The following is a 72,089-nucleotide window of genomic DNA, read 5'->3' as shown; positions in this document are numbered from 1 at the left end:
ACCGGTGATTAAGGGCTCGGTATAGGTGATACCGGGGAATTTGGACCGAGTATTCAAGACCCAAAGAGGAAACCCAGATTGGCCCGAAGAAATGGAGCCTAATCGTAGTCCAAATAGTGGCCCAAGAGAGCCGCCCGGCCAAAAACGCTGGCGCCCGGAGGCGCGCCCGGCCGGGCGGGAGAAGCAAAGGTCGGCGCCCGGCCAAAAAGGCTGGCGCCCGGAGGCGCTCCCGGCTGGGCGAGAGAAGCAAAGGCTGGCGCCCGAAGGCGCGCCTGATCGGGTGGTGCCTTGCCCGATCGGACGCGTGTATTTCTTAGGAGATGTTTAACGTAGTTTTAATTTGTTTTAATTTAGGATTTTGTACGGAGTATAAATACTCCTCCGTAATACGTTTTTAGGGACTTCTACCTCTTCTTCTTCTCCTCTTTACTTTTTTTACTCTCTTAATTATTCTCTTAGAATTCTCTCTCTAAACCTTTGTTCTTAATTCTACTTTTAATTCCAAATTTGTTTTTGGTAACGATTCCTCTTCTCTTAATCTTAGTTATTTATTCTATTCCTTTAATCATGTCTTATTTTATTGCTTTGATTTGTTTAGTTTTTAATATGTGTGAGTAGTTTAATTTCTAGGGTTTATGGGGATCTAATAAATAATTTGAAGGGGTAAATTATTGTTGTTGATTATCAATGCTAGATTAATTTCCTATTAATTGATTTAATGCTCTGTGACTAGATTAGGACTATCTTTTATGCATGAGTTTGACAATATTGATTCAAGAATCGAGAGATGAGAATTAATGTTTAGGTCTAGTTTCAATAGGCAAGTTAATTTATAAATGGTTAAGTCAAGATTCGAGAGAATGAGATTTAATAATATAAATTAATTGTGTGATTGTAATACGTAGCGAGAGCCCTTTACAATCTGGTTAATTGATGCATTGATGATTGACTATTATTGATTATTGGTATTGCATGATAATTTCTTATTGGATTGTTTTAATGTTTTACAATTGCGGCTTGTAAAAGTATAGCAATATTAAATTGATGAATCGAGCAGATGTTATTTTGATATTAAAGGCTATTTTCAATAAGAACTTAGATCTAGTAAATTGCGAGAGCCTGTTAGATCTATGTTGATTAATAAATTGCGAGAGCCTGTTAATCATGTTATTTATGCAATGTCAATGATTAATTACTATGTTTTACCCTGGAGTATTATTTATTGGTGAACCTATGCCCTAGATCCTTCCATATATTGTTATCTTCCTATTCTCCACCTTAGTAGTTTAGTTTCTTACTTAATTATAAATATTGGTTACTTAAATAATTTAGATTATAATAATAAATTAGAATTAAAAAGACCTATTTCCCTGTGGAGTTCGACCCTACTTCCCTATCTACTTTAGTTAGAGATTTAGGTAATTATTTTTTATTAGGGGATACGACTTTACCCTGTCAGACCCCTATGCCCCTTATGACTTTTTGGCTTTTAGGAGCCAATTGGACCGTATAGAGATGGGGCAAGGGAGAGTAGAGGGCATGGTGCAAAACCTAGATTCTAGGTTAAGCACCTTGGATAGTCGGGTAGGTCATATAGAGAGGAACCTTGGGAGGGGTCTATACCCCATGTATGATGACTATGCACGCCGATGGGCTATTCCCCCCGAAGCTTTAGTTCCCTACTAGTTCCAATACCCCAAGGAGGGTATTCCACCCCCGGAGCATTTGGTACTTATGTGGACTACTCTTCAGTCCATGGATATGGGGGTGATGCTCCTTTTGGGGGTATGGGGGGAAATGTGAACCCTAACTACTTTGCAGGTGGTTTGAGTTATGGTGGTGCTGGAACGAGCCAGGGTGGTGCCGGCTCGAGCTATGGAGGAGGGTACGAGAGGATGGATGATGATGAGGAGTAGCTTCTCCTAGCTACCTTCCCAAGTTAATGAGGGCATTGCTTGATTTGGCTTGGGGGGAGATTTCTTGTATATATGGTAACTCTCTTTCTCTCTTCTCTATTTATTGCTTTCCAAGTGTAGTTTTTATTGCTTTCCTTTATGAAAAAATACAAAAAAATTTGAAAAATAAAAAAAAATTCAAAAAATATGTTCCAATGAATTGTAAATCATGCTTCCTTGTGTCCCATACTTAGAAAGCTTTGTGAATTTGTTGATCATGATTTGAATTTTAATTTTTTGGATTCCTAAACATGCGTCAATTTTGCCAACTATTTGTGAATATAGTGCTTGACTAGTTGATTTGGTTAGGAATGTGTGTTAGTTCCTGGTATGTCAATGAATTTGAGTATTGGTTTACAATTATCAGTAATGTTTATATAGCTCAATATTATGCACATTGAGGAGGACGAAGGCATTTGTTCTCTTAGGAAGCCTTCAGACGATATTAGATACATTTGTTCCCTTCTTGTTACCCATGTTGTTTGTTGTGCCCTTTTATTGTTTATTTAGCAACATTACAAGCCTATATGAGCCCCATTGGTTACTAGTCCCAAGCTTGGCTTGGGGGAGCTATTAGTTGGTGAGGTGAGGGAGTTGTGGTGTGCATATTATTTGCACAATGTGGGAATAAAAGAAGAGTGATTGTTCTTTGATATTATGATTGGAAAATATTGATGTTTTGTGTTACAAAGTTTAAAAATTCCAATATGTGGTAAAAAGAAAAAAAAAAAGAAAAAAAGAAGAGCAAAGGAAAAAAAAGTTGTTTCATATGTTCAAATGTTCTATTTGAAGGTTGTTCAAGAAAAAAAAAAGAAAAAAAAAATCAAAAAAAAGAGTTCAAGTTTGAAAAAAAAGAAAGAAAAAGAATAAGTGGTTCAAAGTTTGTTTTAATTCACTCTATTCCATATTATCATATTTTGTGAGTGAATATGTAAGTGTTGGGATTGTGTTGTATACATGATTGTTTGGTGAACTTTTGTGGAGTTGAGTTGTGATTGGAGATTTTGGTCATCACTTGTTGTGACCTTGGGTTTTATTAGGATATGGCTCCCTTAAGCATGGCTTTACTCTTACATTTTCCTAAAAATCCTTACATTACAAGCTTTAAAGACCTTCCGACCTTTGTGCATAGAGTTGTATGAATGTGAAAGTGTTGTTTATCAATGCAAGTTATGACTTGACATATTTCGAGTCGACTAGTAGGTTGAGCGTTCATTGTTTTAAACACACGAGAGTGTGAGATAGGAGGGAATTGTTCACAAATAAAGGGGTTGGTTGGAGAGCGATCGAGTACATCTTTTACTCGCCACATAAATGAGAGTTGAGTGTGTGAGCACTAGTCTTGAATTATATATGCTCATGTGGTTTGCTTTACTTGACAATTGTTGGGGATGAAGGATAATTAGATGAATGAGATTGATTGACATTGAAGCATGTTCATTAGATTTATCTTGAATCGTTTGTGCTTGATTTTGTTTATTGGGATGAGGCATGTTTTATATATTCATTGATGAGCTCTTTGCTTAGGGGCAAGCAAAGGTTTGGCTTAGGGGAGTTTGATATCTCCAATTTATATAGAGTTTTACCCCTGTCCCATGGTCATAATTAGTAGTGTTTTTGGCTCTGTAGGGCCACTTTTATTACTAATTTGTGTTTTCTAGTGTTTTCGTAGTTTTAGTTGAGTTTTATAGGAAATTGCACTTTTGGAGCATTTTCCAGGGTTTTCATGGATCAACTACGGAAGTTAGAAGGACACGACCACTCTTGAAGCCCAAGATCGGTGAGAGCCGGTGATTAAGGGCTCGTTATGTGATACCGAGGCTATTGGATCAATTAATCAAGACCTGATGAGGAAATCCGGATTGGGCCGAGGAATCGAGCCCAATCGAAATCCAAGCCTCGAAGAAGAAGCCGAGCCCGATCGGGAAAGCATACGCCCGATCGGGCGGCTGCGCACATAAGCACCCTCAAGGAAGAAGCGCGCCCGATCGGGTGAGCGTAAGCTCGATCGGGCGCAGCACACCAGCAGTGGGCAGAGCAAAAAGGCGAGCCCGATCGGGCGTCCCCTCGCCCGATCGGGCGCGTGTTTTTCTTAGAAGACTGATTAGTTTTGTTTTAGTTTTTTTAGGAAGGTTTAAGTACGAATTATGTACGTAAATTCTGATTACCTTCTCTTTTAGATTTTCTCTCTCTACTTAGGATATTTTCTCTCTCTTAAATTCTCTCTCTTCTTTGTTCTTAATTACTTTCATTAATCCAGATTTCTTTTGGTAACAATTTCTTCTCTTTTAATTTCAGTTATTTTATTTACTTCTTTCATTATGCCTTGCTTTATTTATTTGATTAGTTTAGTTATGATAATTCTTGAGTAGTTTTATTTCTAGGGTTTATGGGGATCTAATAAATATTATGAAGGGGTAAATTTGTGATTGTTAATTATCAATGCTTGGTTAATTTCCTATTGATTGATTTAATGCTATGCAATTAGGTTTGGCCAGATTTAATTGTATGAGTTTAGCAATATTAATTCGAGAATCGACAGATGAGAATTGATGTTTAGGCTTAGTTTCAATAGGCGGACTAATTTATAAATGGTTAAGTTGAGATTTGACAGATGAGATTTAATACCGGTAAATTAACTCTGTGATTATAATACGTAGCGAAAGCCCTTTATAATCTGATTAATAAATGCTTGATGATTGCTTATTATGATTTGCCCTGGATTATTGTTTATTAGTGAACCTATGCCCTAGGTCTTTTAATATTTAATTTCTCCCTATTTTATTTCCTCCGATCTTATTCTTCGTAGTATAGACTTTATTCACAACAATATTGGTTACATAGATAATTTAGATTATAATAATTAATTAGGAGTAGAAAGACTTGTTTCCCTTTGGATTCGACCCTACTTCCCTATCTACTTTAGTTAGAGGACTTAGGTAATTACTTTTGATTAGGGCCTTAGGGGATACGACTTTACCCTGTCAGCGGCTCCCTACTTTCCTTGTCCCTAATCATATATGTCGATTCTCACTTCCTATGAGTGCCAAGGATATTCACAACATGATTTAACGTAGGCGCACTTCGAACGACGCCTACAATGTCAAAATAGCATGTCTTGTCATGGGTTTTAAGTATTCTATGATAATGATGATCGTCTAGTCACTAGTGTAATCAGACTCTTTAGTAAACGTACTCCCCTTCCGTATTCTCACTCACCTATTTCACTGTATTTACCTTCTAAAAGCTTTCTTCTTTTTTCAATCTCAATTGACTTGCATTATCTTCTGCTCGTACATTTACCTCCTAAAAACAAAAAATTGACGTTAGTTTCTTCTTCATTTTTCAATCTCAATTATAAAATTTCCAAATAAATCTGATCATCAAAGAAATGTTGGACAACCAACAATTATAACCTAAAAATATATTCTTAACATAATATGTGACATGTTCTACAATATGGATAAAATTTGTTTAGATATTTTATTTTCTTTTTTTAAGGAAGATGGAAACTTTTATTCAACAACAAAGCAAAATTACATAAGATTGATTTTCCGTTTACTTTTGTTTTAATTATGTCTTTGAAGATACCATTAGTAAATGCAAATATCAAATCAAGTTATGTCTTTGAAGATACCACTAATAAATGTAAATAACATTAAATTTCTATTTTGCTTTGAATATCATTCATTCATAAACCCTCATTTTGTCAAACCTTCTAGGTGCCACTAATAAATGCAAATATCTCATTCTTCTACATCTTATTAGAATCCTTTATGAAACGACATTTAAATACTACCACTATATGAAAAATTGATACTAATAATAAGATATAACTACATTTTGAAACAATTCTAATAAAATGTTGGTATGTCCTAGAAAGATAGAGCCAAAGTCAAGTGATTCAACTCAAGCACCCAATGTTTCCAAATTAGACCAACTTCATACCTTTCCGGCATAAACCTTATATCTCAAATAGGTTTTATTTCACTTTTAAAAGTAGGGTGAAAGTTCGGTTTGCGGTTTGGATTATAGCCAAAACCGATCCAATCCAAATTAATTCAGTTTTGGATTTCTCAGACTGAATCCAAACTGAAATAAGATTCGATCCAATCCAAACCAAACTGAATTAATTCAATTTTGCTAATTAGAATCCAATCCAAACTGAAATTTGTTCCATTCTATCGCAACATTTAAACCCAAAACCCGAAATTCACCCAAAAATTTCCTACAATCGCTGAACCTTTTTTTGTTAACTACATTCTTTGTGAGAGAGATATTGAGAAAGGAGAATTGAGAATTAGGTTTTTTTTTTTAATTTTGGTTTATATATGAAAGGAGAAAGGGATTAAGATACTTTGTAAAAGAAAGTAGGCTTAGGCCCCATTCACTTCACCTTATTTTTGCTGAACTGAAATTATTTATACTGAATTGAAATTATTTTTGCTGAACTTAAATTATATTTACTTAACTTAAATTTTTTTACTGAACTGAAATTAATTTTATCTGAACTGAAATCATTTTTGCTGAATAGAAATTAATTTTACAGATTTTCTATAGTATATCTTCTTTAAGTTTACTGAATTTTACTGAACTGAAATTATTTTTACTGAACTGAATATTTTTGTTGAACTAAACTTATTTTTACTGAACTTAAATTAATTTTACTGAACTAAAATTATTTTTGCTGAATATTATTTATTTAAGGTGAAGTGAACAGGGCCTTAATGTAATAGATCGAAATTTCAGTTTAAGATTCGGTTTTCGGTTTTTTAAATCCCCAAACCGTAATCCATATTTTTTAATTTTTTCAAACCGATCAAATTCGAATTTCAAATAAATCCAAACCGAAATACTAATTCGGTATGGTCTTCGGTTTGGTTCGATTTTAACCCGAATTACTTTCACCCCTACGTAAAAGGAAATATTTTTGCTGGGTTAGATACATAGCTTTAACTTTATCGTATTGAAATGCATAAAAATAATCATACGACCAAATTCTTAACTTGTAAGTACATAATTAGCTTATCGGCTTATCAATAATTATGTTTCATTTTACTAAATATTTCGGTAGTGTTCACACAATTTTTAGACAATTATTTTTACACAAATTAAAATAGTATTGGTAATACTAATGGAAATTACCGTGCATGGTACGGGATCTAACCTTGGTAATAATACTACTGTGGACACCCATTTGTGTCTCCCCAAAACCAAACCCAGTGATGAGTACCTTTCACATCGAATCATAATCTAATGAAGTGAAAGTGTGGAAAGTTTAGGGTTGCGGATAGTTTTAATTTCTTTTCTCTTCTCTCTGTTTTTAAAAACCTTTTTAAGAAAACAGCCAATCCAATTTGGTTGGTCCATGATATGGGTCCAATAATAGTGTAATTGGATGGGGCTCGAAAAGAGCTTTCCAACGATATATTATAAGCCCAATTCCGATGAATATTGATGAAGTTATGCCCAATGAACTAGAGGAGGGCCTAATATGGATTTATCATTCCTAATGAAATTAGGAATGGTTTTAGTCTTCTAGAAGGTTCTTTTCCTTCCTAATTCAATTAGCATTGATAAATTGACTTTTGTTGAGTTTTTAGAGTTTTAATCAGAATAAAAGAACGTTTTTGAGGAAAATACGATTTTATCCTCCTGTACGGCAATTTCTATCCGATTTTAAGAAAACGCGTCAATTTCTTAGACAGCGCCAAACGCCAGGTGTAGCGCCTGACGCTACGCTTGGCGCCTGGAGCTAACGTCAGCGTTTGGCGCTAACCTGGTTTTTCGCGTTAGAGCTCTGTTTTTGATGTTTTATCTTTTTGGCTGATTTTCTCTATAAATAACTTCCTAAAAACTCCGTTTTGATTCACCAACTCTTATCAAGATTTTCTTGATTATTCTCTCTGTCTCTCTTTTCTAAACTAGCCTTTTCACAAATATAAAAATTCTGCATTCATTAGATTTAGAAACACATAGCCATATTCGAAGTTGCCTTCGCCCTAGACGTGAAAGGTTTAATTTCTGAGGGTTTGGTCCCAAATCTCTCTTTCAATTATTTAATTTAATTGTTTGTTTATTATTTTCCTTGAAGTTACTAACGCGTGTATTTTGTTATTAGAAAGAGGTACGAGGCATCCAAGTAAGTACTTTAATGGTTTTTTTTATTAATATTATGATATAGAAATCATGCTTAGATTGTTTTTATGATTCCTAATGTTATGTTAGGGCGTTTTGATCTTCCTAGTACCATGTCTAGGGTAACTTTAATACTAAGTATGATTAAAAGTATGATGCTTCCTATTTTCTTTCCTAATATTCATGTTAGTATCATGTTAGGGTTAAAGCTTTGATTTTTTTAATTCTTAGTGACATGCTAGGGTTTGTTATTAATCTTGTTAGTATCAAGCCTAGGGTCTTGCTATTATTATGCTTTAACATGATTATTATGATTATGATTATTATTGTTATTTTCATGATTATTATTATAATTATTGTTTTTTAATTATTATTATGTTGCTTGATATTTATTTTTATTGCTTGATCACACCTTTTATGCATGTTTAAAGGGAATTGGTACTTGTAATCAAGCTTATATAAGATAATTAATAATCTTGTTTAGGGTTTATATGATTATAGTTCAAGTGATCGCCAATAATAGATTTATTTGTGCATTAATATTCAACCAACATAGATAAACAGGTTTAGGGTAATCCTATTGATTGCATGTTAGTCAGAAAGCGCACATGAATACGATCTGAATAAAGTAGAGGCCTATTATTAGGGCAGGTTCAATCTCTTTTAGGTTGGATTTGTACCTTCATCCCCGAACCCTATTTGGTTCAAGACCTTATGGAGTTAACGATCTCTTGGATCGTTAAGGGGTGTAACTTTCACCTCGTGAACGGTTTACAAGTTCTTAAAAAAAACTTGTTGGCGACTCTTTTGCTCTATCTTCTTTCCCTTTGGACGCCACCGTACTTTACTGTATGATCACAGTGGGGTTCAAGCTAGGGATTAACGCTTGAAATATTCCCTACAGTTTTTGGCGACTCCACTGGGGAGGATTTCTATTTTAATTCCTGAATTTATTTTGGCAATGATTTAGAATGAGGGGATGAGACTCGAAACGTTCTAAGTATTTCATGTGCGTAATTTTGATTAACATTATTTTCATATGCATAAAAAAAGATCTCATTGGAAAGACCATCCGTAATGAGTTAAAACATAGGATTTTACACGTAGAAAATTTGAGGAATATCTTTCACAACTAGGACCGAAATAACACTGCGCGAAACTGGAAAATTTTATCGAGCACAGAAAGCTGCTGAGGCATGTAGGAATTAGCGTTAGCGAACAGAAAATTAGCGCTAGAATTTTAACTGTAGCGCCAGACAGCAGCTCTATCGCCAGGCACTACAGCCAAAATCCGGCGCCAATCTCTGTGCTGGCGCCAAATTCTTGCAATACTGAGCCAGAATTATATATGCGTTCTAATTTCGACCAGTTTTTCGCATTGTTTGCTCGATCCTACTTCCTGATTGAGTTTTTCTCACTTTTCTAAAACCCATATGTTTTCTACATATGGACATAACCCTTTGGGAATTCATGCTCCATCTACCTGATTGAACGCTCTAAGCAACAAAGGGTACATCCGAGATTGTTGAATTCACCAAACCATGGAAGCGAGTTTTTTCTAAAAACTCGCGGTGTCCCATCCACTCGCGCCAACCCTTCATGGTTAGGCTTCCGCCCGGTGCATCAAGACAATTAACCATGGACCCTCTATTGACTAACCCATATCCCGAACTTTAGAGAACTAGAGCCATGGTTAGGTTGCAAACTCATTGCATCATATCGTGCCTACTTGACTAATTGTGCATTATTTGTTGTGCATATGGTATATGTTTTTCTTAACCGTTTGTTTGACTTGTGCTAAGATTAAATAAATTAATGACTAAAAGAACTTTGCCTAATTCATTAATTAATTCGAGTAAATAAAAGTCTAATATTTTAACCAGAATTGACTTAGTACGACTTTAGGCATACCCTTGTTGATTAATAACACCGTAAACAGTTTCAGATTGAAGCTCCAGCAATGGCGCCAAAGGTTGGACTGTAGCGCCACTCTGTGGAATGTGGCGCTTGGCGACAGCTCTGTCGTCTGGCGCTACACTGCAAAGAGAGGCGCCAGTCCTGTCGTTTTGACGACAGTTCGGATTATTGATCGAGTCATCACCTTATGTCTAATTAACCAGTTTGCTAATTAATTCGGTTAAAATTTCCTGTCAATAATACTTTGTTAATTCATTAATTGAGTCTAGGCACTAAGTCCCATGGTCTTACACAAAAGTCCAAGCATGTCACTTACACTCCACACACACACCAATACACACACTTTGACCATGTCTAAGAGAGTCTTGTATGCGCGTTTTTTTCCGTCATTTTTTTTAGGTGGGTAAGTCGCATATTAATCCTCCAATGTAAATACCATACTTAGTTCTTAAAAAAATATATACATTATTTTCGCCAAAAATATGCACCCAAAAAATATATACATTATTTTCGCTAAAAATATGCACCTTTTTTTTTATTTTTCCTCTTTAAAACCGTAAAGTCAAGGTCGATTTGAGTCAAGTAATTAAAAGGCAAAATGGTTTAAATTACAGCGTGTGGTCAAGAAAGGAAGGGCGGTTAATCAAAGACAACCTTTTCGTACAAGTCCAACTTTTCGACAAACCCATATATAGCTCGTAAGAGGAAAGCTAGGACAGTTAATGGCAACACAAGAAGTCAATGAGCTTAGGAACCAACTGGTTACCATGACTGAGGCACTTAAGCTCCTAACAATTAAGATTGATGATCCCGTGAAAAAACAACAGATGGACCTCATCCAAGAGAGTCTAAGCAAGTTTTAAGGGATTAGTTCACAAGGGGTCTCGCTGGACAAAGATCTTCTTCCGCAGAAGTTCAATGCCAACGACATCCTGAAATTCAAAACAACCGATAACCCTTATTTTCATTTAAGAGCCTTCGAAACAATAATGAGTATTAAGGGTATCGACAAGAAGGTGTTCCCCTCTCTGTTCTCACTATCACTCGAGATTGTTTTCCAGCAATGGTTCATTTCTCTCGAGAAAAAAAAGAACTCCACCTGGGAGTCCATAGCAAACGCTTTCGTTGATAGATACAAATGCAACATTTAAGTTGAGATTGACCATAGGGAGCTTGAAATCCTCAAGCAGAAGGAGAACAAAGGCTTCACCTCCTTCTTTAACAAATGGAGAGAAACCTCAGCTAAGATGATCGAGGTGCCAAGTGAAAAAGAGTCTGTAAGGTTATTCATCAAAAACCTTCAAGAAAAATATTCCAAGCATCTCAAGTATCAAAATATTCTCCATACATTCAAGGCCGTCTACGACATTGGAATCAATATTGAAGACGACCTGGCTAAGTTGAAAGCTGCCAACAATAACTCCAATAGTGGCTGGAAAGGAAAGAAGAACGACAATCCTTCTTCTTCCAAAACCACCCACTCAAACAACGTTAGCACTTTTAACCTAAGGGAAGTCCTTGCTATGAATAATCAAGGACAAAAGAAACCATTTAGGAGGAACTTTACTCCTATTGGCATGGGTTATGACACCGCATTTGATCGATTAAATGCAAAAGGTCTTATAACTCCTATTGGACCATTTGGGGACCCACCAGTTGAAAAGAGGTCGGCTAACTGGAACCCCAATGCACACTTCAAGTATCACCAAGGTAGGGGCCATCTCACCGAGAACTGTTGGAAGCTTAAAGAAGTTATCCAAGACTTAATCGATAACAACAAGCTACCATTGCCCCCTGCCAGTAAGAAGCCAAGTATTGATAATGCGCCTCTCACTCATTCCTTGGCTATCTCTGATGAGGAAAACGAGGTTGACCCCTTGTCTCTCATCAAATTTATTAAAGAAATCCATGTCATCGAAGAAGAGGAAGAGATCTTTTTTTGACGCCATGGATAACCTTCAAGATTCAGCAAGTAAAGAGGACATACAATCGCTCACACTATCTATGATGGAGGGTTCGCATTTGCTACGTGAAACTCTCAAGGATATAAAGGAACTTCAGAAGAAATATGACGATGTTCCACTCCCGAAAGATGTACCTAAGAGAGAATTCGCACCCATGGGAACGAGTTATGAGGCAAAGCGTTTTCCTTTACAAGTCACCAAAAAACCCAAGAACAGTAATAGACTCTACACTCCAATTGTGATCCCATATATACAAATGTTCGAAATGCTCTCCAAGAGTGGCGAGATCAAGCCTCTCGAACCGAGACCATTCGAACCATTGAAAAGGACAGATAGATATTACTGTCAGTATCATCAATCAGGGGGTCACACTATCGAAAACTGTTTTAAATTTAAGGATTTAATTCAGAAAATGATTAATGAAAAGAAACTAGTCCAAGTTCCACAAGAAGAAGATGCAAGCATTAATGGAGTTTGGGACAGTGACGAAGAAGACGTCTACTTAAAAGACATGGTAGGACCTCCACCTTCGGTGTCATACGCCATGGAGGACTTTTGGGCTGAAGAAGATTCATCGATAGACGTCCTCACAAGATCCGGGAGAATGTAACCTCCCGTTTCAACACAACCCATGCCAACCACACAACAAGTTCCCATACCTATATTGAAGATAATGATATCGTCAAACAGTTCAAAAAGACAAAATTTGAAATGAACGTATGGAAACTTCTAGCGACATCCCGAGAACATAGGTTAGCTGTAATGAATGCCTTGGACAAAATAGGGATAGATTCTGACACCACTCCTGAGGGGTTGGCTAACTTCCTCACGAGTGATCTACCCAGTCCCATCAATTTGATCACCTTTTCTGACAAGGATTTACCCCCAGAAGGTGACAAACACTATAAGGCATTAAACCTCACAGTAGTTTGCAAGAGAATGAACGTCCCTATGACTCTTGTAGACAATGGGTCAGCCATCAACGTCTGTCCACTTAGAACTGCGAGGATTCTAGGAATAAGGGATGAAGATTTAACTCCGTCAACACAAGGAATAAGAGCCTATGACAACACTCTTCGTCAAGCTCTTGGTAAAATTACCATGAATGTAACGGCGGGAGCAATAGGACATGCTACTACTTTCCAAGTAGTAGACATTAAAGCTTCATTCAATTTGCTGTTGGGACGCCCTTGGCTTCATGACCTAAAGGTCGTCCTCTCATCTCTCCACCAACAAGTAAAAGCCATAGTTGGGGGAATTCCTATCACCATCGATGCTTCACCTATGAGAATCAAGCCTATAGAAAATCCAATAATCAATGTGGAGCACGATGAGGATGATGAAGATTTATGGGGCTTTAACGAAGAGGTCTCCTTAATCCAAGAGGATGAAAGGACCCCTCTTTGCCATGACCCCCATTCTAACATGATCATAAATGTTATTCTGAAGAAACAAGGACATTTTCCTGGGATGACCCTAGGAAAGAAGAAAGGAATAGCAAAACCACTAGAGTCACCTGGCCTCCCTAAATTAGATACTTTCGGACTTGGTTTCGAACCGACTCGGAAAGATCTTAAGCGAGCCCAGGAGAAATCGAAGGCACATAGGGACGCTCGCATTCAAAAGAAAGCAATCCCAATGGATCAGTACCCTCTCACACTTAACGGTCAATTTATAAAAGAAGGAGAGGACTATCCATGCCATGAATTTCCCAAGCCATTTGTCGTAAACGGCATAAGGCAATCGGGATTTGAAATTTTCTTGGATTTTTATTTCACAGATGAAATCCCAACTCCTGTCCATAAGGAGAAAGAACCCCCATGCTTTGACTTTAACGTCATGGGATTATTATTTGGGCGAGAAAAGAATGAGACAACTTACAAAGAGGATAACTCCTCGCTCATTCAAACAGTCCTACAAAGCGAAAGCTTCGATCCCTCGAAGCTAATCACTCCAGCGGAAGGATCACTACAAGGGTGGCGCAAGACCGTCAAGGTGACTACTCCAAGTGGAAGAAAGATATCTATCACGACAGGGCAAGGACCGATGTTCGAAGAGTCGTCTGAGTCAGAGTCTCTCCCTATAGAGTCATCTAGGTCTTTAGTAGTAGCACCTTCCCCTTCTATCTCTTCTCCTAGAATAGTTAGTGATCAAGTCCCTGAGGACGTATCACTCTTTAATGTAATGATCTCAGAGTACAATAATATATCTTCTTCTCCTTACTTCTTGTGTTCTTCTCTAACCCAAGATGACGAGCATTGCTTAACTAACAATGAAAAAGACAAAGAACTTATTAAAGCAATGGAAACACTCGAAAAGAAAACACCGGTAATTGAAGAAACTGAGACGGTTGATATCTCAAATGATTCAACCAATAAAAGAGAAGTTAAAATCGGACTAACACTTAATGAACAAGAAAGAACCGATTTAATTAACTTACTTAAAGAATTTATCGATGTATTTGCTTGGTCATACGAAGATATGCCAGGCATTAATAGAGAAATAGCTCAACACACTATACCACTAATTCCAGGAATGAAACCTGTAAAACAAAAGTTACGTCGAATGAAACCCAACGTAGCTCTTAAAATAAAAGAAGAGGTCCAAAAACAAATAACTGCAGGTTTCATCAAGGTATCTAAATACCCTGAATGGGTCGCCAACGTCGTTCCAGTTCCGAAAAAAGATGGAAGGGTAAGAATGTGTGTCGACTATCGAGACCTAAATAAGGCAAGTCCAAAGGACGACTTCCCTTTACCACACATCGATATTCAGGTAGATAACACGGAAAATCACGCACTTCTCTCGTTCATGGATGGGTACGCAGGTTATAACCAGATTCTCATGGAAGAAGAAGATATGGAGAAAACAACCATCAAAACACCATGGGGCACTTACTACCGGTAATTCCGTTCGGGTTGAAAAACGCGGGTGCCACTTACCAACGTGCATCGACTACCTTACTCCATGACATGATGCATAAAGAAGTCGAAGTATATGTCGACGACATAATTGTAAAACCAAAAGACTGCCCAGGCCATCAAGTCGCCTTAAGGAAATTTTTCGAAAGGCTAAGAAAATATAATATGAGGTTGAACCCATCTAAGTGTGCTTTTGGAGTCACCTCAGGAAAGCTTTTGGGTTATGTCATAAGCTCTAGAGGAATAGAGATAGACCCAACAAAGATTAAAGCAATCATGTCAATGCCACCGCCCAAAAACCGAGAAACAGATTCGAGGATTTATTGGCTGGTTGCAATACATAAGTAGGTTCATATCAAAATTGACGACGATATGTGAACCAATCTTTAAAAAGCTTAAGAAGAATGTACCAGTAATATGGGATGACGAGTGTCAAAAAGCCTTTGAAAAGATCAAATCCTATCTCGCAAATCCTCCCGTATTAGCACCAGCACTTCCCGGAATACCTCTTAGGTTGTCCTTAACAGTTACCAAAGAGACAATGGGAGCTATGCTAGCACAAGAAGTAAAAGGCAAAGAAAATTTAATCTACTATCTACGCAAGAAAATGCTCGAATATGAAGCACGTTATACACCACTTGAGAAGTTGTGCCTCGCCTTGGTGTGGGCCACAACCAAGTTAAGACATTACATGCTAGTGCATACTGTCTTTGTAGTCTCCCGATTAGATCCACTCAAGTATCTATTCGAGAAATCTACACTCAATGACGCATATCGAGATGGATAGTCAATTTAGCCCAGTTTGATGTAAGGTTTATGCCGCAAAAAGCTATCAAAGGATCTGTGGTGTCAGACTTTCTAGCGGACTTTCCAATAGAAGACTCGACGCCGATACAAGACAATGAATTTCCAGATGAAGACTTAATGGTCACTGAAGATGATACTTGGACCTTATACTTCGACGGAGCCTCAAACCAAAAGGGATGTGGCGGTGGAGTATTACTAGTATCACCTAAAGAAGAGCATGTCCCAATCTCCATAAAGCTTGACTTCGACGTTACCAACAACGCTGCTGAATACGAAGCATGCGTGGTAGGCCTTGAAACAGCTTTGGCATTGGGAGTAAAAAAGTTACGGGTATTCAGAGACTCTTCATTAATCATCAATCAAATATCCAAAAGGTGGAAAGTAAGGAGTGAAAGTCTAGCCCCTTATCAAACCTATCTGGAAACTCTTACTAATCAGTTAGAGAAGGTAGAATACACATATCTACCTAGGGAAGAAAATCAATTTGCTGATGCCTTGGAAAGACTAGCCTCGATGGTTAGGATTCCCACGGAAATCGAGAAAATGCCTCTAACTATAGAAAAAAGGCACAAACCAGCATACATCCAGGCTATAGAAGATGACGAAGTAGTCCAAGACAAAGAAGAAGAAGAAGAAGAAGAAGAAGAAGAAGAAGAAAAAAAAAAAAAAAAAAAAAAAAAAAAAAAAAAAAAAAAAAAAGAAGAAGAAGAAGAAGAAGAAGAAGAAAGAAGAAGAAGAAGAAGAAGAAGAAGAAGAAGAAGAAGAAGAAGAAGAAGAAGAAGAAGAAGAAGAAGAAGAAGAAGAAGAAGAAGAAGAAGAAGAAGAAGAAGAAGAAGAAGAAGAAGAAGAAGAAAGAAGAAGAAGAAGAAGAAGAAAGAAGAAGAAGAAGAAGAAGAAGAAGAAGAAGAAGAACCGTGGTACACGGATATACTCAATTATATCACCAAAGGAGAATACCCTCCCCATGCTGACAAAAGAGCAAAACTAGCATTAAGACTCTTGGCTTCCCAATATGTACTCATAGACAACGAGCTACATAAAAGGGTACCTAAGGGTCGAGCTCTCTTATGTGTAGGAAAAAAGGATGCACAAAGAGCAATGAGGATAGTCCACGAAGGAATATGTGGCACTCACATAAATGGCAAAATGTTAGTCCAGAAGATAATGCGAGCAGGATATTATTGGACTACAATGAATAGGGATTGCCATCAATACGTAAAAAGATGCCCTAAGTGCCAAATCTATGCCAATTTACAACATGTTCCTCCATCCTTGCTCTACACCTACATGTCGCCATGGCCTTTCCCTACATGGGGAATTGACATCATCGGCAAAATCACTCCCCCAGGAACAAGAGGCCACGAATATATTCTAGTGGCAATTGATTACTTCACAAAGTGGGTCGAAGCGCAATCATACGCTAAACTCACTGCAAAACATGTAGCACTCTTTATCGAGAGAAATATTATTTGTCGATATGGAGTCCCACATGAAATGATAAGTGATAATGGAACTCACTTTCAAGCCGAATGTGAAGAATTGCTACAAAAATATGGCATTCAACATCATCATTCTTCCCCTTATAGACCTCAAGAAAATGGAGAAGTCGAGGCAGCTAATAAGAATCTAAAGACTATCATCGAGAAAATGACGGAAAATTATAAGGATTGGCCTAACAAACTTCACTTCACATTGTGGGGTTACCGCACGTCAATTCGCACATCAACAAGGAATACGCCATTTTCCTTGGTTTATGGAATGGATGTCGTACAACCTGTCGAACTAGAAATTCCATCTCTACGCATCGCGTTAGAGAGCAAACTCGATGAATTTGAATGGACTAGAGCAAGATATGAAGAGTTAATTCTACTCGATGAAAAACGACTAGAAGCTCTACATCACACTCAGTGTTATCAAACTCGTATGGCTAGGCATTTTAATAAGAAGGTTAAGACAAGAAACATCAAAGTAGGAGATTTGGTGTTAAAAGCATTAAGGAAAAATGTTTTAGATCCAAGGGGAAAATTTAGACCTAATTGGTCTGGACCCTACATTGTCAAAACAATCATGTCAGGAGGTGCAGCAAAATTAACTGATATGGATGGCAATGAGTTCTCGAACATGACAAATCTTGACCAACTTAAGAAATACTACCCATAATTACTTGAGTAAGACACTCAAGAGAGCTACGTTTGGCCTGATTCCTTAAGAAAGGATAGGTAGGCAACCCCTTACGGGTGCGGCCACTTTATTTTTTTTAAAAAAAAAATCTCGCATCCCAGAATTAATTAAAAATTCGACAGAAGATCGACGGAACATCAGGGTCACAGAAAAAATTCTAGCGTCAGCCGATGGTCGTTAGCGCTAGACGATGGCAACTGTCGCCTGACGCCAGACTGCCGCGGCCGGCGCCAGTCTCGAATTCATGGCGCCAATTTACAGTTAACAGTCTGGGAATATTTCGGTGTTTTCGGAAAATTTTCGACTTCCGTACTCGAAAAAATTTATGGAAAATTAATTTTTCGGTTTTCATTGCTTTAATAAAATAAATTTAAAGTAAATAATTTAATTGAAAGCTGGAATTTTATTAATAAAATAAATTACATTATTGATGGAATTTAAATAAAGCTTAAATAAATTAACTTTAAATAAAAAAATAAACTAAGTCTAATAATTGGAAATTAAGCAATGCTCTTAATCTTCTTTCTCTTTCTTAGCCCTTTTTTCCAATTTTTGTCTGCTTCTTCCTCCTCATCCATAACCTTAGCTAGTAGGCATCCTTTAGAGGATCTACATTCAATCTTGGAGTAAATAGTTTCCCCCTCAGCTAGGACTCCATGCTTCTTTTCTACCCAAACTTTCTTTTCTGTGGTGTCAGCTTTCCTTTTTCCCTTATCTTTTGCAGTACTCTTCTTCCTATGCAATGTAGGTGTTTTGAACTCAATTCTTTCACCTAAGCGTTCCTTAACAGGAATCACTTTGTCACCTAGACGACTCTTCACATCAGTTTTGCTCTGATTTTTCTTCACATCCTTTGAAGGTTTCTTCAGAAGCCACCTTTTCACATCATTGGGCAAGGAAGGAGGAACCTTTTGGGTAATTACTTCCCATAAAGGTCTAGAGCTCCAATAAGCATCAAATTTGTCTACTTCCTAGGAGATAGGGAACTCGTAGGGAGGACGAAGATTTCCGGAAGGAATAGTCAGAAGTAGGCCGTATTGTCTTTTTACCCTGCAGGGATAATAAAAAAGTCATACGGGACAAGCTTGGAAGACGGCAGAAAGGTTGCTTATTGACGCCAACCATCTTTTCTATTTTCCACCAAGGGATGACCCACTTGATGACAAAATCCAAGATTCGAAGACCTTCTTCCATTCATGGCGCTTAGAGAAGCGTTTCTTCCTCCTCACGAAGCAATTTGGAGTGTACTTCTCAATGTTGTCTGAAGGGCTAATTAACTCCAGCCTTTCCATTAGCCACATCTATAAAAAAATTGCAATGAAAATAAATTATTATTATTATAAAAAATATATTTTTGATTTTTGTAATTAAAAATATTATTTATCTACCTGTAATAAAATTGGAGAGCCCCGAAAAGGTGCTTTTGGATTCCTCTTTAATTCATCAAGACTAAGCATAGTCTCTCAAACTATTAAAGGCATTAGATTTCTCCCTGATTCAATTTGTTCTAATATAGTGGATATAATTGATTGACCCTCATTATTTTTACCACTAGTAAGAAAAAATTGATTAAGCATGCAAAACAAGAAAGCCCTTCTTCTATAAACATGGAAGGATTCAGAATAAGGTCTATCAAAATAATGGCGAGCAAATTCTTTCAAATTAACTATGTTACCATCCACTATTTTTGATAGATCTCTGTATTTTAAATTGAAGAAGCGTTCAAAATCCTTATGATAATATGCATCTATTCTAAGGATTACTACAAGATCTATTGCAGGGAAACCTAAAATAGCACCAAATTCTTCCGGCAAAGGGCTAATTTCATCATACCATATTCTAAAGCAATGAAAATCTACATCCCAATATTCTAGAGCGGTATGAATAAAATATGAGTCAAGATCTACCCCTTTGATACCATAAATACCCCCCAAGTGAAACACATCTAATTCTTTTCTTTCTTTGGCATTAAGAGACCGACACCATTCATGGGTGTAATTGGTAAAAGTTTTGGTAACTAGAGACATGATATTATTTTTCTAAAAGCTAAGAAATATTTTATTTGCTGAAATTATGAAGAGAATCGGCTGGGCAGGGGGCTATTTATGCACAAAATCGGAGCAGTTTTAATCTGGGAAGGATTCGGGGTCAGCGCTCTTTAGCGCCAGACGCCAACTCTTGGAGCCTAACGCCAGAGCCTCGCGCCAGACGCCAAGTGTAGCGCCTGGCGCTACACCAAAACGCGTGGCGCCAGCTGGCGCCAATTTGCCTCATCGTACGCGCTTTTTTAAAACCGCGTTTTTAACTTAATTCGAGTCTGCTAATGACTTTACGGCTTCCTTATCTTTTTCTAAATATTAATTTATTCCTTATTAATATAATTATTATATTATATATATATATATTTTGGATTTTATTTAGACTAATTTCCAAGTTTTTATAAATCCAATATTTTATTTGACTTTTCCTTTTTTTCATTTTTTTCTTTTTGGGGGAGAAAGTCGGATACCCTCCATCAATAATAAAAATGACGGAATTTTTGCGCAAAAATTATTTGTCACATTTTCTTGCACACACAAACATGCACATAATAATAATAATAATAATAATAAATGAAAAAACATGATAAATAAGGAATAAACTCATAATAATATGTATATAAAAAAAGTGTCTAAAAAATTGAGTCTAAGGCAAAGTTCTATACAAAGTCAAAATAAATAATAAAAAAGCACAGGTATAAGCTACGGTGCCAGGGGACGTAAACCCATCATCGCATAAAACTCCGCTGTACGATGAGTAACCTCTCCACCAGCTCTGGCTCCAGCTCCAGCATCAGCTCCAATCTCCACGGGAGGAGGAAAGCTCAACACAGGACCCGTGATGAGTAACCTGAGGCTGAGGCTGCGGAGGCTGCTGCGATGACGAGCCAACCTCGTACATCCCACCACCTCTAAGAGTCGAGGTAGCCTCTCCCTTGCCTACCGGCGCAACATGTGCACCCTCAGAGGAAGAACCTGAGCCTTCTACCGCCTCGGTACGGGCAGCCTCAGAACAACCGCCCCTACCTCCCGAAGTAGTGCGGCGACGTCTCGAGCTAGACCTCACCGGATCCCTCCGCACCTCAGGTCTCGTGCGGGTACGAGAAGGAATGGGCTGACCCTGCAAAAGAAATTAAAATCAGAAACAGGCAAAATAGAAGCGGTAATACAAAAACATAAGAAGGGAAGACTACCTCCTGAACGGCGTCGTCTCGACAGCAGGTAGCCACGTTCTTCATCCAGACAAGTTGGCTCCGGAAGGACGCTATGCATCGTGCCATCGCCGAAACCACCTCGCGTGAGAACTGTCAAAGAAATAAGTCAGTAAACACGCATAATATATATGGACAAAAGTTGCAAGCAAACAAGCTTACCCGAGTCTGGTGGTGAGGAATCGACCGCTCTACGAAGCGCTCGTCCTCAGGAGCCGGAGGAATCATCTCCTCAATTGGCCCATATGTCCCCTGATAATGGATAGACATACGGGGTGGCACGAACTCAGCAGCATCGTCCTGACAAGGAAAAACAAAATCAGTAAAGCATTACTTGGGGGCTACTTAACTTAAGGTAAAATCTGAAAAAATCGTACCGCCACATCCTCAGCAGGTACGGGACTGGAGCTAACAACGGCAGTAGCTCCTCCCCATAGCATCGCCCAGGGATCGTGTAAGATCTTCAAGGGGTACCAGCTCCCTCTGACATGCTCACCAACCTCGTGGCGTTAAACATGTGACGTGGTGGAGGAGCGGGAACGACAAAGGTATCGGAGGAATGCTGAATAGCAACCCTCTCTCCAAGATATGAAGTCACTCCATAGGTCCCTAACAAATAGCGACGCTCAGCAAAATACTGCGCGGCTAACCCAGGGACTGCCAGGTCGACCCACGGTCGGTACATCACCTCAGGCTCTTGCAAAGAACGTCAATCAGGCAAGAATCTATCTAAAGCATCTCAAAATGTCAAATAAGACTAGAATCATACCGAGATGATCCAATCTTGGACATATGCAGTGGACATCCCCACACGGCGGCTGCCCCAGGAAGCGTTAACTGGAAGCCTGCGCGACGACGGTCTCGCCGGCGCAGCTGAGGGGAAGTACTCGTAGAACCAGATCTACAAGAAACTAAAGTTATCAGTAAATGCTAACTAAAATGTAGAGCTAAGCTGGAAATAAAGTTTACCTCTACGACCCTCCAGAAGCCGGACAAAGCAACATTCGACCCAAAGAACTGATGTCGACACGAGTCCCGCAGCGCTCGAATGAAATCAGCATAGGCCAAGCTGGCCCAGTCATAAGTCCCGATCCGGTGTAGATCGCGGACGGCAGGAAGGTAGTAAAGCAGCGCCCTACTACCCTTGTCAGGGGAGAACGTCCCTGACAGCAAGATAAGTGCAAAGATGCGCACCAGCTGCTCTCGGGTAGTTGCACCATCGTCGAAAGCCGCTACTAGAGTCGAGCGGTGAATTCCCCTAGCACTGAACTGAGTCGACTCTACCTCAGCTCGAGCCCGAATAACAATCGGACCCAACAGCTCCTCGACCTCAAGGGAAAAGACGTCGACCCGCTGTCGAACGGAAGTGGCACGGAGCTAAACTCCAGTCCTGTGATGAGACTAAAGTCGGTAGGAGTGGCCATCATCTCACCCCAGGGAAAGTGGAAAGTGTTGGTGGTGTCCCAAAAGAACTCCACCAGAGCACAAACTACATGGTGACCCTCTCTAGAGGCAACCATTGCCTCGGAGGTCTCAAACAGCGCAGTAAGACCGCAAGACTCCCATAGAAGTCTCGTCTGATCATCTCTGGCGATGTACATCTTGTAAAGATCGCCCAAGCCGTCACAGCCGGAACCATGACAGCGCGTCCTCCCAACAGTGATACCCCGTCTCACCCTCTCAGAAATGTGATGGACGGGAGAAAAGTACAAGGTCCGCTCATCCCACTCGGGGAGTCGACCAAGTGAAGTGGACGGCTCGGCATCGTCCTCTACGGGCTCATGCTCCCGTCGAACGTCTCATGACCGTGAACCTGAACCTCGTTGTCTAGCCATGCTACATTGTGCAGAATTATCATAAATTAAGGTTCTATAGTATCTAAGGTTCGCCTAGCCGCATGATGCTATGTTCGCAAAAAAACAGAGTACGTAGTACTAAAACAGAGCACAAATTCAAATTGAGCATAACGACATTTTTCAAGCAATCAAACAATTTCTTGCAATAATATAGTGATTATTGTGACAAATTGGACAAGAATTTCTAGCAGAACATCAAGAACAAGCCACATTGTATTCCCGACCTTAAGAGGTTCAACAATGGCAATTTGTTCATTTCTTCACCAAATTGAGTCAAACAAGTCTCAAGTTACTCCCAGGGCAATATATAAACATAATCAAGCAATTTCATGCCATAAAATTTGACAAACAAAGAGAATTAAGCATTCTAAGTTTCGAATTTTCATGAAATTTGATAATAAACACATGCAAAATTCATTAAAACCGGTGTGAGTTTGAAGAAAACTTACATAGATCGGGAAAATGGATGGAATAAGCTTTTATTTGCAACAAATTTGAGCGAATTGGGTTGAGAAACGAGCAAGAACGAATCAAATGAAGTTCTGGGAATTTTCGAGCAAAAAACACGACGAGCAGCAGCGGAAATGAAGAAGAGAAGGGTATTTAAGGAAAACCCGACTCTAGCGCCAAGCGTCAGACCTTGGCGTCAGTCGTTGACTTTAGCGCCTAACGCTAGCTCCAGGCGCTACAGCCAGATATGTGGCGCTGATGTCATTTCAGCGGCGCCAGAACATTCAGCCACTCAGTATGGTTGTTCTAACCTTTTGCAATATATTTTGGGTTCCTTGGTATGCCAGTTAGCCCCTCTAAGAAATTTGACACGATTTTTAGTAATCGGCTTGATTACACAAAGTGATCGACCTGATGAAAAATCGTCTCACATAGCTTAAAGCGCCGAAGCATTGGCTCATCGCAAAAGGCACCGACATACTGGTTCATTCGCAAAAGGCACCGACATATTGGTTCATTCATTCAACAAAAGACACCGACATACAGGTTCAAAGCAGCAAAAGCGCCGACGTACAAGCTTTTAAAGATCGACAAGCGGAGATCTTCGGTAATTTCCTTTGGAAAATTATCGCAACAAATGAGGATAGATTCAAGAGAGGATATCTTCGGCAGCGTTTCCTAGATTGTGGAGAGTTGTCACAAACAACTGAAAGTGATTTCAAGTGAAGTTGTCTTCGATCGTGTTCCCTAAGATGGGTGGAAGATGGTCACAAAGCGGAAGAAGGTCGTTTCAAGCGAAGCAATCTTCGAAAGTGAAGGCAGTTACAAGCGTAGCGGTTTTCAAGCGGGATGGCATTCTATTGGCAGGAGGCCATTGTAGGCGTCGCTCTAAGTGCACATAAGTTAAAAGCATGTTGTGAATATGCTTGGCACTCATAGGAAGTGGGAATTGACATTACGATTAGGGACAACAATTAGGGACAAATAAAGTAGGGAGCCGCCAACAAGTTTTTGTGGAACTTGTAAACCGTTCACGGATCATAAAAAGGCAACCACGATAAGGGACAACGATAGGCAACAATGATTGGCCCGTGAAGGTTACACCCCATTCATAATCCATGAGATTACTAACTCCATATGGTTCGGAACCACGAAAGGAGGATCGGGGATGATGGTACGAAGTGAGTCATGGAGTCACATTCGCCCGTATTGGCCTCTACTCGATTCTTATAGTGAAAAGTGAATCCTGCGATCTCAAAGGCATACAAACAAAATATTCAATTCGTTCCAAACTATTATTAAGCTAAATTGGTTGAATATTAATGCACCACATAATTCTAAAATATTGTGACCACTTGATTAAACAATAAGATTAAAAAGGAACCTAAATCGGTTGTCTAAATTATCTTATTAGGCGTGATTTTCAATTACATATTCCCTTTAAACATGCAATATGGTGATCATAAAAATAATAATAGAATAAACATTAATATTGGAAACAATTCAACAATAATAGCGTTAGTCAAATCAAATATAAAATAACCCTAATCAAGATACTAGCAATATAAAATAAAATAAGAGTAATTAATTTAATTAATTACTCACATTCCGCGCGTTCATTGAAATTGCTACATCATGAATAAATTGTTAGTAACTTCAAAAAAAATATAAATCAAACAGAAATTAAATTAAATAAAGTAAAGTTGATTTTGGGGCCAAACCCTCAAACAATTCTACCTTTCACGCCTTGGCTTAAAGATAGAACCACGAGTAAAGTATGGACTCCTTTGAGTACTTGAAGAAGTAATTTTGAAGTAGAAAAGGGTAGGCTAGTGTTTAGGCTAAAGCATAGAAGAGAGAAAATAAAATAATCGAATTACTCCGTGCCCCGTTCATCAGAAATGAGGGGGTATTTATAGGGAAAATGTGCTGAGGGAGCACACGGAACCCTAAAATGATAAAAACCCTAAAAAAGTATCCCGTGACACGGTGCCGTCAGACGGTACACTTTCCCGTGACTCGGTACATTTTTGGTGTGACGCGGGAAATTTTCAGAAAACGGGATAAAAAACGCGTTAAGGGTTTACGCGGAAAAGACACGGAATGTCCCGTGTCACGGCAGACCTCCCGTGTCACGGGAAATCCCACCGTCAGATGGGAAGGATTCCCGTGACACGGTAGGTACCTGTCGTGGCGCGGGAAATTCCAGCCTGTTTTTCCGTCTAAATACATTTTTAACCCTAATTTCCTTCGGCATTTTAAGTGTCTATTGATAATTTCGGGCCTTTTCTGCCTTTTTATTATTCGGGCTAAAATAAGAAAATAATTAAATAAAAATAAATAAAGGGTTTGGGCCAAAAATAAATAATAAAACAATAAAATAAAAAAGGTTTGGGCTAAAAATTAATTAATAAGTTTGGGCTGAAATTAAAACTATGCTTTTACCAAACATCGAGACTAATCCATGGACTGTTCAAAAATATGAATTTAATAAAATACGATTTTTTAAGCACTCTCGGGATTAAATACTAAACCCGACCAATAGTGGCGGTGAAAGGTTGTTCATCATCGGGTTTGGTTTTGGGGAGACATTTTTAGATGTCTATAGTCATCAAAACAACAAAGCGGCAGCAAATTGGTTACTTTCAGAGACGTGTGCTCGACGGTGCAAGATATGCGTTTCTTAACTCTTTTATCTGTTTAACTAACGCTAGTTTGCAGGTATCGGCGTTACAAGAGTGATTTAGGATCGCAAAACGTTCTGAATCATTCTTCGTCCCTATCACTACTTTGACTTTTGTTTTCGAAACTTGCGTTTCTCCAAACTCGGTCAAAGTGGGGGCTTCTGTAAACACCCATTTGTGTCTCCCCAAAACCAAACCCAGTGATGAGTACCTTTCACATCGAATCATAATCGAATGAAGTGAAAGTGTGGAAAGTTTAGTGTTGCGGATAGTTTTAATTTCTTTTCTCTTCTCTCTATTTTTGAAAACCTATTTTAAGAAAACATCCAATCAAGTTTGGTTGGTCCATTATATGGGTCCAATAATAGTGTAGTTGGATGGGGCTTGAAAAGAGCTTTCCAACGATATATTATAAGCCCAATTCCGATGAATATTGAGGAAGTTATGGCCAAATTACCAAACTAGGCCCGGTTTGAGCCTTATATGCGGCCCAATGATCTAGAGGAGGGCCTAATATGGATTTCACTTTCCTAATGCAATTAGGAATGGTTTTAGTCTTCTAGAAGGTTCTTTTCATTCCTAATTCAATTAGCATTGATAAATTGACTTTTGTTGAGTTTTTAGAGTTTTAATCTGAATAAAAGAACGTTTTTGAGGAAAATACGATTTTATCCTCCTGTACGGCAATTTCTATCTGATTTTAAGAAAACACGTCAATTTCTTAGTCAGCGCCAAACGCCAGGTGTAGCGCCTAACGCTACGCTTGGCGCCTGGCGCTAACGTCAGCGATTGGCGCTAACCTGGTTTTTCGCGTCAGAGCTCTGTTTTTGCTGTTTTATCTTTTTGGCTGATTTTCTTTATAAATAACTTCCTAAAAACTCTGTTTTCATTCACCAACTCTCATCAAGATTTTCTTGATTATTTTCTCTCTCTCTCTCTTTTCTAAACTAGCCTTTTCACAAATATAAAAATTCTGCATTCATTAGATTTAGAAACACCTAGCCATATTCGAAGTTGCCTTCGCCTTAGACGTGAAAGGTTTAATTTCTGAGGGTTTGGTCTCAAATCTCTCTTTCAATTATTTAATTTAATTGTTTGTTTATTATTTTCCTTGAAGTTACTAACGCGTGTATTTTGTTATTAGAAAGAGGTACGAGGCATCCAAGTAAGTACTTTAATGGTTTTTTTTATTAATATTATGATATAGAAATCATGCTTAGATTGTTATTATGATTCCTAATGTTATGTTAGGGCGTTTTGATCTTCCTAGTACCATGTCTAGGGTAACTTTAATACTAAGTATGATTAAAAGTATGATGCTTCCTATTTTCTTTCCTAATATTCATGTTAGTATCATGTTAGGGTTAAAGCTTTGATTTTTTTTAATTCTTAGTGACATGCTAGGGTTTGTTATTAATCTTGTTAGTATCAAGCCTAGGGTCTTGCTATTATTATGCTTTAACATGATTATTATGATTATGATTATTATTGTTATTTTCATGATTATTATTATAATTATTGTTTTTTAATTATTATTATGTTGCTTGATATTTATTTTTATTGCTTGACCACACCTTTTATGCATGTTTAAAGGGAATTGGTACTTGTAATCAAGCTTATATAAGATAATTAATAATCTTGTTTAGGGTTTATATGATTATAGTTCAAGTGATCGCCAATAATAGATTTATTTGTGCATTAATATTCAACCAACATAGATAAACAGGTTTAGGGTAATCCTATTGATTGCATGTTAGTCAGAAAGCGCACATGAATACGATCTGAAAAAAGTAGAGGCCTATTATTAGGGCAGGTTCAATCTCTTTTAGGTTGGATTTGTACCTTCATCCCCGAACCCTATTTGGTTCAAGACCTGATGGAGTTAACAATCTCTTGGATCGTTAAGGGGTGTAACTTTCACCTCGTGAACGGTTTACAAGTTCTTAAAAAAAACTTGTTGGCGACTCTTTTGCTCTATCTTCTTTCCCTTTGGACGCCACCGTACTTTACTGTATGATCACATTGGGGTTCAAGCTAGGGATTAACGCTTGAAATATTCCCTACAACTACTGAAAATTACCGTGCATGGTACGGGATCTAACCTATAGAGATCAATACTACTATACTAAAGTAATCACCGTGATTATCCTCTAATACATGTGTTGCATTCTCATTAATAAATTTCCCACCCAAAGTTTGTTACTCCGTATTATTTTTTTTTACAGTTTTCATTTTTTTCTTGGTTATCTTCTAAAAAAGTTTGTTATATTATTTTTGAATTTAAATATGAAGATTAGATATTGGTTTAAATTGGTATTATCTCTTTAATAATTAATAAAAATAAAACACTTTTGATAATAAAAAAAAATTGTTTGAGATTATCTTACGTAAATTATTAATAGATAAAATAAGTTTTGTTATTCTGAAATTTTAATAAGTACACGTGTTGTATTAACAACAAAAAAAATTCGCCAAGTTTTTTTATTTTTTTTCTTCAAAAATAATATGACGATGAATAGTTACAATAATTTACAAAAAAATACTCCCTCCGTCCCCGATTGATAGTCACTTTTGCTAAAAAATCACGGGAATTAAGGAGAAATAAAGAAAGTACATTGAAAAAGTATATTTACATTGGTTATGCAAATAAAATAGAGAGAGAAAGTAATTAAAGTACATGGGAAAGTAAAATTTACATGGGAAAGTTAAATTTGCACAAATATTTATGCAAATGTTAGAGAATTTTGGTAAAAAAAATAATATTAATGGTATTTGAAAAAAGCAAATGTGACTAACATTTTGAGTCACAAAAAATGGCAAAAGTGACAGTTAATCGGGGACGGAGGGAGTATATATTAAAAAGAGTTTTAAGATAGACATTACTTCTCATAAAAAAAAAGTACACATTACATGAATTCAATTTTTTTTTAAAAAAATGTTATATAACGCATTCCATTTAAACTTATGATTTACAAGTCTTAGGTCCTGTCCTTTTGAGCTTCTGGGCAGAGCAGAGCAGGGGTCAGCAGAGCAAAGCAGATTAAATTTCAGCAGAGCAGAGCAGATTTCAAGATAGCAGAGCAGAGCCGAGCCGAGCATATTTCAACATTATTATTATTATTATTATTATTATTATTATTATTATTATTATTATTATTATTATTATTATTATTATTATTATTATTATTTCTCAAAAACAAAAGTCATAAAACCTACAATAAATTAGTTTGAAGCCGAGATAGTCGGAAGCCGAGATACAATCTGGGCTCCCACTCCTCTATCTATAGCAAAATCTACCCTAGTAAAGATATGAGCTGCAGCACGCATCCCAATGTCTTGAGTATTCGAGAACTTCTGGATCCGCTTCAGCAATGCAACAACATTTTTTTCTAACTCCCCAAGAGAAGAGAAAGAGAACGGAAGGAAACCATATCCAATTGCTCGACAACTAGATTCGTACTTGATTCGATTCCGATTGGCCGCATCAGTCACTACCTGTCCAGGAACAAAGTTAGAAAGCCCAGAAGATTATTACTACTACTATTGTTATTATCATTATAATTATTATTACTACTACTATTATTATTACTACTATTATTATTACTATTATTAATGTTATTATTATTATTATTAATGTTGTTGTTATTATTATTATTATTATTATTATTATTATTATTATTATTATTATTAATGTTATTATTATTATTAATGTTGTTGTCATTGTTATTATTATTATTATTATTATTATTATTATTATTACTCCTACTACTATTATTATTACTATTATTAATGTTATTATTATTATTAATGTTGTTGTCGTTGTCATTGTCGTTGTCGTTGTTGTTGTTGTCGTTGTTGTTGTTGTTGTTGTTAATGTTGTTGTTGTTGTTGTTGTCGTTGTTGTTGTTAATGTTGTTGTTGTCGTTGTCGTTGTCGTTGTTGTTGTTGTCGTTGTTGTCGTTGTCGTTAATACTATTATTAATGTTATTATTATTATTATTAATGTTGTTGTCGTTATTATTATTATTATTATTATTATTATTATTATTATTATTATTATTATTATTATTATTATTATTATTATTATTATTACTTCCTCCGTTTTTATTTTATTGCACCATTTGGACTTTGACACTATTCACTTAATGTTCTTTGACCATCATTTGTGATTTATCCATTAGGAAAAATATAGTCATGAGAGATCTAGTTAGATTTGTCTTGAAATATTCTTTTCAAATATCAAATTTTTATAATTTTTACAAAAGTATAATAGAAGATATTAATAGCTAAAGTAATACATTGGCAAGCGTGAAATCCCTTATGGTGCAATAAAAAAAGAACGGAGGAAGTATTATTATTATTACTACTATTACTGTTACTATTACTATTACTACTATTATTACTATATATTACTATTAATATAACTATTACTATTACTATTATTATTACTATTATTAAGTGCATATACCATTGATTTAGGTGAGTGAAAACATAAATATATGTATACCATATTTAACATATATTAATATTAGAAAGATAAAAGACAACGGGTTACTTATATTTATTTCAAAAAAGTTTTAAAATAAAATGATTTAATGAGTAATAATGATTTTACTTATAAATAATAATGATATACAAAGTACTACTTGAAAACAACCTCTTTTTTTAATTCATAAATTGTATGGAAAGATTTGAAAAATAATTCAACTCAATGAATTAACAATCAATACCCACATACATAAAATGTTTCTACACATTGTCATTCTAATATCAAATGTTTATAAAAGAAATCGTTATTAATCGTTATTATTATTATTTATTTTTTTTGAAAGAATTGCTATTATTATTAGAAATTATTAATTAATAATATTATTAAATATTAATTCTTAATAGTTCAAATTATTAAATATTAATAACTATTATTATTAATTATTATTATGATTAATAAATATTAATTATTATTAATATTAATAATTATTAAAAAAAATTCAATATTAATAAATAGTATAATTATTCAAACTAATAAATTATTTTCATTAATACAATATTAATTGTTATTATTATTGAATATTAATTATTATTATTGTTATTATTAATTATTATTAGAAATTATTAATTAATAATATTATTAAATATTAATTCTTAATAGTTCAAATTATTAAATATTAATAACTATTATTATTAATTATTATTATGATTAATAAATATTAATTATTATTAATATTAATAATTATTAAAAAAAATTCAATATTAATAAATAGTATAATTATTCAAACTAATAAATTATTTTCATTAATACAATATTAATTGTTATTATTATTGAATATTAATTATTATTATTGTTATTATTAATTATTATTTGAAAATAGAGCAGAGCAGAGCAAATTTGATTTGAGCAGAGCAGGGCAGGGCAGAGTGGAGCAGAGCATCTCTAAAAAACGATACCTTATTATTATTATTATTATGTAACTGTGCTTGACACCGGAAAAAAACCTAGTTTGTTATATTACACACAACTATAGAAGTGCACACCAATTTTATAACTTGTTGCAATTAATCACAGGAGTAACTATTTGGGCCCGATTCCCTCAAATAATACCGGACCTCGAATCATAACTTCAACACTCCACAACAGCGAACAACCTCAACCGTCTTCAAACTCCCGCCACTCAACCACCGTAAACATGGCGGAGCAATGCTCCAAGCGCTCTAATCGAATTTTCAACAAACGGAAAACAATTCAGTATGAAGAAGAACAAACCCTAACCCTAAATCGATGTACTGTTCGAAGCGATTCTTCAGATTATAACCAATTTAAACCAATTCAATCATATTCGTATAAGCGCCATTCGGAGTGGAAAACCACCAGGCGGCTGGATTCTACAAATATGAATGTTTTTCGTAAATGGACTTATTCGGATTGCGAATCCTCTGATTATAAAGGTAATTATGGAGTTTTATGATTATAATTATTTTGATTTTGTTCTAATGTTCAGAATGTTGCACTTTTTTTCATGGATTTTGTGGGTTGAATTTAATTTTTAGCTGTATAGTAGCATAAATTAGATGGTGCACTCGGATGCGCTAGCTCATGGTACACTCGGTCAAAACCGACTATCTCAATAAAAAAAAGTGCTCGTCTTTATATATATACGTAGTATACTACTTCAGTATTACAAAGAATATGGATTGTTTTTGATTGAACCAAGCATTGGGATAGTAGAACTTTCATTATAAAAGTAAAGAGGCGAATTTTTTGTCATGTTGAATTCGTTTAAACATTAATACTATATGATATAAAAACCGATTAACCGAAACCGTTAAACAATCTATATCATATAGTCCACATCTTTCTTTTTCTTTGCTTATTGTGGACATGCCATGCATTAGATATTTTTAATTAGCATTGGATGCAATGTGGATTTTCTGGATGTATATAACGGGCCTAATATATAGTTAAGAAAGCGAGGCGGACAAACCTCGCAAGCGTGGGCTGCAGTTGTAATCTTGCTGCTTGTAGTTATGCTGTTGCACAGTGTGATAGTTCTGCTGCAGGTTTTCAATTAGTTTTGGTCCTTTGCAGTTGTGATCATAAGAATTGTTGTGATCTTAAGGTTTGTTAGGTGGCCTTATTTATTAACTGGTCTTAACCATCGGTCCTTTACTTTGACAAGACTCGTGAGTTGGTTTATGTATCTACATTATGTCTAGGTTGTTTTACTAACTTTAGTATTATTTTGGTTTATGTATCTACAGTATGATGGTGTTCAATCCGCTAATTTTAATCCAGGTTGTTTTACTAACTTTAGGATTATTTTTGTTGCTCTGTAATACTTGAATTGTTGCAGTGAGCTGACACTAGGTTTTGTTGCAGTGAGCTAATTTTAATCCAGGTTGTTTTACTATACTAGGTTTTGTTGAAGTGAATTGTTTTACTAACTTTAGGTTTTTTTGTCAACCCTATACAAAGAGAGGTCTCGAGTTATAAATTTCCATGCCCTTAAGTCATCTACAAGTCTCCTTTAAAAAAAAAGGGTCTTGAGCTATTTTAGTTCTTCCTTGATCTATTAATACTTTATTGAGAGGACTGGCATTGTATGTGTCTTCTATTATGCTTCTCTATAAATTATAAGCTTTTGTGATTCTTCATCCAATTTTATATTTTGAGTTGGCTCTGAAATGAGACTTTGTTGTTGTTGTTGATTTTGAATTGAGAGGCAACTGTTTAGACTTTGGTTCTGATTACAGTTTCTCTCTCTTTGTTTTTTTTTTATTTTTTATTTTTTATTATTACTTTACAGATAAGATTGTCCTCGTAACATACAACATTTTAGGCGTTGAGAATGCATCAAAGCATCCCCATTTATATTTCAGGGTTCCATTTAAGTACATGAAATGGGAGCACCGGAGGGAAGCTATACGCAAAGAGTTAGCTCGATATGGTCCTAGCATAATTTGTTTTCAGGCAAGTCCAGTGTTTCTTGTTTCCTTCTCTGAATATTGTGCTTTTTGTATATATTATGATTTCAAAGAAGATTAGGTGTATGGTGTGATGAAGAAGTTGTGATTTCTGCTCTTTTTGAGGAAAATATCTTAACTATTTGTTTTGCAAGATTAATGTACTAACTATTGACCCTTTTCAATTCGCAAAAAAAGAATAATAAAAAATATGCTTTTCCCAAGTCTCTTTAATATTTGTCATCACATGTCCTTTTCAGGTTTCATTGGCTCTATGGAAATTTAGATTGCTTATTCTTTTATTTTTGCATCTTTGCATGTGACTGTAGGAAGTAGATTGTTATAGTGATTTACATGATGCCCTCCAACAGGATGGATTTGAAGGTGTTTTAAAGGTATCAATTGTTTACCTTTTATCAAGTTGCCTTTAGAGTGATATCTTGACTAAACTTTCTTTCTTTTGCTGCCGTAGGCTCGCACTGGCGATGCTCAGGATGGATGTGCGATATTTTGGAATCATGAACGGTAATAATTTTTATGTCTAGCTAACGTAAACTTGCTAAAAAAAACTTGCTAAAATGATATTTTAATAGGCATCTGACTGATCTGAGTGAATGAGTTTTTCTCCACACAAAATCTTTAACCTCACCATAACTACCATTCCCTGTGCAACGCAAAACCACCACCTCCATGGCTCCATTGGCCACTTGCCCACCACTTAAAAAGAAAAGTTACATCAGAGGGAGGGAAGGGCGGTTTTTAGATTAAATAAAGAAACTAGAAAACAGGGAGGCAGCAGTGAAGAAGAAGTGGTATGTCATCATCCATGGAAGCAGTAAAAGAAAAGCTTGCTAAGTTGCTATTGTTTCTGCCTGTGTAGTTGGAGTTGGCCAGCACTGCTAGAGCTATACATCTTGGATCACCAAAATATATTTTTGGGATGGTGGTTGTTGATGCAAGATTGTAGCGGTGATTGTAAATACACAAGGCATTGTTGGTGGTGATATGAGAAGTTGGTCACGGTGCTGTATTGTAACACCCCAATAATTCTCTCTTAAAACCCTGTGAATAACCTGAACAATTCTAAGAGAATTACTGGCGTGCTACCGCTACGTCTTCAAACGTTAAGGTTTTTTTCAGAAAATAGTATCGGAAAAACTAAAATAAATATATATAAGTTTCAAAACCAATAACCAAAACCAAATTAAATTTTACAACTTGGAACCTTTAAGGCCCTTATTCAAAACTGAAACCAATCTATGTTACTCGGACTCGGGTACCCATGTCCGACACGGGTATGTATCCAAGTGTCCGACTCGGCTATTTTGTGAAAAAATTCTATGATTTTGAACTAAAATGAAGTGTCCGAGTGTCATACCCATGTCCGAGTGTCGAGGGTCCGACACGGGTAGTTGAGGTAAAACAAAGAGTCCGAGTAACATAGAAACAAATAGAAATAGTATAAAAGCGAAGTTGAGTTTAAATAACTTTAATTGTAAATAGTAAATAAAATAAGAAAAGCAACCAACTCTTCACTCAAGATCCCACCATCTAGAAATAGATGCTACATATGTAAGAACCTGTGGTTAATCTGCTCCCCAATATTACAAGTGTAAAAATTGGATCGTCAATTGAAAGGCGAAGGCCATGACCAAAGAAAGACACACACAAAAGCACGTAATCAGCAAAGCTGAGTATATACAAGCTGCGAAATAAATTAAGAAATACCTAACATGCTACTATTAATCAAGCATAAGCATCATTAAATTACAGACTTAACACATGACTCAATTATCAAATTTACTAAGACCTCACTAGTTGATATTGACCAACACATTTATTTATTTCATTGGATTTAGCAATAGACAAGGTTGTCCAACCCATGTCCCATTTGGAATATTAATAAAAGAAAAACCCCATGCCTCCTTTCGATAAACATCCAACAACCAAGGGCGCGACTCCGTGACCGTAGTTAGTATGAGATCTCACCTAACTCCTAGTTTTAAAAAATAATATTTGAAATAGGAGACTCGTACATCAGACGGCCTCGATAAAAGTACACGACTAATACCCCGTGTACCCCAACCCGTGATTGTCATTACTCCAGAAGTGCACCAATCCAGAGTTTTATTGCTCATCCATCTTGCACTTTACGTGATTTACAGGTTTAGACTTGGTGATGACTCATATGTAAACAATACAAACATTCCAAACATAATTCAATCAAATAAGGCAAGTTTCTAATTTAAATTCTTGATTTATTAGTGACAAACAACATTTATTATTTATTCCTTTACTACCTCGGTGTATAAACACCTTGAGTGCATAAGGCCCCCCAAAACCTTAACCTCGTCTTATAAGATTTGAATTCCTCCTTTACTCATCCTGTTCGCATAATCATGAATGAGTAATAATTTAATCTTTACACCAATCACATACCTTTGTCTTTAAGCGCACCTTGCATAATTAGAGCACAAATAATACTTGCATTATAAACTAGTGCACATCATTTGAAATTCACAGTGTATAACCAAACAATTTAACCCAGTCAATCCTATACATGATACTAAGTTCTCGATCCGTCCTTAAACATGCACCTACAAGCAAGGTTTCGTAACTTGTACGTACCTTGAATAAACGAATTGGTATGTCACTTAACCAACTAGAAATCACCTCTTATAAAGTCCTCTCCTAAACCAAACAATAAGATTTCAATCAATACCCAAACAACCAAATTTACAGCAATACTAACTTACTTTAAAACCTTCAAAATCCAATTAAACAACACTTTAAAACCTTCCCTTTAGTTAAAATTATAGGCTTATATATAGTTATTTATATTTCCTTCATAAAAACCTTAAAATACATCATTATACATGAAATTACAGCAAGTTTCAAACTTTATAAAAATCTGAAAATTTATTTATAATCAAAATAATTGAACTTTAACACAATTTAAACATAATATGATCATGTAACTTGATTAACACATTTTAAGCCCTAAAACCATGAAAAATCAAGTTTTAAACCCTTATTTTCTAAATTACACAAATCTGAAAATTTATTCAATAGTGTAAACATAATATAACTCATAAAAATTTAGTCTTTTAGAGTGATAAACACTATTAAGCAACAATAATAACAATTCGAAAACCAAAATTAAATAAAGATTAAAGCTTGGAATAAATTTAATCAAAAGAAAAGGAAGAAGTAAAGAGAGAGAGAAGCAAACGTGGGCTGGTTAGGCGGTGGACGGTGGCGGCAGCAAGGAGTCGCCGGTGGAGCCGTGGTGGTGCGTTGGTGGCTGCGATGGCAGCAGCTTCAATATTTTTTTTTTTGGTTGAGTGCGTGAAACAGGGGAGTAGTAGCAGCAATATTTTGGGTGGAGGAATGTTTCTGTGTGAGTAAAATAAAGGGGGAATAAGGTGCAAGGCTTTTTAAATAACAATGGGCTAAAAGGGTTCTTCATCCTAATGGAGTTAAGACTTTTATTTGGGCCACAATTGGATGGTTACAAAGAGATAGGCTTAATTCACTTGAAATTGGACCACTATTATTATAACAACATAAGAAGATAATTTTTTTTTATTAAAATAGTGCTTATTAATTTAATAAAGTTCAAATTAATTTCCTATAAAATAATTTATACAATAAAATCAAAATAAAATATTCGTATACGTAATAAATAAATATAATATTAATTTACTCAAAAATAAGGGGGATTACATGTATTGTTTGAAGAAGGCAACAAGCATTGTTGATGTCAGATAGTTGTGGTTGATGGTAGGTGAATTAGGGTTGAAAGATATTATTGTTGGCTGTGCTCAGAGGTAGAGAGAGAATAGATGATGAAGCTTTTAATGCAGAGGGATGGATGTTGAAGGATCTTTGTACGAAGGAATGAGTTCTTATTATCTGGGGAACACCTTGTTCTGTTTTTCTTTTTTCCTGTCTCTGCTGTCTAGTATTCCTTTGCACTTGTTTTCGCTCATTGAGATTCTTGAGGGTTTCGCTAAGAATCCAGAGACTTATGAGAGGGGCTTCTGTGGTAATTTTGAGGGAAAGGAGAGACCTTTTGTTGTTGGGGGTGTGGGGACTTTGGACTTAGTATGTAGACTAAGAAGTAAAGGACTTGGGTCTTGGCAATTTGTCATTCAGAAAAGTTTATATGGAAAGGAAGTGGCTTTGGCTTTTAACTTTTTAACTGAAATCCTTGGATTACTGAATGAGCATGAGCACACATGATCTTTAAAGGAACTGATCGGAAGGTTGCAGATATGTTTGCCAGAGTGTGTGAAAGTTTGTGTCCTAGATGCTGTCTTATATATCTCCTCCATCCTCTCTTTGCATTTGCAGTGATTTTATTTATTTATTTATTTATTTTTTATTTTTTTTGGCCCTTCTGTCTGTTTATCCCCTTGTATTGTTTTCAGCTTCCTAAATTAAAAGCTTAAATCTTTTAGTTATAATGGAAAAAGGTGTTCCTTAGTAATGCCTGAGAAGTGAAGGCTTATAGAAAAATTCTCCAAGATGCTGAGTTTGTCTTTTGCACCATCTTGTCCTTTTAGATTTCTGGGGAAAGAAATTGTATGGAGATTATTATATAATTAGTCTTTCACTCTTGGAGTTCTGTTCTTTATTCAAATATCTGTTATATAAAAATTCCAGATGGTAACTGTACAGGTTTAGCTCACTTCTGATTAGTCATTTTGAGTGCAGCTGTAATTCCCTAAGAACTTACTTATCATAATGATGGTTTCTGCCTGCTTGATTTTTTTCTGGGTTTACTGATTCTTTTGTCTGACTGAAGTTATTCTATGCTTTGGGCACAGGTTTAATCTTCTGCATGAGGAAAGCATTGAATTTCAAAGCTTTGATTTGCGTAACAATGTTGCACAATTCTGTGTCCTGAAGGTATGTTAATCAGTTGATCCCATGATGTACACAGTATGTTCATACTGTAGCTAAAACTATGATGTTACATGTTTTTAACTTTTCAAATCATATAGTTTTGTTCCTGGTTTTTTAGTGAGTTTTTATTTTTTTTTTATTTTTTATATGCTTGTTAAAGAGCTGTTTATATTTCATAATATGGGATATAAGGTACCTTTGCTTCATGTTATTTGGTTTAGCTATATATACTTGCCTAATATGTGTGTAGAATTGTACCATCTAAAATTATAGGTCTTATCTAGAATTACCTAAGACTTAGAGGACTACGTATAATGTACAGTCGTACAGAGGACATAATTATTGACTGGAGACTGAGAGAACCAGGGAAAAACAGGGGAACAAAGAGTTAGAATGAGAGGCATGTGCTGATAGAGAAAATTTGACACTGTTCGATAGGTCATCGAATGTCATTGATAATGAGATGGTGTTATCTAGGGCTGCGAAGCTCGGACTCGGCCAACCACCCCACCGTACTGGTGTCGACATGACGCGACCCGGGTGCGGACACGGAATCCGGGTCGGACGCTTGGGAGAAAAAGTGGACTCGTCAGTCATAAACCCTAGATCTAAAATAGAAGGTCGGATTCACCAAAACAAGAGTCGAAATCTTAGGGCTTTTGATTGGAAGGGAAAGACGAGCAGGCCAGCACCAAGAAGTTGCCGGTTTTCTTAGCCGGCGACGGGAGGCTGGGTTGTTCTGGTTCTTCGACATTTTCAAGTTGCAATTTCTGTTTTCTTTTTTCTTTTTTTTTTTATAATTGTGGAGGTGGGGGTAGGTGGGGAAAAGTACTTACTTTTTAGTGGGGATATAATCACGTGTCCTCTAACTCCTCTTTACCAGGTTTACCTTTTCTTTTTTCCCTTTTCGTTTATCTTTATTTTAATCTGAACAATAAATGTACTTTGACTTTTCTCTCTTACTGTGTTTTTTTTTTCCTGCCAGGTACAGTACTAAACAAAAAATTTAAAATAAAATCAAAAAATCATTGAATAATTAACTATTTTTTTATTATTGTAGTATATTTTTTTTTGCATTTCCGTGTCCCCGAGTCCAAATCCAAAATTTGGACTCTTTAAAAACGTGTCCCCGGATCCTTAATTTTAGAATTTTCCGAGTCCGACTCTTTGACCCATACCCGAGTCCGACACCCGTACCCGAGTCCGTGTATCCTAGATCTAGGGTATTGGAATTCTCTCTGCATTATGTAATGGACTTGGTAGATGGGCCACCCAAGCTACCGATACGCTCCAAATATCAGAGAAGGGGAAAGAAAAGCAAACAAGCTGAGCAATCAACCACATCACAGGAGGAGGAAACACAGTTGGCACAAGAAAAACCAAATTAATATTTCGAAGAGGAGCAATACCAAATAGTGGAGACATGGAATAGCAGTGTTATAGAGAAGGAGATAAGATTAATTAACCTCAGTTAGCCTTTTTGCAGTCTTTGCCTTTGTATATATTAAGGAATGTGTGGAGGTAGGAAATCATGTGATTAGACTTGTGTAGTTTGAGAATAGTAACCTCAAGTTACTTTCTAGGAGAGTTGTAACCTAAACTTACTAGACATTCAATCAATCCACTGCCTTTTGCTAGCTCAAATTCTTGTTCTTTTTCTTGTATTTGGTTATTTACATTTGTGTGTGTTGGGTCTCTCACACATTATGTTGTTAATTACTTTATCTCTTTCAAGTTGACTTGCACCACTTCTCTTAACTGGAAATCTCAGAATATATGCAACCTATCACACATATGGTTTGTTTCATACTTTCCTTGCACACAATTACAATGTTTCCCTTATTATATCAACTAAATATGACAACTCTACCCATCAATAAATGCTTTCTCCACCTTGTACCATTTTATAGGTCTTCTTTGGCTCTTCCATAATCCCCTTTCATCCTCATCTATTAGCCAACACAAGTTCCTGGTGGCAACTCCTCTTTCTCCTCCCGAATATGACTTCATTTTTCCTTTCCCTTTCTTCCTCTTCTTCTCTGGCTTCTTCTTTTGAAGTATTCAATGATATAATTCTCCGAGTTGTTTCTTTCTGATACCGTGTTTCGATTCCTCTCCTGCATCTTTTTCTTCCTCTTTTACTGAAGATGCAATATTTTCTCACTCAATATAAAATCTGCTCAGTTGAACTTTCTGATGAACTTTATGTGTGCTATTTTAAAAAATTTGATTTTATCTGGAATTATTAGGGACCTTTGTTTACTTGGTCTAATTAATTAGGTTAGGGCTGTGGGATATTATGGTGATGTGTTTCTGGTTGTAGTCTAGTCTCTCCTCTCTTGCTAGTTTGTTTGGGCTGATGCATGTTGTTGGTGATGGGTTTACATTGTGGTGGTATTGGGGTTGCATTTTTTTTTTAGGTGGTGGCCACAGGCTAATGGTTGGCTTGCTTTGGTGAGTTGGCAGGGTAGATGATGGCTGGGTGATTTGTCGGTGGTGGTTGGCGGATAGTGGTGGTTCCCATAGGCTGGCAGAGTAGCAGGGATGATTGGGGCTTGGTAGTCAAGGTCAGCAGAGAGCGGGCGGTGGTCAGGCAGTGGGAAAAGGAAGAAAGGTAGGGTTGAGTTAGTGCTTAAGCAATTAATTTGCTAATAGAATTACAGTTCTAGACAAAGGACTTTTTTTATATAGATGTACTCGATAAAAAAACTAGATTATGCAATGATAAAACTAAAAATAAAATTGAATATTTGCAAAAAAAGGAATTAAAATTGGTACATTAAAAAAATACCAAAAAAGATAAGAGGAGTTCGCCCGCCCCCTATATATATGATACCCTCACCTACAAAAAAGCTTGGAAAACCAAAACCATTCGGAATTCCATAAAGTATTCGTTCTATCAAAAAACCTTTGTTAATTGTCTGTTTACCATTCTCTTTCCTATGCCTCAATCAGTGTGTCAAGCCCTTTGGTTGCAAGTATTTTGAAACATAAGAAGTACTCGTGTTGCTTAGATTGATAGTTAGCTGGTGCTTTTTTTGTAAGGCCATTTGCATTTTCCTTAACAGGAAAGGATTTTTTGGATCAACGGTGTGCTTATCATTAGTTTACTTTACCTTTACAAGTAACTGTGGAAGCCATCAACTTTGAGTCTCTTCCTCTCAGTTTTATGGGAAACACCATATACGTTTTTTAGTCTTAGGGATGTGGAAAATGGGGAGATGATATCGAATCAACTCAATCAAGCTATTTCATTACATAATGAACATTCTGTAAAAAATGTGCTGTTCAACAGAAATTGGTTTTATAACATGTGTTTTTAAAGTATTACTTGCATCCGTTTGGACTATCAAATTTGCCACGTTAGCCTTTATGAGCCACTATTATAACCATGGTTTATTGTAATCAGTAATTTTTAAAAATAAAATTGTCCTTATATCTAAAACGCCTTATTTCAAATTTAACTAGATAAAATTTTAGAAGTTACTTCTTCCTTTCTTCTATATGAAACACTTTGGTTATTATAGTATTCATATACTCTACTTTCACCATTTTTGGTGATTTATGCTAAAAAAAAAAAGAAAAAAAAAATGTTACGTGGGATCTTATTAAATTCGTCTTTTTTTTTTTCTTTTTTTTTTTTTATATATATATTTTATAAAATTTTTGAATTTATATTTTATAATTATTTTTACTTGCTGATAAAAATTCAGCTAAAACTGTAAGCTGCTTTTATCATTCATTCCTTCTCCCTTTGCACCCTTTTGATCCATATGGTTTGCCTCCAATTGGAGGAAAGATGTGTGTTTTGGGGGGTGGGAAGGGGGATAATCTTTTGTTATTATACGTATGTCTTTGTTTCTTCCTGTTGTTCTGAACTTTTAGCTGACAGCAATTTTCATCATTTTTGTAGTGGATGAAACTATAGTCCAATTAATAGACTTTTGATCTTTTGTCACAGATGAATGCTGATTCATTGAATCCTAAATCAAAGATGTCAAAGCCAACGTAAGTCCTGTATGTATCAAGTGGTATATATTCTCTCGAAATTTATGGTTTTAGGACATTAGGTGGTTGGCATCGCGAGGTGATGACTTTTCTGACGAGTTGCAGAATTCTATGAAGTTAAATATAATGTTAGAAAGCACAATTACTCTGCTCCTATGTTAGGAACAGTATGTTAGTCGAAGCAATTAGTTACCTTTATGGATCCTTTTCTGGATTCTTTGGCCTGAGAGTGGGGAGACGTACGGAGATTGGTTTTGGGGTGAGAGCGGCATTACACTGGAAAAGGAAAATGTTTTAATAGTATGTAAATTTTAGAAGTGCTTTTGTTAAGCTACAACATATTTGTATGCCAATTAGTTTTCAGTACAAATGGTATCTTCAAATTACACCAACTATACATGTGGTGATAATCAATGTCTACAGTCTACTACAGGCTATAGTGTAAGCTTCATTATGTATTGCTCCAACATAAATTTAGAATCACTGATTTTGGATTTGGATATTTTCAGATTAAATTTACAAGAAAGTTAAATTTGAAGCCTTGGGAAATTCCTTTTAACTACTGCCCTCTTTCTTCTATGTGCCTGTCACTCCCCTAAAAAATCTACTTTATGAGAGAAGATTTTCCTTTTGATTCTCATGTCAATCACTTGAATGACAGTTGCAGATAATATGGAGGGAGTCTTCATTGCTGAATTATAATTTTAAAAAATATGTAAAATAATACATCATGTAACCAATTTGAGCATTGTTTGTATTCCAGTCGTCAACTTGTGGACTTCTCCATCACAATTCTTAATTTTAAGAAGGATCCTCATAGGTTGGCATAATTTAGGAGTAGTTTGTAACTTTGTACATTCATGCTGTCACACGGACACTTCTTCTTTTTTTTCTTCCCCCCCCCCCCCCCCCTCTCCCCCTTTTATTTTATGTCAGCACAATTATAGATACTTTGTACGTTTTAATATTATACGAGTCTGTAAGCAAAAAAATTAATGTATCTACCACGATGCTACATGTAGAAGTCTGGTTGTTGGAAATATACACGTTCTTTTCAACCCAAATCGAGGGGACATCCAGCTGGGACAGGTATTGCATATAATAAATTATGAATGATATAGTTACTTCAGGCTTTGTCAAATTTGTTTCTATTTTGTCTATAGACACAATTGACATACCCTTCAAAACAACTTCGACAGATACGTCTGTTTCTGGATAGGGCCCACAGATTATCTGAAGAATGGGGTGGGATCCCTGTTGTGCTTGGTGGTGATTTTAATAGTGTCCCTCAGGTATTCCTGCTGTTACAGTTTCAAAAGTTGGCTGAGTTTCACAATTATTTGTCTTATAAAATTATTTTTGCTTACAGAGTGCTGCGTATCAGTATATATCCTCCGCAAAGGTAAACATATAGTCTTTCATGATAAGCTATCCTTAATTGTTTATATTCTTATACATGTACGTCTTGTTTGCAGTTGGATCTTTTACAACAAGACAGAAAACGTGTATCTGGGCAGATTCAGATGCCATCCTGTCACTCTTTTTCACCTAAGGGGCCATTCAGGTATTTCTTCAAATTCATATTGTCTTCATTGGTTGTTAATAGCACATGCGGCTTGCTGTCCTCCATTCCCCCTTTTGCCCTCACCTTTTCCATGTGAATAAATCTATGATCTATTCTTGCCTTCTTGGCATTTTGAAGACTTTTGATTTGCATATTTATCCTAGCGATTGTCTGCAAGACTTTTACTGAATGATATGCAATATCTTAAAGTCATGTATTATTGTTTGTGGAAGCACTTTGTATGTTTTATTTGAATAAATCTTTCTATCCTCTGTCATGCACAAGATTGCCTTGAACAAACACTGGGTTATTTTGATTTGAGGATAATGAAAAATGAAGTGGAGTTGCAACTCTTGTTAGTCATTTAAAAAAGTGTTTAATTGAAAAGGATGTGAATGGTTGATGGTTTCTCAATAATTCTCATTATATCCTTAGAGTGATGAGTTAGATTTGAGAATTGATGCTTTTGGTTTCTTGGGAGGACTAAAGTTGGATTGTTAATTGAGTGATAGAATTCCTGGAAATTTACCTTTTCCTTATTTTTCTCCTTTAAAAGTATGCAATTCATCTCACATGACTATTTCATAGTTCTGATATTTTATTGAAGGACATCTTTAAGGGGATGATTTAAGTAAGAGCACAAAGCCTTGGTACAATAATGCTACTGATATCTAATTGTGTGACCAAAAGAGAGGGGAGGGGGGGGGGGGTGAGGTGCTCGTTGAATCATTTAGTTGTGTCATGGTAATAAATACTTATAAACCTTTATGCTATACATCATTAACACCCAATGTGACAAGCCGAAATAAAAAATTCTCACAGAAATCAAGAACCTTATTTTAAAATTGGATTTTTCTATAATTATTGTGAAAAAAGGCTGATGTGACAAAGTTATTTATTTATTTATTTATTAATAAAGTTTAGTATTGAAGAAATACTTAAAAGCGTCAAAAAAAAAAAATAGAGGCAGTATAATTATATCCCTTGATTTCGGGATTACCTCTTAAAATTCAGAGTTTCATACTATGTTTCATATTACCATATTTTTGGATCACAGGGAGACTCCTTTATTGAATACTTCTAGTAAATTAAGAAATTATATTTTCAGTCTCCTTTTTCTTTAGGACTTCTTGGCTGAATATGTTTGGAAATATGTTGCTGTACATTTTGAATATACCCTCATACTTGTGTGAATTTTCCTCGAGCTTGAATTGAGACCTGATTACTCTCCTTTTTATTTTTTATTTTATATATATTTAGGGTTGAGATCCAATGAAAAGGACCTTAAAATGAGAAGTATGAGAAGGAACAAATGTGCATATATTTTATACTAAATGTGCATTTTTTTATGTTGAATGTGCATAATTGTGTTTCAAACTGATAAATTTTTTTAATTTTCTGGAAAAAACGAAAATTATGCACATTTGTTCAAAAAATATGCACATTAAATTTGAGTCAAATTTTTTTTTGCACATTTAGTTCAAAAAATATGCACATTTAGTACAAAATTATGCACAAAAAATCCTTCTCATCTCATTTTAAGGAACTTCTCATTTGACCCTAAATATATTTATTTGATGATGATGATGCTTATAGCAGGATTTTAATCTTAATTTTTGGTGGGAATTTTAACCGTTGGAAAGTTAAGTGATGGCCTAACTATCCTTCCACCTCCTTTGTATCTACCTTACAACTTCATACTCTACGGCCACAAACCTCTTAATGCTATGCACAGTTCACCAAAGTATAAGATGCAGCTAATTTACATTTCTTTTTGACACAGTTTATTGATATTTAAAAGTGTATGAGATATGAAAGTAGACTTTGTGATAAATACAACTGCTTGAAGTAGGTTCTTATTTATAATCAAATTTTCCCTTTGGTTCTGATCAAGGAATGGGAGGCAAAAGCCATCGATATGTAGATGGACTGATGAAGAATTAAAATTTGCTACTGGGAGTGAGGAAGTCACTTGTCTGCAGCATAGCCTAAAACTCCGCAGTGCATATCATGGTGTTCCTGTAAGACGGTCTTAGATCTCAAAGATCTTTCACATTGCTATGGTCTGTTGTTTAGACATATCAATCTGGGTTTTCATTGTATTGCCTGATGTTTGGTAAATTATTTGGTCAGGGGAGTGTCACAACAAGAGATAATATTGGAGAACCTTTGGCAACATCATTTCATTGTAATTTCATGGGAACTGTTGATTACATATGGTAAGAAAACCTTAATGATTAAATCAGCATGGATTTGAACTTAAAGAGGAACTGATATCTATTTGTTGCTTCCTGTAGGCACAGTGACCAACTTGTTCCTGTCAGGGTCCTTGAAACCCTGCCTATAAATGCATTGGAAAAATTGGGAGGGCTTCCGAGTAAGGTACTTCTAGTTATAGCCTAAAAGCTGTTCTTGTGTTTATAATATTTCATAGTCCCTCTGTTGTGGTTGATAAAGGTCTTCCTGCTTTGAAAAGGATTGCTTGATCAAAGTAATATGTTTCGTTATAGACTGGCACAGGTCTATTTTAAGTACTCTTGAATTATGCTATCAATAACTGAGTGCCTTTGTGAAGGAATATAACCTTACATGATTAGGTTGATTATATAGATCATGAAAATAATTTCTCCCTTTACTGATTTGAAACTCAGAATTGAAATAGCTTTTCGATGCATCCTGTAGCTGGCTATCCAGCTCTGAGAGTTGTTACAAACAATTTTTGTCACTAATATGCATCAGCCCCATGTTCCTTTTGATAGACCTATAACTTGGTATTTAACCTCTGCACGTAGATCTTTAAAGAAAAACACTATAGTTACTTTTCAGTTGTCACATGGTATTGGAACCTGGGTTTAACAACATCAATAGCTTAACTAATGTGGTTTATGCATCAGCTCCGAGCTCCGTTTGTTAGATCTATAGCTCTTGTTGGATATGTTTCTCTGCCGTTTCATTACATAATTTTTGTTCTAAAGGATTTTGAATTCTCATTTCACAAATTGCCATTTCCTAGTCTGTGTTTTGAATATATACTATGATATTGGTCATAAATTTACTTTTTACCATTGAGGATCATTCCTCTTTAATAACTGTACCACATATCCCACACTTTCCTCCTTTTATTCGAACCATGTATATTTCTAAGAGCAGAGTTTACAAACTTGACAATAGAAGAATATGCCTACTGGCTACCTGATTGACCATACATCCACAAAATTTGTCATCATTGGCATATAATTTAAATTGAGAATTAGTTCTCTTTAACTTAGAAACTTATTATTTATTCTTGTCAGAAGCACACCAGATTAAACTAGACTAGATTTATTTATTTTTTGATAATTGTTTACTTGTTACCAAACATCTCTAATTGTGTGCTACTATAAATTATATTCTAGTGTAAAATTACGGTCAAAGTTTCTTTTTTAATTTCTGTTTACTTATTATTCAATACATTTAATTGTGTATAATAATAAATAAGTGTAAAAATATGGTCAAAATTTAGTCAGACTATTTTCATACTAAAATACCAAGCAATGCTTGGTCTGGTGAGAAAGTTTGCATCTCACTACTATGAGGTTGATCAAACCTACCTAGAGGCACTCTGGGGTGAAATTCCCTTAAACTCCCCCCTCCCCCACTCCTAAAGGGTCTAAGCTTGCAAACCCGGGCCGGGTTGAATTGCAAGAGTTTTCAGGGTAGGGCCCTTCTCCTTACCTTCCAAAAAAAAAAACAAAAAAAAGTCACTCTGGAACACTTAAAAGATAGATTATAAAATCACTCTGGAACACGCTCTGAATACCTTGATTCGATGGATCTTTTTGCCAGGTTTATTTGTTTTCTTGCCTTCCTGTTTTCACAGCAGTCACAGCCCATAGTTTAATTGCCTTCGTCATATGTTATGAACTTCCAATGCAGTAGAAGCTGCAAATTTAGAAATTGGGACCATGAGGGAATAGCATGGATTGGTGACTCAGGGTTTTTAGTTTATAGAGCAAGGGTTTATGAGTTGGATCTTATCTCTATCAATAGCAGATTTAAATCAAACTATGAGTTAACCCTCTTGTTAGAATAAATCAGGCTTAGTAGAAAAACTCTACACTCTTAATAATGTACTCCCTCCGTCTCCTTTCTAAAGTTAAGTTTGAAATTTTACGTGGGTATTAAAACAAATGTTTGGGAGTAGGTAAAATGGGAATATATAATTTGAGAGTAGCTAAATACTTCGGTAAACGGAAATTTTTGCTTTAGGAGTTGGTAAATATTTTGGTAAATGGGAAAAGTTGCTTTGGGATTATGTAAATTTTTTGGCAAATGAGAATAGCTGCATTGGAAATAGGTAAATATGAGGGTGTGTAGATTTTTTGTTGGAAGTTGAAACGTAACCATAGAAAGGAATCGCTAAAAATGGAAAAAAAGAGGTGGAGGGAGTAGCTTATTAGAAACTTTATGGATGTACACCCACCACATAGGATTTGTTCCTCCCTTTCTCTGTTTCTATTTCAGTTTCTTTAATTTGAAGCTGTTGGTATTGTTTTCCATTTATTCAAACCAGAGCAACAGAGGAAAGGCTTACTCTTTGAGATGCCAGCTGATTATATAAGAAGTAAATAATATACCCCTTGTGCTGCTCTTGTTGTTGCAATATCAGATAGGTCACTTGCTAACTGAAAATTTCAAGATAAATCCAGCACTCTGCGCTTATTGTGCCTAGAACTGCAGATTTTGGAGTATGGTGTTGTGAGGATTATATTTGTTGGGCTTGAGGAATTGGTGCAGAGGACAGGTCACTTTCCAATTGAGCATTCTTGATTAAATTGTTTTTTTTTTTTTTTGGACAACGGGTAAAAGGAGGCTAGCTCCCAACAGACTCGACGCAAGAATTAAAACTACAAACAAACTTGGACCTCTTCGCAGAGTTAGTAAAAACAGAAAACATCCAAGAAATAGGGGGACTACTAACATGATCATCTAAGAGGGGGGATACAATGAGATTGACTAATTCCAGTATGGATGTTAGACATGAGATACTCGAGGTTTGATCCTTAACGTTTTCTTGTCCTGCAAAACTGATTCCTATGATGAGAAACAGCTGGCTTCTTCCTCTTCCTCTTCCTCTTCTTCACATGCGGCCTACCCAACGTTCTATTCTTCAAATTGTTGGAGTTAAAAATGAAGGTAACGGGGGTAGGGATGAGTGGCTCCTCCAATTCCACTTCTAAACCCATGGGATCATCCTTATTAGATCCTACCGACTCCATTTCAGCTTGATCAGTAATGTGGAAGTCGTTTATAAGAGTTTTGATACTATTCTCGATGCATGTGGATGCATTGCTGTAGTTAGTGGTGCTTGAGTGTATGTGATCACCTGATTTTTCAAATTGATTAAATTGTTCTCTCTACCCAGAACAGCTAGTTTGAGAGTGATATGGGACTTTGGGTAGCTGAACTTAAATATGTGATGACTCATGAGGATAGTCTAACTTCATAAGTACTGGCCCCATTGCTATAATCGCTAGCAGTTGAGGTTTGGATTCCCTCTTAATGCTTTCTCGCAATTGAAGTCGCTTAAAAGACTTGGCTTAACTTCCCTACTAACATGTAACTAAAGATGGTTGTGGGTCATGCTGAGCCCATGTGCTTGCAGTTAGCTAAGCCCGAAGCACAAGCTACATGCCTTGCCAAATTTTTCAAAAGGTCATCCCATGCATGGCCCAAGCCCATGAGCCACAGTGCCATGCTTGCGTAAAGTAGGATCACTATGATTGTTGATGGGTAATAGAGTAGAGGATCTGCAATATAATTTAAGAACCTACATAAGATTGTAATTTATAAGAGAAAAATCTTAGTGAAGCTGTTAAACTGGAAGTACTCCAACCTCTGTCTTAGAATAATAAATTTTACACAATGTTGTTTTCTCTGTGAATGGTGTGTATGTTGCTGAGAACTGGAAGTACTCCAACCTCTGTCTTAGAATAATAAAATTTAAGGTTGGGGATTGACATTAATAAATACCTCTATAAGATATATATACTACCTCCGGTCCAAATTACTCGCAACTTTAGGGTATTATTTGTGAGATATAAAATATTCCAAAGTTGCGAGTAATTTGGACCGGAGGTAGTATATATATATATATATAGTCAATCGCACTTTAATGATTTGTGGTTTCTGCCGTTCCTTTTAGATTTGTTAAATCACTAGTTCATTACTAGTTATTTACCGTAGTTGATAAAAAGGTTGATAACTTGGTATGCTGTTGATTTAGAAAGTTCTATCTGTAGTTAAGCTTGTATGGTCCATATTTCTGCTACCCGTAAATTCAATGTGATATATATTACCAAAGAAAGGATTGCTTTAACTTCTTTATAGCTTCCCCCTCAAAAGCAAAAAAAAAAAAAAAAAATAAAAAAAAAAAAAAAAAAAATTTATAGCTATAAAGATGCATTACCAAAGGTGACATTACTAATTAAAGGCGCTTAGTGCTCTGTTTCTTGTTAAACCTTTGCCAAATAAAAAAATTGCTGACACAGTTGTTGCTTCTGGTGTAGATTTGGGGCAGCGATCACCTGGCGTTGGTGTGTGAATTTGCTTTTGAAGTTTAAAAGGGGTAGCAACTGCTGTCACACTTCTTCATTGGAATAGTTGCTAGCACTGGACATAAAGTGTCATATAGGGCGTATAGGAAATGATCAGCCTAACATTGAAATTTATGTGGTAATGGCCATGAAATTCTTAAGCAATGGTCTCAGGATCCGTATGAACTGTCGGTTGACTATGAATCAAATGTCCCTTTGGGAATGTTAAGCGCCCGAGAAACTAAGCAGTTAAGTTGACTGAAGAAATAGAAGAGTATGAAAATGGGGATCAAATCATGAGGGATGGGCATATCTGAGTCAATAGCAGCTAGCACAGGCAGATCAAGACTTGAAGGACAAATAATTTATATCAAAAGTTGTGTAAATGGGGTTTTTGAATGATAGTTCATGTTAGTCAATGCTAGTCAATCTCAAATCCTTTTGGGATTAAGGCTTTTTTTTTCCTGATTAAAAAATTTAAGTAAAATAAAATAGAAAGATCATGTATTCTAGAATATAAATCCTCTCTCCACATTATACCTCTTTTCTAAATTATTAGATAACTTTTCCTAGTTATATATGAATAGTGTTTGTTCACTTTACGTTTTGTAGCTTAGTTATTGTAAACACACGACTTATCTCTATTATATAGGGCAAAACATGGTGTGCATTGTTCGCATATTTGATTTTTTTATATATTGGTGCAAAAAGTTCAAGTATTTGGTTAGATAATTTTAAAATAATAGTAGTTTTTTAAATCGAATTTTGTTATATTTGAATAAAAATTCTCTAAACTGAAGGTTAGTCATCAATTTGTCTCTGATTTCACTCTAGTATGTTCTCGTTGTACATTTCTAATGGTACTATTAGATTGTATATTGGTATGTCCAATTTAAATACTTATTTGTAACATTATAGTGTAGCATTAGAAGGCTTTATTATACTATTAGACCATCTAATAGTATGTTACATGCATTTTGAAGAGTTGATTTTTTTTGTTTTTGTCTAAGATGAAGTGTAAAAGTGAGTCGCACTAAAGTAAATAATACGAAGTATGTAATTGCGAAAACATAATTGTCTATCGGGTATTGCCTAAGACTTCCTCAAGGATTGTTGGTAGAAGAGAGGATGCAAATGAAAGTATAATGAGTCCTAGTTTGGGCTTTCACCAAATAAGAAAATAATCCTCAAATTATAGTACGCATCATTGTGCAGAATATGGATGGATTAATATTGCCGCCACATGTACCTGTCTAACCCTGCATGCAAGAGTAAATGTTGTCGCCTAGAACCTCATCATGCTCGATTAAACATATCACTTTGAGATGTAATCAATCGAGCAAAACACTTTTTAAGCAAGTTAAAGCACTATAAATTCTCACGTAAACTCAGAGATATAATACACAACAATAGAGTATGATATCTTAAATCAAAATTTTCCTTAGATCTCATTGAAATCCTTTGTGATAAAACAATTTTTTTTTAAAATGATACTCAAAATGATGTTTGATTAAGTATAATTAAAAATGTTTTATAACTAAGTAAAATAATTTTCTCATATCTCCAAATAGGACATTTAACCATAACATTAAAGAATCCAAGAAAAACTATTAACCTTCATTGTGGTGCTTGAGAAAAAATAACCTATTAATTGAATTCAAAATTTGGATCAATTAGAAAAGACATTGGAAATTATTGGGATTAATATTTTCCTTTTCCATTCAATAAAACATTGAGTAGCAATGTTGTAGGAAATTTAGATACAATGTAGCCTATAATAACAAAGACCATAAAACTATAAAAGTTCCACAAAGATGGGCACTCTTAACAATTTCCTCTACTCTCCCAGTATTCCAATTTACTGATATAACCTCTTGCTGCACAGCCCTTCAGACATCTTAAAACCATGCAAGTTGGAAAGTGGACAAAATACAGGACAAAAAACTCAAACATTAGTGTGTTAAATAAATCATTAAGGCAATCCTCAAAACAAATCCCTTGATCCATGCCAGCAAGTACGATGTTTAGCCATTTATAGCTGACCCGACTGTAAACGTTTTGATGATTCTATTGGGGCAAAATGTAAGATCGAGAACCAAGTAATCAAAATTAAGTACAAAACTGACATCTTATTATGGCATGATGTTTTGTCGTCAACTCAGGAATAACATTTACATCAAACTTGAGATGCAGATGTCCTCAATAATGATTCAATTACCCAAGCAATTTCCCAAGGTTTTTTGCTCTTCGTACACAGTCTTGATACCTTTGGACCACACTTGCGCATTTGAGCGATTCTGTGGTGTGTTCTTTGTAACATGCTGTGCATGCATCTCTCTCACACTGACAGACAATAGATTTCTGCTGAGGAAGCTTGAATTCTTTCTCATGTAGTTCCTTTGATCTCTGTGTCACTTCTTTCAGCATATTCTCCTCATGTTTCTGCATTTTCTCCAAAATAGCTTCACTCTCCTTTAAAACAGATCGAACAGCTTCTAGCTCTGGATTTGGGGATGGAGGCACAGGCAAAAAGAATGGGGGTTGAAGAGGCCAACCAGCAGCAGGAGTGTCTTTTTGAGCTTTAGGCTCGTCAGGAAGCTGCTTCTGGGGTACTTTCTTCTGTGACTGCTGAGACTCCCTAGGTACCTTTGGCTTACTTTTCTTAGGTTTTTTCTTTGACTTGTCATCGCCATCTACAAGCTGAAGTATCAGGTTATGACTGACTGTAATACTGTCACCCATTGAGGCAGCACCACTAGACAACCTGAAACCATTTGTTCAGAAAACCCATCTGATCAAGAATGCAGCAACAATTATATGCAACTCTTAAAGACTTGCAGCTATTAGATAAATTAGCAAGTGTACTATAAATGAGGTTTGCAATGGGCTTTATTTAAATTCCAGATATCCTACAAAATTCCCAGACTGTCCTAAGCTAAACACAAAACAAAAACAATCCCTAAACTTCATACTCAACACCACTACAGCCCCAAGAAAATATTGCGTCTACATAAAAAGACATTAAGTGATAGATGCAGGACTTGTGTTATTTTGTGTCCACTTGGGTAGCATAGAAAAGATAAAGGGTAAACCAAACAAATTATTCCATTTGAAGCCATAAATAGATGGAGTTTTCAGCTATTAGGATGCTTTAGAATAATCCAACAATGATTTAAGACTAAAAGAGATGGTGATGTTAGAAAGATATGTTACACATTGGGTTGTATGTAGGTTATCAGGTGTCGTGTGTCAGATACGCTGACAATTCAACACAACACAAAGCCAAATCTGAGTATAAGCAACTTAGTTAAGACGTAACTAGGGGAGTGTAAATGAAAAAAGTGGCAGGAATGCGCTCAGCTTGGTAAAGTCAAAAGTTCAAGATTGGGCTCAGCCACCTTGGTATTTTGTTAATTTCTGTATAAGAAGATACATAATTCTAACAAAAGAAACAATACAAAGCATGAATTAAAGAGTGAGCAATTCAGCTGAGTGGTGCATCATAGGATAACAGCTTGTAATGGATCAAATTGAGGTTCAACTTAACTCATATGGTCAATCAAGTTGAACCAAAGGATACGCTAACCCTTCTTGTCATAATGCTAACCTAGCTAGCACATACATGAGGCTGGGAAAATTGAATATGCCTATTCTTAAAAATACCGAATAGGCAATTCAACAAACCAGTCAAATATTGTCACATGTTTGACAAAACAATAAAGCATTACTAGTCACAGTCCAACACCAAATGTAGTCACAGCCTAACATGCCCATGCTGAATAGAAGTCACTGGTCCACAAACTCACAAATCAGTGAGTCACAATTTATCACAAACTAAAAACTTGCTGTTTCAAAGAGAGAAAAAATATGAAAGGGATTGATTAAAGAGATAACAGCAAAGAAAAGTCAGAAACCAGTCAAGAAATGAGACACAGCAGCAAAATAACAAATTGTGTCGGCATATAACACCAAACATTGAATCCCAAAAGGAAAGAACTCCAAACAACCCAGGAGTCTATCAAATTCTCCCAACACCAATGAACTTTGAATGGCCAAATAGAAAATGAACATTGCATTACTATGAGCCCCAATTATTAAAGAGATGTGCATAACTGTAGTAGGATAAACGAGCAAAATCATAAGATAAAACGCAGAAGATCAAAAGTCCACAGGTTCTAGAGCAAACTTAGAAACCAAACCATAAAATAAAATAAATAAACAAATAAAAAAACACTAGACAATCTCTAAACAAAGAGCGAACATGCTACGACATGAACAGGACCTCAATCACCAATGAACAAGAACCAAAAACACGACCTGAAAAAGAGCACAAGATAAAACTGAAGAGATCAAAAGCTGACAGGTTTTACAGCCAACTGAGAAACCCCAAACATTATAAAAAAAAAAAAAAAAAAAAAACACCTAACCACTAATTTATAAATAAAAAGCTAACATGTCTGCTACATGAAAATAACCTTAACCACTAATAAACAAGCACAAAATAATACAGCCTGAGGAGCAACATATTAGTGTGATGTAAAGAAACTAAATGATCCCCTACTTCCAACGACATACACCAATCATCCCCTCATTCTCCCCTCACCCAGACAACTCATTTCCTCCTCATCCCAACACCCAAATAAAATAAGAAGCAGTTACAATATCAAAGCTAACTTTAAACAAGGGGTGCAATACACACCAAATTCGAAACCCAAAAACCGAGTTAGCCTATAATTACACCAGACCAATCAAACTCCACTGACTTACAAAACCACAAGCAGAAAATAACGAAACATTGAAAAACATTAATCAATACCTCAGGAAGATTAAGGCAAAGATAGGATGATTTTAAATTCAAAAAAAAGGGGCTCCACTTCATTGATGCACAGAAAATGAACTAGGCCTAAACCAAAATTAATTAAAAGCTTAGACAGAAATTTGGAGAAGGAAAAAAAAAACCTACAACTGTAATCATACTACTCATTGGTTATGTATATCAAATGATATTATTACTCTAGTTCTAAATTAGTTTTTACGTTTTCCCTGTCCTAGATTAGTGACTCCTTTTGACAAAGGAAGTAGAAATTCACATAAATTTGGAATATTTGGGAATTAAATTGCTTACTTTAAATTCATGGGATTTTTCTAAAGTAGTTTGGTTTGCAATGTAAAGAGTAAATTTCCATAGGAATTTCTATTTACATAGGTAATTAAATTACTACATTTTGTGGGAAGTGAAAAATTCCTAGGATTTTCTACTTCCTCCACCCCACCATTTTATTGTCAACCAAACAACTCTCCCTAATTACAATTCCTTGTATTTTCCAATTCCCACATTTTCTTATGCCAACCAAACATCACCTTATACATCCCTCATTTCACTGGAAAAAGTTAGAACCTCACACTCTTTTGCATTCGATCAAATAAGTCACTCTCTCCTTTCACGTATACCTTTTCAATAAAACAACATCCCACTACCTCCTACATCTACTTTATAAATTAAACGGTGAGTGAAAACCAATAAAAACTAACTTAATCAGTCCCCAAATTCAAATCAAGTTTCACCCAATAATCTAGTCCTAAATAAAAGTCCCATTCAGTTTTATCTACATTTTATTTCATTCACCTTTAATCAATCAAACCCGACTATCTTATTCAATTATGCAATTTCAACCATCAATTGGGCCATTGGGGACCAAGGGAGTATGTGATATCACATGATAAGTGTCAGCAATAATCTAGGATATGTAAACTATAATCTAACATACCATCTAACTATTTCTGCAATCGACTAGATGTAATCGTATAGTTCAATCTTAACATTAAAGGGTTCTGCAATTCACTAATAACCAAATTTAATTCAATTATCAATTAAGCTCATAATTTTAGGTATATTTGATTCAGTTATCAATTAAGCTCATAATTTTTCTTTTCTTACAACATAATTGCTGGTTATGATCTTTGATAATCTTAGTAATTAGAACCAATAGTTCACATTTTCGAACCCTAAACTTACTACACTGACAATTTAATCAAATTAAATTAAATTAGATCAAAGATAAACCCTAAATTGTAAAAACGATTTGATGATTACAAAAAAGAAACAAAAACTTACCTCAGAAGCTGCTTCAATGTGAGATACAAGTATTTCAATGGAGAACGTGAAGTGCGCTTCAATGGAGAACTGAAAGACAAGTTTTTTTTTTTTTCCCCTTATTGACAATTAGAGCAATTCATTGGGATGGAGCCCCGTTTAAAGCTCTGACCCGCCCCAATTATTACTGGATCAGATCCGTCCAAATTATTAAATGGCGGGTCTTTCTAAAGTTGTCCAATTATGAACTAATGGGGTTTAATGAACTCTATAACGGTTTGAAATAAGAAAACTACTACCTCCGTTTCTTTTTAGTTGATACGTACTCCCTCTGTTTTTAAATACTAGTTTCATTTTAATTTTTTGCACTATTTATTTGTCTTACTTTGACTAATGTTTGTGATTTATACATAAGAAAAAATATAGTCTTGTGAGTACTTGTTGGCATCATCTCAATAAATAGATTATTAATTTTCAATTGTTAGAATTTATAGTTACTGGTAATTGAAGATATTAGTGATCAAAGATTAGTAGCGGCATGCGTGTCCAAGAGAAATGGAGCAAGTATTTAAAAACGGAGGGAGTATTCCTTTTTAGGAAGTTTTTTTTTAGTTGACATGTTTCCTTTTGGAGTAACTTTTTTACCTTGCATTTACAAGGTACCCCACTTGCTTTTTCATTCTTTCTCACTCTATCTCTTCTCCTTAATATATGTCCCTAAATCAAACGCGTCAACTAAATAGAAATGGAGGAAGTATTATACTACGAGTCTGTTCACATTTACTAAACTAAGCTGAACTGATTGGAGCTGAACTGATTGGAGCTGTGCTAAACTGAACTAAAATGAAATTAAGTAAGGGCCTGTTCACATTTACTTAATTTCAGTTCAGTTCAGCTCCAATAAGTTCAATTCAAAGGCGGGGCGAAAGAACAAAGGAGCAACCCTTCGCCTTGTCTCACGCCTGACCGCCCTTCCCCCAACCCACCACTGCCCTCCCCAAACCCACCACCGGCGACGCACCTGCACCCCCAACCCACCTAAACCCTCCTCCTCCCTTTCCCGCAAGCATTTCGCCCCCAAAATCCACCAAACCCAAAACCCTCCTTCCCCATTTATGGCCAAATTCGTGGCCGTTTTGGGGAAGGAGGGTTTTGGGTTTGGTGGTTTTTGGGGGCGAAACGGTTGCGAGAAAGAGAGGGGGAGGGCTGATGTTTCCAATTTGTATAGTGTTTTACCCCCGTCCCTTGGTCATAATTAGTGGTGTTTTTGGCTCTTCAGAGCCACTTTTATTACTAATTGGTGTTTTCTAGTGTCTTTGTAGTTTTGTAGGAAATTGCACATTTGGAGTGTTTTCCAGGTTTTTCATGAAGCATCTATGAACATTAGGAGGACACGACCTTTCTTTGAAGCCCAGGACCGATTAAAGCCGGTGATTAAGGGCTCGATGTGTGATACCGGGGCATTCGGACCAAGTATTCAAGACCCGAAGAGGAAATCCGGATTTGGCCGAAGAATGAAGCCCAATCGAAGTCCAAGCCTCGAGGAGAAGACCGGGCCCGATCGGGCAAGCTTGCGCCCGATCGGGCGGGCGCGTAGAAGAGAGCGCCAGCAAGAAGGCGCGCCCGATCGGGTGAGCATTAGCTTGATCGGGCGCGGTTACCCAGGAGGAACCTGAAGAAAAAGGCGAGCCCGATCGGGCGTGTGTTTTGGAGCTGAGATTTTAGCTTTCAATTAGGATTTGTTTTAGGGATGTTTAAGTACGATTTTTGTACGTAATTTTGATTTACCTTCTCTTTTAGAATTTTTCTCTCTACTTAGAATATTTTCTCTCTCTTAAATTCTCTTAAATTCTCTCAACTTTGTTCTTAATTCCATTCCTTAATCCAGATTTCTTTTGGTTAAAATTTCTTCTCTTTTAATTTCAGTTATTTTCTTTAATTCTTTCATCGTGTCTTATTTTATTGTTTTGATTAGTTTAGATTTAATTATGTGTGAGTAGTTTTTATTTCTAGGGTTTATGGGGATCTAATAAATAATATGAAGGGGTAATTTGTGATTGTTGATTATCAATGCTTGATTAATTTCCTATTGATTGATTTAATGTTATGCAATTAGGTTTGGCCAGATTTAATTGTATGAGTTTAGCAATATTGATTCGAGATTTGAGATATGAGAATTGATGTTTAGGCTTAGTTTCAATAGGCGGACTAATTTATAAATGGTTAAGTCGAGATTCGAGAGATGAGATTTAATACTGGTAAATTAACTCTGTGATTGTAATACGCAGCGAAAGCCCTTTATAATCTGATTAATTGATGCATTGGTGATTGCTTATTATGATTTAATTTACCCTGGAATATTGTTTATTGGTGAACCTATGCCCTAGGTTTTTCCTTCATTGATTTACCTCCTATTTTATTCCCTTCCTACTCTTACCTTTTAGTAGTTTAATTACCTTTTTACAACAATTTGGTTACTTGATAATTTAGATTGCTTTTAATTAATTAGGAATTAATTGACTTGATTCCCTGTGGTTCGACCCTTCTTCCCTATCTACATAGTTAGTGGATTTAGGTTTTATTTTTTATTAGGTAAATACGACTTGAGCCTGTCAAATTTTGGCGTCGTTGCCGGGGAGACGGTTTTATTTTTATTTTCTGATTATTTTTTGTGGTCTAGATTATCCCCTTTTGTCTCAGAGAACGTTAGTTCTTTGAGGCAATTCTCATATTTGTCTTTTAGTTCCTTGTTTATGCCCAGGTGTTCCAGATCAGGTTACATCCGATTCGATCTTGAGGTCGAGCGCTCGTTTCATAGGCAAAGGATTCTTTATAGACAAATCTTGGCGGGTTCTGAGGAAGACAATAATCGAAGAGACCCTCCATCTGATTCTAGTGAAGCAGAAATTCCTTCAGATACAGAATCAGAGATGACGGCTCAAAAGAAGCTCAGTGACTACTCGCAGCCGAAGCTCACAGGTTTCCCGCACCTTACTCCCACTCCGGCTCTTGATGGAGTACAATTTGAAATTAATCCCCAATTTATCACCATGATAGAGAGGAAACAATTTAGTGGAGTTAAGGGTGAAGATCCTAATCTTCACATTGCAGATTTCTGCCAATATTGTAACACCATTAAACAAGTCGGGGTCACGTAGGACCAAATCAGGGAGATTCTTTTTCCCTTTTCATTATGTGGCAAAGCTAAATTATGGTTTAATGGTTTGAATAGAACTGCACTTGGTATTAATGACTGGGAAACTCTTGCCTTGAATTTCTATAATAAATATTACCCTGCAGAGAGAACAGCTGTACTAAGGAGTGCTATTCAGAACTTCGCCCAAGAAGCCGATGAAACTTTATATGAGGCTTAGTAGAGGGTCAAGGATCTACAGAGAGAATGCCCCCACTGTAGGAGTTTATAGGTACTACGCAGCGGAAATACATGAATCATATTCAATCAAGTACCAATACCAAGATCACATGCATAACACACAAGACACATAATCATACCTTTGACGCGTGAATTCCACAAAGCTATTCGACAGGCAAATCAGGGAGAGAATAGAGCCCCAAGCATTGCTCCTCTACTTAGTCCACGAGATTCGAACGAGCCGTCCACCAATACTAGATTGGTCGAGTGATTGAGGAAAAACCGCGATCACCACCTTTACGGACAACCGACCACCGCACGAACCACCACCACCACCATGAACCACCACCGGATTGAGGAGGAGGAGAGAGCCGTGTGAGAGAGAGGACTTTGAGAGGGTTGGGTTTCGTGTTTGCTAATTAGGGTTTGATCACACTGATCAGTTAATTGCTTCTTTTGCAAACCTAGGCACCTAGTCTATTTATAATCCTATTATAATTAGACTAGGGCACGAAGCCCAAAACCACTTCTAATCCCCATATGGCCGGCCACCTAGAGTGATGAGGCCCATGATGGACCTCGTCCTCTAGTGCTCGATCTAGCCCCTTTGTGTGACCTTATAAGATCCATCCAATTGGGCTTTGGGATATTTTACTAGTCCAAAGATCGTTGGTACCTCTAGCTATGGCAAAATGACGACCCAAATGTACAAACTTAATTATCTCCATAATTTGATCCAATTATATATCTAGTAATTGCACACGACGAAGACATAACTCCTTCAATCTCCCACTTGTTTGAGACAAGGGTGCAATATTCAAATTCCTTAAGTCAATATATGTGTCGATTTGATAATATGATTGCATCACATGTTGAGATCATATTAATCTACAAATCGTTCCTTGAAATCTGAGTTAGAATTACAAAACCAAATGATTACTGTGTAATGCATTTGAACGCGCCCACGTAATTTCTGAATTCTCCCTCTTAAAGCGGCCATGACACATTTCCTAATTTAATAGGTAGACTCTATCCAATCTTATGGTAACATGACTCCCACTCAACTTCTGAAATAACCAGGAAACACCCTTTATAATCTCCAGTTACGGCTAGACGTTTGAGTGTACTATAGTCACAACATCCATTGAATGAAATCAATGTTCCACTCATGTCAAAGGAATCAACTAATATATACGGAAGCTCTATACTTGAACTTCAAAGTAGGTCATTAGTTCGATCATGCATCATTCATGCATATCCAAGTGATTGACCGAGCATCACCATGCCCCTATAGCCCATGAAACTGCGCTATACAATCAATCTTACATGCTAGTCCATTTATTGAAATCATTTATGTCCACTTTAATGATCTCGAACTAGGAACTTAAGTAATATATGAATTTTGTTCACTTGTGAGGTTTCAATTCACCAGGTCATCAACCTGATGAGCCCATCAATTCATAATTATTTTGGACATTTTATTTAATTTCCAAAACCATAATTAAATAAGAGAAATAATAATTTCTATTTTAAACATAATTCTGCAAATTGGTGCATTTCTCATGTAATATGCTTTCTCAAAACATATACAACTTAAATTACATAACTTGCTTCAATCCTAAGACTTTAATATGACTCTCATACCTTAGTCCATGGAAGGGGTTTAGTGATTTCTTACTCATAATAAAACTTTGCAGAACATGACCTTCCGCTGGTCAATGATCTCATAATTGAGGTGATATCTCATATCTATAAGTTTGGATTTGTGATGTGACCTTGGCTCCTTTGTTCTTGGGCAAAGGTGACTTGTTAGTGACATGACATTTTAATCCAAACTTCCTCTCTAACTATCTTACTATAGTTTAATACACATATTCTGACATTGAGTGTGCAACAGTGCTCTGCTTTGAACTCTTCAAGCTCATTGTCCTTTTCCATCCAGACACAATACGCATTTAGATCACCATCTAGAATCATCTTGCCTGTTTGGAAAGCTTGCATTTGTGTAACCTTTTGACAACTTGCTTTTATTACCTTTTAACACAATAGCTAGAAGAATCCCTTTTAGTGCTTCTCAAGCACTCAAGGGTCTGTTCTTGGTAATTCTCCGTATGCTTATTCTGATTTTGCTTGAAACCTTCTACATATGCACAAGTCATATGCAACATCTTGCTTTGTACATTTCATGGCACAAGTAATGGACCCTTTTGCAAAAGCATGAGGTACACTATCCATACAACTCAACTCTATTAGCTTTTGAGGGCACTGAGTCTTACTGAGTGTAATACCATGAAACATGAGAAGATATCCTCTCTTAGAGTCTTGCTTCATGAACTTTTCAAGACCCTTATCAACATAAGTCTCTCGATTCATTCCAATCATTCTTCAAGATTCACTTCATGGATCTTAATTCCCAATATGTACTCAGCATCTCCTAAGTCTATCATATAGAAACAATCTTTCTAACCACTGCTTGACTTACTCAAGCATTGATATATTATTTCATATGAACTGTATGTCTACTACATACTAGACTAAAAAGACCAATTACTCCAACTAAACTTCTTATCTCTACAAGATTCCCTTTTCGTTCTACTAAGGAAATCAAACTGTTTGATTGCCTAATCAAAACAAATGTTCCAACTCCTTAATACTTACTAGGATTGCAAAACTTTCTAGGATTTCTGGATTTCAAACTCTTAGGTTGTATCATATACATGTTCACCATCAAGAACATTTCATGAAGGTGATTTTGATCTTCCATAACTAGAATAATCCGAATAGGCTTTAATAGGTTTGGCCCTATTTGTAAGACTATTATGAACTAACACATTTTTACAAACATGGAGTCCATACTAGATTTCATGGCTTGAAGCCATTTCTTTAGTAGGCACTTATCCAAAGCTTGCTTGTAGGCATGGATTCTAACCGTTCTAATAAGAAAATTTTAGAATCCACCTTTTCTCAGAATTTCAACAAACTGTTTTTTTTTTTATCCCAAGTAACCTACGATAGGTATGAGCAACAATAAAATTATTCTCTTCAATTCTTTGAAGCCTTTCATTCTAGTGGGATGATAGAAGCCTCGCTAGTGGAATTAGCTTGCTTCGACACATGGTTTATCAAATTAGCTAATTTCATGCGCATTCGTCTCTGATGTAGTGTTATCCACATCCATTTGTTTATCGTCTCGAATCTCATTGAGATCTAACTTTACTCCCACTTGGATTTGTAGGAAGACATTCTTTTCTATAAAGACACTATCGCGAGCAACAAACACTTTGTTTCTACGCGATTGTAGGAATAATACCTCTTTGCTTCCATGAGAAAACCCATGAAGAACTATTAATCTGATTTAGGGTGCATCTTTGTAAAAATTTTACATTGATTTCATAACCCTTAATCCTGTTTAGAAAAGATAACTTTCGGAACATTTCCAAATCATAACTCTTATGACATCTTTTCTACTGCTTTGGTTAAGTTTCATGTTTAGTGTATTCGCAATTGTTGTGTAACACCCCCGATTTACTAACTGAAAATAAATAAGAATTAAAGGAAAAATAAACAACCTTTAAATAAAATAGCGGAAGCATACACCTAAATCGGAGGTATTACCGCCACACTCGACAACCTGTCAAGTGTTAAGGCTTACAAAATCCCAATAATTACAACCCAATAAACTAGGTGAGCTATTTATACAACTTTATAAACTTGTTATAAACAAACTAATTGATCACTTGAGCTCCTTTAGCTACGATCACTTGATCAACCTGCTTGAACAACTTGACTGCTCACCATTAAGGACAAATTCCAAAATAGATCGTCGCAGGGCCATCATAAGAAAAAGACATGGCCGCAAACACAAATAGCACAACAAAACAATACACACGTCAGCAAAAAGCTGAGTAATCACCACTTATCATAACACAAAGAATAATAGAATAATTAATATAATTAACTCACTTAAACAATGTAGTTCGAAACTACATTACACATTGTACTCTGGAAATAACCTTTATCAATTCAACCTCGAATAATAATAATCCTTTACTCAACTAACTTGTAACCAATAAGTGTGCCATGCTCTTTGTTCTATACCTAGCCCTGGGAATTATTAATTCGAATAACAAACCAACAAGTATAAAAACTTGAATACTCTCAATAACAAAAAAAATAACACCTTGAACCAGACCACATACGGGTCAATTCCCACTGTAGGGGACCATAGAAAAATAAATAATAAAGATTGTACCTCATTCTTAACTCATGATTATTATCTCATTACCAACATGCCAAGGACTAAGGTCTATAACGCCGAGCCTCAAACCAATAACAAAATAATAATTTCTCAACCTTTTGATCTTATACTTCGATCAAATAACCATTCACAAATTAATAAATAATATCTCAATATTGACACAGGTTCCCAATTCATATATGACGACATGTTCGGTTCATCAAATATCTCAACTCTTATATAACTAATACTAGTACCCAAAATTAATCAAATCTTAACCCAAAAATAATACTCAACATTAAAAACCCTAAAACCTCGATAAAATAATACTCCCTATAACCACAACATTAAAAACTCTAGAAATAACACAATCAATCAATGCGACAATTAAATCATATAATACCACACACTAATCATATACACATAAATCATGATCATATACAATTCACAAATTATAACATTTACACATAACAATACGGAGTACAATTAATACTAACAATTTATAATCAAACAAATTAATAAGATAGTGTGATTACATATGCTAGTAATACAAACATCTCCAAATAGGTTCGTGTGATTACCTTTCAAATCGAAACACCAAAAATATTACATACGAGCAAGGGACATTGTTGGATTTGGGGAACAAAAATTCACCGAGTATGCTTGATCCGAATAATAGGAAACAAGGTTACCCAATAATAAAAAAAAAAAAAATGGAAAACATGAGGTTAGGTAATTGATAATTTCTTTTAGGAAACTAAGAAGTGGAATCAGATGTAAAATCATCTTGCTGACTCTCGTGCGGCAAATGAAGTGCGCTGAGAAATAAAGGTTTATATATACATTACATAAGTAATTTAGATAATTATTAGGGTTTCAAAATAGCTTATGTACTCTTTAAACTGTACAGTGCTAGTTAAACAAAATAAGATTTTAAAACTTTTCGAACACTAAAATAAAAATATAAGACTAGAAAATTTATATAATAGATAAAAATAATTATCTTTTTATAAAATATATAATGTAAAAATCATAAAATATTCGGGTATTACATGTTGTTGTAATGTATATCCTTAAAACGATATTTGTAAATCATTAAATCTTGGATCGAACAATGGCAAGCAAAGTTTGAATCCTTCTTCATAAAAATACACTTTAATTGTAATGTTTCTGGATTGTGAATTAATTCAACAATTCCCTTTAGATGATCATTCCTTTTGAGTTAAATATTTATCACAACAATCATATTGTGGTGTTAAATTGTTTATCTCAAACTGATTTTATATTTCATTTTTGGAATTTTGAACATTTCAATGATTCCAAGCTTTACTTCATTAAGTAATTATCGATATATTTACTTAAATCGTTAGTAAAAGCAATGAAGTAGTTTAATCTCTTTGCTAATCTTGAACTTATTGGTCCATATGCATCATATGTATAAGTTCCATAAGGTCATTTTAGCTTCTTTTACCCTTTCTACTAAAAGGCAACTTGGTCATCCTAACTTATCAAGCATGAATTCTAATTCTCAAGAGATTCATAATCATATAAGAATAAGAGTCCATCCATAACTTTGGATGTGCAAATGGTTAATGTGACCTAACCTTACTTTGTTATAAGTAAGTTTTATTTGAATCATCTAATATTATTTTTGTGATCTACTTATATCAATGTCATAAAACAATATTAATTCATATCTAGCAAAATGAAAGCAATCTATTACCTTGGTCATGGATCAACACTTGTCCAAGCCAAGTAAACCAAATTCAGTATTCAAAACAAGAAAACCGAAATATTTTTACTTCAAAACTGGAAATTGTTCTAAAATCATGATAAACTAATCAAAATTTAAAACTATGAAGCTATGTCTGGCCAGTCAAATACTTCTAGTGTACCTTCAAGCTCCATTTCCTTGCTAGCTTCACTTGTTTGCAGTTCATGCGTAACATCACAATGTTAAGCACTGCAACTTGGTATCTCATACCTAAGTGAAAGTTAAAATGTTTATAACAAGAGTGTTAGGTAACTATTACATGTCACTTCATCCTAGTGAGGACATCCTTGTTCAAGCACTGGCTTATTCTCCTTCCAGATAATCCTCTGCATGATTCTTGAGTAAATCAACTAGTTTGACTGCAGAATCTTCATCATCTTGACAAAGTTTCTCGAGGTCAAAACCATCACGTAGAGAATGCAGAATTATGTCATGAACCTGATGATATGATCTTCATATGGTCTCCCTAACATACTCATGCGGTCAAATAGTTCAACCATCATATCCGCATGAATCTGTACTGACTGGCCTGACAAGAGTTTTCTTGAAATTATCTCGCTATTGAGCTTGTAGGTTTCAAACCTAATACTGGCAGTCCAGGAGTCGTCATTCTTGGGAACTATATTAATGATTTCCTTGACGTTTTCATCCATTTCTCCATCAACATGGGAATTTAGAATTCCATATCAAACATCACGCGTAAGCACTTGAATAAGAGATAAGGTTCATAGTTCATGAATCTTTTAGCCCAATCCTCTGGAATAGAAGACAACATCATGTGTGCAATTCTCTCACAATCTGAAACATTTCTCAAATGCTTCTCAAGAGTCATGCCTGGACTAAATCTGCCCTCGATTGGTAAGTCTAAACGAAATTCAAGATTTTCGTTCCTTAGAACACTTCATCGTTCCCAATTAAGCCTTGTTTTCATCGTTGGAGGTAAAGAATTACTGTCATCATTGTTACGGCTACCCATCTATGTCAAAATAAAGCAAAGTTTAATAATTATGTTTAATTTAAAATTAAAGTACCATAAACGCATTCATTTGGTAACTTTAAAACACTTTATTCAATAATTAATTGATCCCAATTGAATTTGAAGTGATTCCAAAACCCTTTATTCGTGCAATAATTGACCGGACTTTGGCCCTACCATTAACCGTTAAATTTTCAAGGTGAGTAAACTCTTTACTGATTACAACTCTTGTAATTCTTGGTTGAATAATTAATCATCACATGTTTAATTAATTTCCTTTGTTTCAAGGTTCTAAACTCTTTAGGTAACCTTGTTGAGCATAATCAATTAAAAGTGTAAAATTTGTTTTACCCCCACTCCCCTAAGATATAATATGACACCCAGCTTTGGCATGACCCATTATAAATCGAAGGTTTCATCGGGTTTTAAATTGGAAAAGCAATCTCAATATTACTGGGACCTAGATTCATTATGTTGTGATTATTTAGTGAACTCTAGAGCATCATCAATCAATATAAATAAAATCTAACATTCATAATCTACTAATGCAATAAAATAAATCATGACATAGTATGACCCCTTAGTCCTAAGAAAACTAGAAATGAAAAATGCTCCCACTTGAATCACCATGGATCTCCATCCACCTTGCTCCTTTGGGCCTTCACTTCATGGGCTTCTTTGGACTAACACTATTTAAATAACTATTCTATTTACTTTAAATAAAAGTTACAAAAATACTTAACGGTACGCAGACCGTATTTAGATTACAAAAATACTTCACGATGCGCAAATCGTATTTAAGAATCTATGGGCCATACTAGTCTATATATAGAAACATAATATCATATTATATAAAAGTGCCATATAATAAATCACTCAACATGCTTGTCTAAATTACAACATCGAATGTTCATAATAAAGTCAACGCATTTCCTAAAATATCTCATATTTTAATCATAATTAGATAATACCATACATTATTCATGACCGTTTATAAAATATCATATATTTAATTTAGTCATGTGATAGAATCAAATCATATTTTAATCTAGAAAGATAAATCATATTTAATCTTCCATGATTATCCTAACAAATTTAGGAGATTCTATCCTAATTACTAGCCAATCAAATAATTTTAAAATCAATTATATATCCTAATCTAATTATGGGATAATCACATTATTTAAAACAATTATTGTCCTTTTGGAATATGCTTAGAATATCCAAATTAATCTTATCCAAAATTTACCACTTTAATTAGGATAATTACCAATTTAACAACTTTAAATATGGATAATATCAAATATAACAACTTTTGAATTTTGATTTTATCATAAAATAAAAGATTTTATCCAAATAAAACCGATTTTATCTTTTAAAATAAAAGATCATATTTTCAAAATATTTTATCTTTTCCAAAATAAAACTGATTTTATCCCAAAATAATTCATAATTATCTTGAATAATTTTTAAAACAAATTTTTTTTTTTGAAATACCGCCAGCCACCATCGCCGGCCACCGTGGTTGGCTAGCCAAAGCTAGTCACGGTGGCTGACTGCCTTGACGGCAGCCATTGCCGCAAGGGCAGCAGCGCCAGCAACTGTGCAACACTAGCACGCTGCTGCCCACAACCACCATCAACCGTCTGCCCTCCCTCCCTCCCTCTCGGACTGCCACCTGGTCAGCAGCCGCCGTGGCTGCGCCACCCAGCCGCGGTTGCCGACCAAAATAATTTTTTTTTGTTTTTATTTTTAATTTAATTAAAATAACACTTATTAAAATTAAATTAAATCAGTCCATAAGATTAAAATTAAATCAACATTCAATCTTAAAATTAGGGTTTATCATAAAATTAATCCCAATTTAATTCTAACTTTTAAAATTAAATTGATGTTATACGCAAAACATTTTTATGCATAAATCAATCCGATTAAAATTATGAATCATAAAATAAATCGAATTAAATCAAAATCAAGCACAAAAATCATATTTTAGGGCTAGGATTTTTGAAAAATTCGAAATTTAGGGTTAGGGGGTTCGAAATTTTCGAACACATTAGGGCTAAAAATCGGTCATCTTCATGGCTATTTGAGCATAATTAAATCACATTTAATCGATTTCAAAAGTTTAATCACATTAAAATAATAATTGAACCATATTAAATTAATTTCTCCCTCTTAATTGATTATAAGATTGGTCGAGTGATTGAGGAAAAACCGCGATCACCACCTTTACGGACAACCGACCACCGCACGAACCACCACCACCACGAACCACCACCGGCTTGAGGAGGAGGAGAGAGTCGTGTGAGAGAGAGGACTTTGAGAGGGTTGGGTTTCGTATTTGCTAATTAGGGTTTGATCACACTGATCAGTTAATTGCTTCTTTTGCAAACCTAGGCACCTAGTCTATTTATAATCCTATTATAATTAGACTAGGGCACGAAGCCCAAAACCACTTCTAATCCCCATATGGCCGGCCACCTAGAGTGATGAGGCCCATGATGGACCTCGTCCTCTAATGTTCAATCTAGCCCATTTGTGTGACCTTATAGGATCCATAAAATTGGGCTTTGGGCTATTATACTAGTCCAAAGATCGTTAGTACTCTAGCTATGGCAAAATGACAACCCAAATGTACGAACTTAATTATCTCCATAATTTGATCCAATTATATATCTAGTAATTGCACACGACGAAGACATAACTCCTTCACCCACCACAATCTAGCATAATGGCAATTGACCCAAGCTTTCTACAATTAACTTAGAAATTCATCTAGATCAGTTCTAGATTCTGCAGCTAGTGGGAGATTCATGAATTTGAATGTGGACGATGTCGTACAGGTTATCGAAGATATGGCAATACACAATTCCCAATACGGGAATCCAAGAGGGTTTGCAAATAAAGAAAAACATAATGTCGATTCCGTATCCTTTTTGCAAGCTCAATTAACATCTATTTGTCAGAAATTAGATAATATTACTGCTACTCCTAACTCTGTAGCTAATGTTTATACTGTTGCTAACAATGAAGCTTTTTGTGAAAATTGTGGAATTGTAGGGCATTGGGAGCAAGATTGTAGAAGTTCCATGGAACAAGTTAATGCCTTCCAAACCTATAGGCAAAATAACTCATATCCCAACTCTTATAATCCTGGTTACCGGAACCATCCATATCTTTCTTACCGGAGTACCAATGTACAAAACCCTCCACCTTCACAACAACCACAATAGCAACCTCCACCACAACAAAAATATTACCATCCTAATTCTGGCCAGAAAAACCAAGCACAACCCTCATCATCTTCTGACCCTGCTATGACAGAAATTAGAGCAATGCTTACCAACATGCAAAAGCATATGGAGAGTAGGGATGTGTAAATTGATTCAATTTTAGCCCATAATAAAATCATGGATAATCAAATTGCACAACTTTCATCTACCCTACAAACCCGTCAGCAGGGAGCTCTACCATCGCAACCAATCCATTCCATAGATCATGCCAACGCAATCACTCTAAGGAGTGGTTCACATTATGATGGACCTCCTATGCCAAAGGAAGATGGACCAGTTCCTGATCCAGATTCCTCTATACCAAACGCTAATCCTGCTTACCCTGCAGGGCTACAAACATATACTAACCCTTCTAATGTTTCTTTGCAGGGTAAATCTCAGGATAAGGGAGGAGATGTGCAGAGCCCAGTTATCAAACTATCATTCCCTAATAGACAATTGAAGAGTAAGTTTGATAAACAATTCGGTAAGTTCTTAGAGGTGGTGAAAAACTTGCAGGTAACAGTTCCTTTCACTGATTTAATCACTCAGATTCCTGCATATGCTAAATTTATGAAAGATATTCTGACTAGGAAAAGGGCCTTTAATGAGGTAGAAATTGTAGCCTTTACAGAGGAATGTAGTGCCTTATTGCAAAATAAATCCCCTCCTAAATTAAAAGATCCTGGTAGTTTTTCTATCCCTTGTCATATAGGGAATGTTTTTATTGATAAAGCTTTGTGTGATTTGGGTGCCAGTGTCAGTGTTATGCCATCGTCTGTTTGTGCTAAACTTAATATGGGTGATTTAAAAGTTACTAATATAACTTTGCAAATGGCAGATCATTCTGTAAAATACACTCTAGGTATTTTAGAGGATGTCCCTGTTAGAGTTGGTAAATTTTTTATCCCTGTTGATTTTGTTGTTTTAGACATGGCTGAGGATACACAAATACCCATTATATTAGGTAGGCCTTTCCTCCATACTGTAGGAGCCATTATTGATGTAAATAATGGTAAACTAACCCTTTTTGTTGGTGATGATAATGTTACTTTTAACTTAGGGAAAGTTTTGAAAGGACCTATGCTAGAGGAAAATTGTTGTTTTATCGATGTAATTGATATAATGGATGATATTTGTGATGATAGCTTACCACAGGTTCTTGCAAGGGATCCCCTAGAGGAAATTCTTTCTGGGAATTTATCTGCAGATAATGCAAGCGTCTGGGGTAATGAAGTACATGATATTGAAAGAGCTCTTTCCCTAAAAGAGTTAGACCCCAAGGAGACAATGAAGGTAGTAAATTTAGTTCAGGAATCAAAACCTGCAGAGGTTAAGAAACCTGAACTAAAACCTCTCCCTTCTCACTTAAAATATATTTTTCTAGATGAGCAGGAACTATACCCCGTGATCATCAGGTTTACACTTGATGACCTACAAACTTCCCAACTTCTAGGGGTTCTTCAAACCCATAAGAAAGAAATTGGGTACAGTATTGATGATCTCAAGGGTATTAGCCCTGATTTTTGTATGCACATGATACATCTAGAGGATAACTATAAGCCCTGCATTCAATCCCAGAGAAGATTGAATCCTAATATGCAGGAGGTAGTCAAGAAAGAGGTCATGAAATTACTTGATGCAAGTATTATCTATCCTATTTCTGACTCCAAGTGGGTAAGTCCTGTGTAGGTAGTGCCTAGAAAAGGTGGGATGACTGT

At 35.7% G+C, this 72,089-nt stretch overlaps 2 protein-coding genes across 4 annotated transcripts; one reads left to right on the top strand and one right to left on the bottom strand.

Moving 5' to 3' along the window:
- The first annotated feature begins 31,657 nt into the window (after positions 1-31,657).
- Positions 31,658-51,358, top strand: LOC110724223 (carbon catabolite repressor protein 4 homolog 5-like). Of its 2 annotated transcripts, none has more exons than XM_021903631.1 (14): positions 31,658-32,066; positions 33,425-33,588; positions 33,911-33,976; positions 34,054-34,106; positions 38,414-38,495; positions 42,454-42,500; positions 43,526-43,589; positions 43,700-43,792; positions 43,870-43,902; positions 43,976-44,064; positions 45,959-46,085; positions 46,198-46,283; positions 46,362-46,446; positions 50,613-51,358. In XM_021903631.1, exons 1-14 carry the CDS (start codon positions 31,808-31,810, stop codon positions 50,664-50,666), a joined length of 1,302 nt encoding a protein of 433 aa, XP_021759323.1. In that variant the 5' UTR covers positions 31,658-31,807; the 3' UTR covers positions 50,667-51,358. The 2 variants fall into 2 exon arrangements, with proteins under 2 accessions (XP_021759323.1, XP_021759322.1); XM_021903630.1 differs by having other exon boundaries at positions 43,523-43,589.
- Positions 51,359-52,572: 1,214 nt separating this feature from the next.
- LOC110724225 lies at positions 52,573-56,883 on the bottom strand. 2 transcript variants are annotated; one of them, XM_021903632.1, is made up of 2 exons: positions 56,755-56,883; positions 52,573-53,403 (listed from the first exon to the last, which is right to left on the bottom strand). In XM_021903632.1, exon 2 carries the CDS (start codon positions 53,379-53,381, stop codon positions 52,854-52,856), a length of 528 nt encoding a protein of 175 aa, XP_021759324.1. In that variant the 5' UTR covers positions 53,382-53,403; positions 56,755-56,883; the 3' UTR covers positions 52,573-52,853. The 2 variants fall into 2 exon arrangements, with proteins under 2 accessions (XP_021759324.1, XP_021759325.1); XM_021903633.1 differs by having other exon boundaries at positions 52,573-53,430; positions 56,755-56,874.
- Positions 56,884-72,089: the final 15,206 nt, after the last annotated feature.

The sequence above is a fragment of the Chenopodium quinoa genome, unplaced genomic scaffold, assembly GCF_001683475.1.
Source record: "Chenopodium quinoa cultivar QQ74 unplaced genomic scaffold, ASM168347v1, whole genome shotgun sequence".
Lineage (NCBI taxonomy): Eukaryota > Viridiplantae > Streptophyta > Magnoliopsida > Caryophyllales > Amaranthaceae > Chenopodium > Chenopodium quinoa.
This window is presented reverse-complemented; position numbering and strand designations above follow the sequence as displayed.

Bases quoted from the DNA above. Each gene is read 5' to 3' on its own strand.
- LOC110724223 (XM_021903630.1), top strand. From the start codon at position 31,808: ATGGCGGAGCAATGCTCCAAGCGCTCTAATCGAATTTTCAACAAACGG. The intron at 33,589-33,910 runs GCAAGTCCAGTG...ATGTGACTGTAG, and splicing joins CTAGCATAATTTGTTTTCAG to GAAGTAGATTGTTATAGTGA. The intron at 43,793-43,869 runs GTATTCCTGCTG...TTTTGCTTACAG, and splicing joins ATTTTAATAGTGTCCCTCAG to AGTGCTGCGTATCAGTATAT.
- LOC110724225 (XM_021903632.1), bottom strand. From the start codon at position 53,381: ATGGGTGACAGTATTACAGTCAGTCATAACCTGATACTTCAGCTTGTA.